The sequence below is a fragment of the Triticum aestivum genome, chromosome 4B (genome assembly GCF_018294505.1).
Source record: "Triticum aestivum cultivar Chinese Spring chromosome 4B, IWGSC CS RefSeq v2.1, whole genome shotgun sequence".
In the NCBI taxonomy this organism is placed as follows: domain Eukaryota; kingdom Viridiplantae; phylum Streptophyta; class Magnoliopsida; order Poales; family Poaceae; genus Triticum; species Triticum aestivum.
The window spans coordinates 14,198,928-14,260,717 of NC_057804.1; the positions used below are offsets into that span (position 1 = coordinate 14,198,928).

At 46.4% G+C, this 61,790-nt stretch overlaps 1 protein-coding gene and 1 long non-coding RNA gene across 3 annotated transcripts; both read right to left on the reverse strand.

Moving 5' to 3' along the window:
* Positions 1 to 35,483: 35,483 nt before the first annotated feature.
* LOC123089877 (zeamatin-like) lies at positions 35,484 to 36,244 on the reverse strand. Its single transcript, XM_044511434.1, has 2 exons — positions 36,219 to 36,244; positions 35,484 to 36,175 (listed from the first exon to the last, which is right to left on the reverse strand). The coding sequence occupies exons 1-2, from the start codon at positions 36,242 to 36,244 to the stop codon at positions 35,674 to 35,676; spliced, it is 528 nt and encodes a 175-aa protein (XP_044367369.1). The 3' UTR covers positions 35,484 to 35,673.
* A 903-nt stretch (positions 36,245 to 37,147) lies between these two features.
* LOC123090595 (uncharacterized) lies at positions 37,148 to 53,394 on the reverse strand. Of its 2 annotated transcripts, XR_006442476.1 has the most exons (16): positions 53,134 to 53,394; positions 52,847 to 52,919; positions 52,658 to 52,747; positions 52,018 to 52,483; positions 50,707 to 50,837; positions 49,955 to 50,047; positions 49,669 to 49,835; positions 49,481 to 49,566; positions 44,547 to 44,650; positions 43,484 to 43,607; positions 42,123 to 42,223; positions 41,359 to 41,477; positions 40,658 to 40,746; positions 40,073 to 40,161; positions 37,798 to 37,940; positions 37,148 to 37,299 (listed from the first exon to the last, which is right to left on the reverse strand). It is a non-coding gene; the product is annotated as an uncharacterized lncRNA (long non-coding RNA). The 2 variants fall into 2 exon arrangements; XR_006442475.1 differs by lacking the exons at positions 37,148 to 37,299; positions 37,798 to 37,940 and adding an exon at positions 38,390 to 38,408.
* Positions 53,395 to 61,790: the final 8,396 nt, after the last annotated feature.

Genomic DNA, 61,790 nt, shown 5'->3' on the forward strand with positions numbered 1-61,790 from the left:
GGCTTTGAAGTTACCACCCGATTGGTAGTAGCCCCTGATACTCAGTTTGGTGTTCGGAAAGAAAAACCAAACGGAGGGTCAATTTTAATCCGTAGGAGTCTGACAATAGTTTTGAATGTAAATAAACAGGTTGTGCTGCTGGCCATTGCTGCTCGCACGGTCGAAATCGCCGGCCTAACGCAGGATTTAGAGCGGGCGCAGGGAGAGCTCGGCCTCGCGAGGAGGCAGCTCGAGGAGAGCAAAGGTAAATGATTCCCCTATCTCATATAATGAATAGTAAATAAAATTTGATTATGCTAATGACGCGACGTCGTGATATGGTAACAGAGGCCACCACCAAAGTGGCGTCTCTCAAGAAGGCGCTGTCCGAGGCCGAACACAAAGCGGCCTTGGAACTCAAGGAGCACGAAAAGCAAGAAGCCCGAGTGGGCAAGGTACAAGAAGAGCTCCGGGAGCTCGGCAAGAAGCTCGAGTCTGCGGAGCGGGAGCTGAAAGCAAAAGAGGCCAAACTTGCGAAGGCCCTTACAAATACAAAAGACGCCAAGGCCGAAGCTGAGAGGGCTCAGCAAGAGATCTAGGAGGTCAAGAAAATAGCGGCGGGTAAGAAATTTTTTATGCAAAGCAAACATGTGGAGGAGGCGTTTCTTTTACTTACTCGAATCCAGAGCTCTCCAGGGGCATTCGCAGACCTGCCACGCAGCATATCAGATGCTGTAGAGTTCCTCCGTGCCCAGGAGGGGAGCTCAACGGAGAAGTTGTTCTGGTCCCAATATGCTGGGGCCGAACATGCAACGCCTCTGAGTGACCAACTGAAGCAGTTGGTCGAACTCCACAAGGCGGCCGAAGTGGCTATGAAAGATCTCATAGTCCGGATATGGCCTGGCGAGCTTCTGCCCACCAGCTACTTCGGCCTGATCAAGCGGATGGTGGATTCCTGTCCGCGACTGGAAGTCATCAAGCGATCCGTTTGCATTGAGGGTTCCCACTGGGCCCTTGCCCGCGCCAAGGTGCATTGGGGCAAGCTGGATGCGGATAAGCTGATGAAGGGCGGGCCGCCGGAGGGCAAGCCGCATCGCGTCCCCGAGAAGTATTATGATGGCGTTATGAAGGGTGCTTGCCTCGTGGCCGATGAATGTACCAAAGACATAATTTTTGAATGAATTCACTTCTGTCATGTTTGTAATTTAAAGACGAAGTTACTTGCGCTATGTAGCGCTTTTGTGATTTAAAATATTACCTTCTGTGTGGCTGCTTATTAAATTCTAAAAGGAGGCCAGTCGCCAGCTTCCACCCCCGTGTTACTAGTACTGGGGTGTTCGTGGAAAACCAGGACACTATTTATCCAAATATTTGGTCCCTTAAGGAGGTGTCCAGCGCAGCGAACCAGGCAATCGGACTATACGGCTTTATAACCTTCACTTAGCCATAGAAGTCTATGATTTTAAATTTCGGCGAAGCCCCTAGTATCCGGAAGGCCGAATTGGGGCGCTATACACGCCTATATCGGACAAAGCCGAATTAATCGCCTAAGCGGAAAAATCTTTAAGGATTTTAAGACCTCTCGAACAGCGACCAGTCTCTCGCCACATCATGCCGGACAGTTTTGTGCTTTCTCTACTGAGGTGCTCGTCCGGAAAAACCAGGGCACAATGGTAGTAGTTCTCCCTGCGCTACCTTAGCCGAATTAACGGAACGTAAGGTACCAAAGCAAGGGAGTCGGGCTATCCCAACTGTAACCCAAGACATGATTCGGAGCTGATGCATATAATGCTATAAGTTCGGGGTGCCGCACTGTTGAAAGTGTTTGGACTTGTCTTGCCGTATTATGGGGCGCTATAAGAAGCCCCTGGCAAACTCAACGTACCAAAGTGTACGGATGCAAAATCAAATAAACATTTATAAAAAATGCAAAAAATAAAAAATAATAAGCTGACGCTGTATATTGTCTCCCATTGATAAATAATACGTTTAAGCGTATGTTTACAATGAATGCACTTCGCGGAGATAAATAGGATTATTTGACATATCCTATCTAGGAGCAGGCTATGTACAGATAGATAAAGCAGGAACAATGATCGTGAATAGATTCCACCTGGGTGTTTCCTGGTGTGCCTGAAGCCTGTTACCTCCTGGGTTTCCTCTCCTTTGTAAGTCCGACAATCCGGCTCTTCTGGAGAAGCTGCACTAAAGCGATGTCCTTAAGGGTAAAAGGAAAGGTTACGAAGCAATACCGTACTGTTGACTGAGCCACTGCTACGCCTCCGCCTGTGCCCATGGTATTTTGAGTGCGTAATTGTGTACGCGTGGCACGAATGCTGCTTGGGTGGGACTTGGGCGGAGGCCGGACTGCTAGTCATGCTCTTGACGTGCCTACTGATCCCATTGCGGGGTGTTCCACCCTCGCTTGACGGAGCTTGAGGTTGTCGTCGCCGGATTGGTGGTTTGCCGGAGGAGGCCGCATTGTACTTCGGCCGCAAGGGCCGCAGTGTGTTCCTCTGTACGGAGAGAGCGGTCCATATTCCCGTTGACTGTTATGACCCCGCGCGGGCCTGGCATCTTGAGCTTGAGGTATGCATAGTGTGGTACCGCATTGAATCTAGCAAATGCGGTTCGCCCGAGTGCGTGGTAACCACTGCAGAAAGGGACGATATCGAAGATTATCTCTTCGCTTCGGAAGTTATCCGGAGATTCGAAGACCACTTCCAATGTTATAGAGCCCGTACAGCGGGCCTCTACTCCAGGAATGACACCCTTAAAGGTGGTTTTGGTGGGCTTAATCCTTGAAGGATCGATGCCCATTTTGTGCACTGTGTCCTGATAAAGCAGGTTCAGGCTGCTGCCTCCGTCCATAAGGACTCTGGTGAGGTGAAATCCGTCTATAATTGGGTCTAAACCCAATGCGGCTGAGCCGCCGTGACGGATGCTAGTAGGATGATCCCTACGATCAAAGGTGATCGGACAAGCTGACCATGGGTTGAATTTGAGGACGACTGGCTCCATTGCATATACGTCGCATAGTGCTCGCTTCCGTTCCCGCTTGGGGATGTGGGTGGCGTAGATCATGTTGACCGTTTTCACCTGGGGGGGATTTCTTTTGCCCCCCCCCATGTTCGGACGCCGGGGCTCCTTGTCATCGTCGCTGTGCAGCCCCTTGTCCTTGTTTTCGGCGTTTATTTTGACGGCCTGTTTGAATACTCAGTAGTCTCTGTTGGTGTGGTTGGCTGGCTTGTCCGGGGTGCCATGAATTTGGCACGAGCGCTCCAGTATACAATCCAGACTGGACGGTCCTTGATTGTTATGCTTGAATGGCTTCTTCCGCTGACTGGATTTGGATCCGCTGAATCCGGCATTGACCGCCGTATCCTCGGTGTTGTCACCGTTGTTCCGTCGCTTGTGTCTGTTGCAGCGTGGCTTGCCATTACTTTCCTGGACATCTGAAGTTCCAGAGTGTGGCGTAGTGCTACTGCGAGCCAACCAGCTGTCCTCGCCCGCGCAAAAGCGGGTCATTAGTATCGTAAGAGCTGCCATGGACTTGGGTTTCTCCTGGCCGAGGTGTCTGGCGAGCCACTCGTCACGGATATTATGCTTGAAAGCCGCCAGGGCTTCGGCGTCCGGACAGTCGACTATTTGGTTCTTTTTAGTTAGGAACCGAGTCCAGAATTTCCTGGCTGATTCTCCGGGCTGTTGAGTAATGTGGCTCAAGTCATCGGCATCCGGAGGTCGCACATATGTGCCCTAGAAGTTGTCAAGAAATGCGTCTTCCAGATTTTCCCAACTGCCAATGGAATTTGCGGGCAGGCTGTTTAGCCAGTGCCGGGCAGGTCCTTTGAGCTTAAGGGGAAGATACTTGATGGCATGTAGATCATCTCCGCGGGCCATGTGAATGTGGAGAAGGAAATCCTCGATCCATACCGCGGGGTCTGTGGTGCCATCGTATGATTCGATGTTTACGGGTTTAAACCCTTCTGGGAATTCGTGAAGCAGAGGGGGTGTGCGGCGCCTCTATGTCGGGCTATGTCACGGCGCAGTACGGCTGCGACTGACTGGTTGTATTCGGCCCGGCCGGATTTGCTGTTAGTGTATCCGGTATGACGGTCATCGTCATGTGCTTCGGCGGGCCCCCGTGATCCGTAGATCGATCTTGGTTGTCCTGCGGTGTTATCCAGTTTATCACGCAGGTCCTGAGTATTGCCCCGGGCCGTAGTAAACCGGCGCGGGGGTACAGGCTGGTAATTCGGCTGATATGCCGTTTTGTCCCGACCTCGAGGTGGTCGGTCAGCCATGGGGTGCTCGAGTCTGTATTCCTCGGCTGCCAGGACTTCTGTCCATCTGTCTGCGAGCAGATCTTGATCAGCTTGGAGTTACTGCTGCTTCTTCTTCAGGCTTCTCGCAGTGGCAATAAGCCGGCGCTTGAAGCGCTCCTGCTCTGCGGGGTCTTCGGGTACGCCGAACTCGTCATCGCCGAGCCTAATCTCGTCTTCGGAGAGGGGCATGTAGTTGTCCTCCTCTGGATACCCGTCCGCCGCCTGTTCATCTGGGCTGTCATGCCCGTCTTCTTGTTCGGCCTGCTCGAAGGCGGGCTGTTCGGGGTTGTATTCGTCGTCGGCACCGTCCGGATTGTTATCGTCTTCGGTGCCGGTATTGCCTTGGCGGGGCTTGGAGCGGCGCTGACGACGCCCATGCTTTGCTTTCTTCTTGGAGGGGTTATCCTTCATTGCCTCATCGCCATTGGTTTCTTTCGGAGTGTCCACCATATATATATCATATGAAGAGGTGGTTGTCCACTGCCCTGTGAGCGGTGGCCCCTGTATGTCTCCTGCATCGTCGTCCATACCGTCGATGTCTTTGAAGTCAAAGTCGAGTACATCGGTTAAATCATCGATCGTAGCGACAAAGTGGTTGGTGGGTGGGCAGCGAATTCCTTCGTCGCCTGCTCCCCACTCAGGCCGGACATAGTTCGGCCTAGAGCCACCTGACAAAGATAGAGAGACTTCAATGAGCTCAGCATGTCACCGAAGGGTGAGTGCTGAAAGATGTCTGCAGCGGTAAACTCCATTACCGGAGCCCGGCCTGGCTCGAGAGTGAGCGGACCAGGGCCATCAGCCGGATATGAGTCCGGGGGGGCGGGTTACAGGCCTCCACCGAGGTGAGACCCGTGTTCGGCTCCACCACCGATAAGTGTGCAGCCTGCGGGGCGGGGTCCAGCCCTCCGTCCATAGGCAATGCAACCTGCCCTAGATTTAGATCCGGGGCTGCTTCGGGGATGATGTCCCGGGCACTGTCCGACAGCAGGTCTAGGCCGTGCTCATCGTGACTGTCCGCGCTCCTGGCGCAGGCCCAAACCCGTCGAAGATCAAGTCTCCGCGGATATCTGCCGTGTAGTTCAAGTTTCCATGGGCGAAGCTGTTGATCTGCTCCAACTGGCCAAGCGAATTGGCCCGCAGTGCGAAGCCGCCGAACACAAAGATCTGTCCAGGGAGAAAAGTCACCCTGGACCGTGTTGTTGATGATTGAAGACGCCATCAAGCCTCGAAGCGACGACACAGAGGAACTCTCAGTGAAAGCACCAATGTCGGTGTCAAAACCGGCGGATCTCAGGTAGGGGGTCCCGATCTGTGCGTCTTAGGCTGATGGTAACAGGAAGCAAGGGACACAATGTTTACCCAGGTTCGGGCCCTCTCGATGGAGGTAAAACCCTACTTACTGCTTGATTAATATTGAAGATTTGTGGAATACAAGAGTAGATCTACCACGAGATCGCAGAGGCTAAACCACTAAGAGCTAGCCTATGATGGTATGATTGTAAATGTGATCGTCCTTCTAAGGACCATCCTCTCCGGTTTATATAGACACCGGAGAGCTAGGGTTTACATGGAGTCGGTTACAAGGAAGGAAACATAATATTCGGATCGCCAAGCTTGTCTTCCATGCAAAGGAGAGTCCCATCCAGACACGAGCCAAAGTCTTTAGTCTTGTATCTTGACGCTTCTATAGTCCGGACGATGAATATAGTCCGGCTGTCCGGATACCCCCTTATCCAGGACTCCCTCAGCCGCCCCCGCCCCCCTCTAGATCTCATCTAGAGGGGGCCGGCCCCCTTCCCCCTTCTCCTTATAAATAGAGGGGCGAGGGGAGGGCTGCAGCACCACATCCAAGGCGCAGCCCCTCCCCTCCCAACACCTCTCCTCCTCCGCAAGAGCTTGGCAAAGCCCTGCCGGAGAACTATCACTCCATCACCACCACGCCGTCGTGCTACTGCTGGAGTCTTCTTCCTCAATCTCTCCCTCCTCCTTGCTGGATCAAGGCGCGGGAGACGTCACCGGGCTGCACGTGTGTTGAACGCGGAGGTGCCGTTGTTCGGCACTAAGATCATAATCCACCGCGATCTGAATCGCTACGAGTATGACTCGTTCATCCGTGTTCTTGTAACGCTTCCGTCTCGCGATCTTCAAGGGTATGAAGATGCACTCCCCTCTCTCTTGTTGCTAGTTACTCCATAGATTGATCTTGGTGATGCGTAGAAATTTTTTTATTTCTGCAACGATCCCCAACAATTGCATGGAAGGGTTATCTCTTGCGATTCAGCTAATTGATCGTCCAGTGTCCATTGAGATGGATTCACTTGTTGCTATAAAGTTGATCCAAGGGCAAGAGAAAGATAGGTCTATGGGATCATGCATTACAGAACGAGTAAAGTGACTTGCCGGTAATGAGATTGAACGAGGTATTGGGATACCGACTATCAAATCTCGAGCAAGTAACGTACCGATTGACAAAAGGGAATTGTATACGGGATTCCTTGAATCCTCGACATCGTGGTTCATCCGATGAGATCATCGTGGAACATGTGGGAGCCAACATGGGTATCCAGATCCCGCTGTTGGTTATTGGCCAGAGAGCTGTCTCGGTCATGTCTGCATGATTCCCGAACCCGTAGGGTCTACACACTTAAGGTTCGGTGATGCTAGAGTTGTTATGGGAAATAGTATGTGGTTACCGAATGTTTTTCAGAGTCCCGGATGAGATCCCGGACGTCACGAGGAGTTCCGGAATGGTCCGGAGGTGAAAATTTATATATGGGAACTCATCATACGGTCACCGGAAGTATTCGGGGGTTTGCCGGTATTGTATCGGGACAACCGAAGTGGTTCCGGGGTCCACCGGGAGGGTCCACCTGCCCCTGAGGGCCCTATGGGCTGTATGTGGAAGGGAACCAGCCCCTAAGTGGGCTGGGCGCCATCCCCCCTAGGGCCCATGCGCCTAGGGTTGGGGGGAACCCTAAAGGGGGCGCCCCCCTTGGCTTGGGGGGCAAGCTCCCTCCCCTTGCCCCCCCCCCCCTCTAGATCTCATCTAGAGGGGACGGCCCCCTTCCCCCTTCGCCCTATAAATAGAGGGGAGGAGTGAGGGTAGCAGCACCACATCCAAGGAGCAGTCCTTCCCCTCTCCAACACCCCTCCTCCTCCGTTTGAGCTTAGCGAAGCCCTGCCGGAGAACCACTGCTCCACCACCACCACGCCGTCGTGCTGCTGCTGGAGTTGTCTTCTCGAACATCTCCCTCCTCCTTGTTGGATCAAGGTGCGGGAGACGTCACCGGGCTGCACGTGTGTTGAACGCGGAGGTGTCGTTGTTCCGCGCTTAGATCGGAATCAACCGCGATCTGAATCGCTTTGAGTATGACTCCTTCATCCACGTTCTTGCAACGCTTCCATTTCATGATCTTCAAGGGTATGAAGATGCACTCCCCTCTCTCTCGTTGCTAGTCTCTCCATAGATTGATCTTGGTGATGCGTAAAAAATATTTAATTTCTGCAACGAACCCCAACACATAATGCCCCGTTTACTTCCGGCTAATGATAAAGCCATGGATTTCTTCAATACTTTGACACAAGACAACGTGACATATAGAACGTTATGTAGATGAGATCAGAAAAAAGTGGATCAACTTGTGCACATCCATAATGGGGGCATTCTTGATAAATCTCGACCCTCGACCCCTCGACGACCCTCGACCCCTCGGCGATCCTCGAACCTCGACCCCTCGACGACCCTCGACCCCTCGATGACCCTCGACCGCTCGGCGATCCTCGACACCCTCATTCCCGATAAAAAGTAAGAAGAGGAGGAAGAAGAAGAAAAAAGAGGAGAAGAAAAATAAGAAGAAGAAATAGAAGAAAAAAAAGAGGAAAAGAATAAGGAATTGAGGAGAAGAAGAAAAATAGAATAATTGTTCCAGCGTAGTTGATTAGTGCGTATAGGAAAAAGACCAACTCCGATCAAATATCCAAATCTCGTTAATGTCTTGGGATCTCGCGATGACGAGCAGTGCTCCTATTGCCCCGTCTCGAGGACTTACGGTAAGGGCCAAGGCCAGCCCACTCTCGGACGTCTTCCTTACCCGGCCGTGCCTCGTAATTATCTTGCGGGTACCCTCCAAATCAACCCGACTGCACATCACTCGCGTACGAGCCGACCCAACTTTAGTCACAACATGTATCATGTATAGTATGTATGTATATACCTGTGATCAACACCCGACGTGATCTTGGACCGATAGTATAGCATGGTAGATGGACAAGAATGTAGGGCCACTGATGGAATACTAGCATCCTATACTAAGCATTTAGGATTGCAGGTAAAGGTATCAATAGTAGTAGCAAAGATATGCAGCAGTATAGGATCAAACCGATAAGCAGTAACAGCTACACTACTCTAATGAAATCAGTAGAGAGAAGGAGTAGGCGGTATCAGGGTGATCAAGGAGGTTTTGCTTGCCTGTAAGCTCTACGGAGAAGGACGGGTCTTCAGGGGTGTAGTCGACGTTTGGAGAAGTGGCTTCGGTCTCGAAGTCTACCGGAGAGAAGAGGGGGAAGAAACAATGGATACAATGCAAAAAGATGCATGACATGACATTAAGCGATGCTAGGTGTGACCTTACGCAATACTAGGTGATACCGACGAAGGGGGAAACATCTGGGATAGTATTCCCGATGTTAGGTATTTTTGAACAGGTGAAATGAAGGGGGACGGTTCCATGCTCGTTATGCTAGGGGCGTGTGACTGACGAAAAGAGGGCGTATTCGGAACCGTCACATTTTTCTGAGCAACTTTCATGTACAAAGTATTTTCATCCGAGTTACAGATAATTTTTATTAATTTTTGAAGTTTAAAACAATTTCTAGAATTATTTTTAATTCGAAATAAAAGATTAAAATGCTATGTGCATCCACCTCTGGTACACATAAGTGTACTAGAGGCTGATAGGTGGGCCCAGGGGGTCCCAGTTGACCAGAAAAACTTTAACTGGACAACAAGGGGGGGCCTATCATTGACTGTTTAGGTTAATTAGATAATTAACTAGTTAATTAAACTACATTAATTAATTGTGTTATTAACATTTATTTATTTCTTATATACATATATATATATATATCTTTTTTAAACAAGGCAGTGGGCAGACCTCATTGGTCAGTGGGTGTTTCAGTGGGGGCAGGTTAACGGGGCTGCGCCAGCCTAAACGGGCAGGGGGTGGCCCGACTGGGTATTGGCCCAAGCGAGCCGTGGATGTGCGCGTGCAGAGGAGCCGGTGGCGGGCATGGCCAGCATGGCTGGCGGTGAGTGAGCAGGGTCAGGCGGAGTCTGGCGCGGCATAGGGCGGTCGGGTCGGCAAGCGTCAGCGAAGGCAGGCACGACTGCGGGGCAGCAGGCCACGGGCGAGCGGGCGAGCGCGACAGAGTGGCGGGGCAGCAGCGGTGGGGTATGCGGAGCGGGCGGCACGCAGAAGGGCGTAGTGGGGCATGGCTAGGGTCTTGGCCAGGGCGTGGGATGGTCTAAAGCTGCGGCGGGTGCGAGCGATGTGGCGTTGCAGCGACAGTTAGGGGCTCGGAATCGAATGAGGGAGAAATGGGAAACATGTGCAAGGTCACGTCGTTGACGAGCAGCAGTCCGGTGAAGCTGGAGGAGGTCGAGGGCGAGTGAATCGAGCGGAGCTTCGTGGCGGCCGTGGCGGTGAAGAGCGAGTCGATGGTGACATTTGGTGGCCTCCCATCCTCAATCCAGGGGCCACGATGATAATGACAACCACACGGAGCTGCTGGACATCAAGGTGATGTGCAGGGTGGCACCGAGCTATGGCATCGACCACAGCGCGATGACAATAGCGTCGGCTACACGCACATGTGCGAAAAGTGGCACCGGAAGGGGGGGAATGGGTACTAGGGTTCGTCTGCGGGGCGATGGGGATGGTCAAGTAGTCGTCCAGGGCTACAAGGGCATCACCGTGGCGAGAATCCGTCGGTTGGATGGAGCTCGAGTGCTCATGGTGGTGACACGGAGGGCGGAGGACGATGGTTGTGCGAGGTGGTTGGGTCGTGCACTGTGGCCACTAGGGCCAAGTATCGAAGGGCATTTTTTAGTCCTTTTCCTTTTTTTTAATTTCGGTTTTATATTTTGTCCTCTGTTTTGTATTTCGTTTTCCATCAAAATAAATTTTGTTACATAAGAAACCTGTCTTATAAATATTTTGTAATATTGTGGAACTATCCATAGGGTTTTAGATTACCATTGAAAGGTTTTAACTTCAGTTTGAATTGAAATGGGCCACTAAGTGTTGTTTGCTCAGATGAAAAATAGATAAGGGCCATTTTGAATTTGCAAATGGTAGTGATTCCCACATGAAAAATTTATCAGGGGAATTTATACTAAAGTTCGAACGTTTTAGTCTTATAGTTTGAAGAGAAAAAAAATTGACTTGTCTTTTAAATTAAATTTTGAGTTTGATTTTTAACCAAGTATCCATTTAACTTGGCAAATCATATTGACATGGCATCATTAGAGGGAGATTATTGTAGCATGATTCTCGGAATCTTACAAATCTCCTCCACTACAAGAAATCTCGTCCCGAGATTTAAGAGGTTGAGTTAGGGGGAAAGTTTTGTTTATGATATTCTAATGGATCTTCTCAATCTTGGTTGCTCTACCCGAAGTAGTTGATCCACTTCGTTGACGTCTTTATTTCTTTTTTCCAGGTCATCATGATGAAGTCATCATCCTTACTTCGGGGTTTTCATCATATTTAGGAATAAGTAAGGGGCATCTTGACAACGATAGAATGCCATAATGGTAATCATTTGGTTTAACCCATGAATGAACATATGAGTATCTCTCGAGTTGGAACTCAGGAAATACATCAAGAGAATTAAAAGTAGGCAGGAGAATTTTCAAGCGGGTACGCAAATGTTCAATGCGTGAAACAGAGTGTGAAAGGGGTTCATAGCAACAAGAATAAGTATTGCGCCTGATACCATAATAGATCACTAGGAAGGTCGCCCGTAAATTACATATGAAGTCCAACACGGGGAATAACTTTGACAACAGGGGTGTACAGGAGAGTCAGGTTTGGATCCTGTGGAACTGTGGGTTATGGCCCCACCATGGGTTAAAAGTAGAAAGGGCGCTAACATCTTGTAAGGTTATGATAGCAAGGCATGTCATAGGATAGCACTGTCAGTTATGTTGGCAACAATGTTGGTACCAATGGCGAGGGATGAAGAGAACCATTTTCTTGCTCGTTGAACAAGGCAGACCAATAGGCAAAGTTCTGGTCCATTGGTGGTTACCGGAATGTCATCAAAAACAGTAATAGGGTTATACTTGACAGGGTTGTACACCGAGGTGTTTACATAAGCAGGGAATTATCACTACTCAGATAAGATAGGTTACAAGAAAGGTTAAACAAAACAATGGAAAGGAAAAAGTGATTATCAAATTTAACCAGAACAATGGAAAGAAAAATGTGTATACACAAGTATTAGGTGTATCTCCTTTTCAAGGACAAGCGGAGATTGATATACACAATAAGACAACAAGTAGATAACCATTTGGGTAAAGGGGCGATGAAACTCATCATGTTACCCATACTGTGGTGTTTGGATAATTGGACAAGAAAAAAATTCATTGTGCTTCAATTGTTCTTCTTGATGATCGGAGTACCACAGGCATGCTTCGAGATATCATTGACATGGTCATTGGGTAAAGATTAGACTTTGGATAAAAAAGGATCCATCAGGAACAACTTATATAATATGTCTTACAATTCCCTCATGGAAGAATGGCTAACCTTGCTAAAAATAAAACTATAACAATAGATCCTCCGGCCAGGTGTGCTAGGCATGACATCACCTTACCGGGTCATATAAAGACCAACATCATAACTCTTGGAAATATGTTCCAACCACCATATCTGATCGAGATTCAGATCCGATTGGTTTCAGGATTCAGATCCGATTTGCGATGGGGATGGTCAAGTAGTCATCCAGGGCTACAGGAGTACAGGGGCATCATCCGTGGCCAGAATCCATCGGCTGGATGGAGCAGGGGTGCTCACGGTGGTGACACGGAGGGGGGGGCAATAGTTGTGCGAGGTGGTTGGGTCATGCACCGTGACCACTAGGGCCCAGTAGCAAAGTGCAATTTTTCGTCCTTTTCCATTTTTTTAAAATTTTCAATTTTATATTTTGTCCTCTATTTTGTATTTTGTTTTCAATCCAAATAAATTTTGTTACATAAGAAACTTGTCTCATAAATAATTTGCAATATTGTGGAACTATCCACAGGTTTTTAGATTATTATTGGAAGGTTTTAACTTCAGTTTGAATTTAAATGGGCCACTAAGTGTTGTTTGCTCAAATAAAAAATAGATACGGGCCATTTTGAAATTTCAAATGATGGTGGTTCCAGCATGAAAATTGATAAGGGGAATTTATACTAAAATTCGAACATTTTAGTCTTATAGTTTGAAAAATAAATAATTGCCTTGTCTTTTAAATTTGATTTTGAGTTTGTTTTTTTAACCAAGTGGCGATTTAACTTAGCAAATCAGGGTGACATGGCATCATTAGGGGGATATTATTGTAGCATGATTCTCGGGATGTTACAAAACTCGTGTTAAAAGTTTAGCCTGATCGGAATTACGGATCTTCGGATATTTAAGAAATGATGTTCGGCCAGAAAACAGGAACTCGAAACAAAGAGGAAAACATGTAGATATCCAATCTAGGGAGGCTCCCGCCCCTCGGGGGCCATGGCGGCTAAGAACCAGAGAGGGAATCCTTCTACCATCTTGGGAGAAGGCCAAGCAAGAAGAAGAAGGGGGACCTCTCCCCCTCTATCCGGTGGTGCCGAAGCGCGCCGAGGGGACCATCATGACAGTGATGTACATCAACAACTTCACTGTCGTCATCACCATCACCTTCCCCCATCTATACTCAACAGTCCACTCTCTCACAACCTGTTGTACCCCTACTTTAACCTGACGCTTTATGCTACATATTATTATTCAATGATGTGTAGCCATCCTATGATGTTTGAGTAGATTCTTTTGTCCTATGGGTTGATTGATGATCTTGATTGGTTTGAGTTGCATGTTTTATTTTGGTGCTGTTGTATGGTGCCTTCCGTGCGGCACAAGTGTGGCATTCCCGCTATAGGGTGTTGCAATATATTCAAGATTTACTTAATGACTGAGTGCATGGGTGACAAAAACACAAACTCGGGTAAGTAGATTTTTGTCTATGAGATTAAAGAGGACTTTACACTTAAGACTATGGTTGGTTTTACCTTAATGATCTCTAGTACTTGCGGATGCTTTCTAGATTTTCAGTCATAAGTTTATGTGATCCAAGTACAAAAAGTGTGTTAGCTTATGCCTCTCCCTAATATAAAATTGCAATAATGATTACCGATTTTGTTATCAATTGCCTAGGAGAATTTCACAAATCCTACCACCACTTTTCCACAAGTTTTTTTCCTATTCTCTTTTCTTCTTCTTTACTTTTTGTACTTTTCCTTATACTTAAAAATTTGCGCGGGAGGCCACGACCTTTTTTTTGTTCTCTCTTTTTTCTTTATTTTTGTACTTTTCTTTATACCTAAAATATTTACTAACCCATTTTTCTATATAAATTTAAAAAATGTTGAACAAGTATTTGAAAAATATTGAACAAGAATTTGAAAATGTTGATGAAGTAGTAAAAATATTGAACAAGTATTTGATAAATGTTGAATAAGTATTAAAAAGGTTGAATGAGTATATGAAAAACGTTGACTAAGTATTTGAAAATGTTGAACAAGTATTTGAAAAATATTGAGTAAATATTTAAAAGTGTTGAACGAGTATTTGAAAAATGTTGAACAAGTAAATAAAAAATGTTCAATAAGCATTCGGACAATGTTGAAAGTTTATACAAAAAATTTTGATCACTTAATAAAAAAAGTTTTTGACATGTACAAAAATGTAAGAGTGAAAGAGAAAACAAACATCAGAAAAAACAAAAAATGGAGAAGAAAAAAGAAAACCAAACAAAAAATGAAGAAGAAAAAAAACCAAACTTTCAACCCACGCCTCAGGAGGTTGATCGGCGGTATAATTAGGCACCTTACGCGGACCCTTGAAATCCTTGGGCAATCGCACATTACGAAGAGCCAAGATGAGACACGGTACTCCCCAGGAGCTAAAGGCAAGTCCGGTCCCTCGCTCTACTGACGCCGCTGGTTGAACCGGGGCGGGTTGACGATGACCCCCGTATTGTGCTGCTAATGCGGCCTCCCTTCACGCTCTGCCATTATCCACCACATCCTGAGCATTCTCCCCACCACGCGCCGGATTGGGCCCTTGAGGGGCATCACGGTGCCCCGCACTGCTGAACACCTCCGGTTCATCTATGTGCCTGCTATAACTTTTGCTCGGGCGGGGGGTTGAATGAATTCTGTCTCGGCTATAGGAATAAGCCTGTTGCTGCACAACAACAGTTTGAAGAAGATCCCGGGCCTGCCGCGTCTCAACCGCCGCCAGTGAGTCGCTCTCCATCAGAATAGCTGCCAGGCGAGATGCCGCAACAATCATGTTATCCAAAGGTCTAGGAAAATGACTCGATGGTGTTGATATGTATTGCGGCGGGTTATCCTTTCATCGAGGTGGGTCCGTCATCCGTGGTTGATCCGCGCTGCCTTAGGTGCCTCGGTCTGGTTTACTACTGCCGGATTACTTGGCCCAGCCCCCGGCGTATTGAAGAGATTCAGTCCTTCGTAAACCGGCGGCAGACGAGACCGGTACTTCCTTCGCAGCACTTCGTTTGACACGTTCTGATCCAACATAAGCCGGTAATTCTGCGCCTGGATCTGCTGTGACTGGGCATCTAAAGTGGCCCGTTCTTCAGCCATCCTAACCTCCTCAGCAGCCAGGTCCTCCTTAGCTTGTGTTATTTGGTCCTTTAGCTTGGTAACCTCCGCATTATGCTGATCCTGCGTCTCCGGGGTAACTGCCATGGTTAACAAGGTCGCCCAGGCATCCAACAAACTAGAGAGAACTTGAGCCGGTCGGCGCGCCGGGCCTCCTATCGTGGCTGCTGATCCGGACATCATTGCTGTTGTGGATGAAGATTGCAAGGTGGGCTGTGTTTCGGCCATGAAGACTGCAACCCGATTCGGCGGTTCAAAGGGGTCCGGAATACTGTTGCCATCGGTATAGCCCCCAATCCGGCCGTCTTGTAATTGGTACAACGACTCGGTTTCACCAGTGGACAACTCGCCATCTGAGTAGATGGCCGTATCACCACCGTACAGCGGTTCATATTCCGCACTATGGATGAATCCTACGAACGCATGCTTCATGGCAGGCTGAACCCAGGCAAGACTCGCGCGCTGAGCCGTTTCGACGAGGTCGGTGGAGATGTTCGGCTTAGGGCCCGGTTCGCCGATCTTGCCGATGAAAACATGAATTCCGCCAAAGGGGAGCCGGTACCCGTACTCGATTGAGCCAGCCTCGGGGCCCCATCCTGCATCATCAATGTAGAGCTTGCCGCGACGACTCTTAGTCATCCGGCCAACCGCGTACCCCTTGAGTCCTTCAAAAGCTGCCCTTCAAGAACTCGAAACCATCGTGCGATAGCCCCATGGTGGGCGCCAACTGTCCAGTGACTAAGTAGTTGGTCACGGGATCATGCATTACGGAACGAGTAAAGTGACTTGCCGGTAACGAGATTGAACAAGGTATTGGGATACCGACGATCGAATCTCGGGCAAGTAACGTACCGATTGACAAAAGGGAATTGTATACGGGATTGCTTGAATCCTCGACATCGTGGTTCATCTGATGAGATCATCGTGGAACATGTGGGAGACAACATGGGTATCCAGATCCCGCTATTGGTTATTGGCCAGAGAACTGTCTCGGTCATGTCTGCATGATTCCCAAACCCATAGGGTCTACACACTTAAGGTTTGGTGACGCTAGAGTTGTTATGGGAAATAGTATGTGGTTACTGAATGTTTTTCAGAGTCCCGGATGAGATCCCGGACGTCATGAGGAGTTCCGGAATGGTCCGAAGGTGAAGATTTATATATGGGAACTCATCATACGGTCACCGAAAGTATTCGGGGGTTTGCCGGTATTGTACCGGGATCACCAAAGGGGTTCCGGGGGTCCACCGGGAGGGTCCACCTGCCCCGGAGGGACCTATGGGCTGTATGTGGAAGGGAACCAGCCCCTAAGTGGATTGGGCGCCATCCCCCCTAGGGCCCATGCGCCTAGGGTTGGGGGGAACCCTAAAGGGGGCTGTCGGTGTCAAAACCGGCGGATCTCGGGTAGGGGGTCCCGAAATGTGCGTCTAGGCGGATGGTAACAGGAGACGAGGGACACGATGTTTTACCCAGGTTCGGGCCCTCTTGATGGAGGTAAAACCCTACGTCCTGCTTGATTGATATTGATATTGTGGATGTTTACAAGAGTGGATCTACCACGAGATCAAGGAGGCTAAACCCTAGAAGCTAGCCTATGGTATGATTGTAAGGGTTGTTGTTGTTGTTGTCCTATGGACTAGAGCCATCCGGTTTATATAGACACCGGAGAGGGCTAGGGTTACATAGAGTCAGTTACAATGGTAGGAGATCTACGTATCCGTATCGCCAAGCTTGCCTTCCACGCCAAGGAAAGTCCCATCCGGACACGGGACGAAGTCTTCAATCTTGTATCTTCATAGTCTTGGAGTCCGGTCGATGATGATAGTCCGGCCGATGATAGTTCGGCTGATGATGGTAGTCCGGCTATCCGGACACCCCCTAATCCAGGACTCCCTCAGTAGCCCCTGAACCAGGCTTCAATGACGATAAGTCCGGCGCGTATATTGCTTGGCATTGCAAGGCGGGTTCCTCCTCCGAATGATAGAAGATTGTGAACACCAGGATAGTGTCCGGCTCTGCAAAATAAATTCCACATTCCACCGTAGAGAGAATAATATATACACAAGTTCAATCTGCTGATGTTTTTTGCGGCATGATGTCACGCCACTACCAAGCCATTACTTGAATCGTTTTTTACTCTACCACCTCAGCGCATTTAGCGAAGCGGTTTCCTTGGCACGTCTTGTCGAAGCAGAGATCGTGTTCCCCCTTAATCCGGGATTCTCATCAATACGGACGTGGGTAACCCAACCGCGCCATTGATGGTGATGCTTGGGGGATAAGCGAGTTTTACCAGGCCGGTGGGGGACGCGTAGACTTCGCCCGCCCATATAAGGGATAAGGATTCACCTTTTCACCTACGCCTTCTTCCTCCTTTGCTTATCCATCTCCGTGCACTCGAGCTCCAGCGCCCAAGCCCGCACATCTCGTCTCAACCTTCCCCAGTTATGTCCGGAGCGGGAGGCAAGCGGATGACCTCCTCCGTTACGGAGGAGCACATCGAAAGACTGCGCAGCGCCGGCTACTTGTCCGGCGACATCGCGCACCGGCTGCCCGACAAGGGGCAGCTCATCCCCACCCCCAGGCCCCATGAGAGGGTCATTTTTCTTCCCCACTTCCTCCGCGGACTGGGCTTTCCACTTCACCCCTTTGTCCGGGGGCTCATGTTCTACTACGGCCTGGATTTCCATGATCTGGCGCCGAACTTCATCCTCAACATCTCAGCGTTTATCGTCGTTTGCGAGGCCTTCCTCTGCATCCAGCCCCACTTTGGCTTGTGGCTCAAGACCTTCAATGTCAAGCCGAAGGTAGTGAAGGGCACTCAAGCGGAGTGCGGAGGCGCCATGTTGGGCAAGATGCCCAACGTCCTTGGGTTCGAAGGGGCCTTCATGGAATCCGTCAAGGGGTGGCAATCGGGGTGGTTCTATATCACCGAGCCGCGCGACCCTACGTGGGCGGCGGCCCCCGAGTTCAGATCTGGTATCCCCACGCAGCTCACCTCCTGGAAAGAGAAGGGCTTGCTGTGGGGTAGTTCGGAGGAGCTGACGGGACTCCAAGCCTGTATCCAGAAGCTGGTGAAGAAGCTCAGGCTGGTTAACGTGGTCCAAGTCATGCTCGTCTGCCGGATTCTCCCATGCCAAGAGTGGGCATTCAATCTGTGGGAGTTCAATCCGGAACAGCACGAGGCGCTGAGCGGGCTCTTCCACACGACATACGAAGGCGCCTGGAGGGTGCTGTTCAAGGGCGCCGAAGCCCCCGCGTCCGCGACTGAAGATCGCGGATTTCGCTCGCAGCGCCAAGCCGATGAGGTAAGTGATTCTACCCCTTTACGGGACACTTTTCTTTTCATAGTTTGACTCTATGCGGATTTTAATTTCCCCTTTTCCTTTGACAGGACTGGATGAGGAAGGCGGAGCAGATTATCTGCCCGGCTCCTATGCCAGAAAACCCAGTAGACGCCCGTCTAGCGAGGTTGCTGGTTCCGGCACCGCACGTGGTGCCGGAGAAGAAGGCCAAGAAGGAGGCCACGGGTGCTCGAAAGAGTTCCCGCTTTCAGGTGTCCGACGACTCCGGGGCGGACTCCTCCCCCGAAAACGAGGAGGAGAAAGAGGACTCTCTCCCAGAGGAGGGAGAGAGGAAGAGGAAGGCTTCCCCAACAGGGGAGGCCGAAGGGTCCAAGAGGGGAAGGACTATTCCCCCGGACAGCTCCGCCAACATCAACGTTGGCGAGGAAGAATGGCCTTCAAGGTCCAGGCCTCCAGCAAGATCGTAAGTATCCGGATTCCTGAGTGATTTATAATTTCTTTTTCTGTGTCACATAGTGTCATTCTGATGCCGCATGCTGCCTATAGTCCGGCCAATGATGATCTCCCCGCTTCATCGAGCGGGTCGTTGGCTCCGTCGGATGTAGACTCCATCCTGACCGCCTCCACCCCTCGCGACACCGAGGACGCCGAGGTGGGATCCCAAGAAGGGACCCATCAGGAGGAGGCTCCGGAGGCGCCACAAGCGTCCTTCCGGACTTTGCGTCGGACTCCATATCAGAACCCGCAGTGGTTCCAGAGTCCGGCCGGCGGCCCCTTCGCACGAAGGGCAAGACCGTGACGCCGGCGGCTTCCGTCCAACCTGAGGCGCCGTACAATTTGTTGGAGGCGCTCCAAAGCGCTTCCATCGAGGAAGAACACCGCACTATTATGAGTGTGGTGATGCAGAAGGTACAGCTTGCCAAGAGCGGGCTGACCGAAGCCTGCAGTAGCCTTCTATCAGGCTTTGAGGTAAGAAGTTAAAAATATGCAATGTAATACCGCATAGACAGTAGCCCCTGATGCTCGGTTCGGTGTTCGAAAAGAAAAGTCGGACTGAGGATCTAAAAAAAAGGAAGATATACGCAGGGTTGCTAAAAAATTATGTCAATATGGGTTGCAGGCTGCGCTGCTGACCTCTGGCGCACTGACTGTGGAGGTCGGTGCTTTGAAGCAGGAGCTCGAGCGGTCCGAGCAAGAGCTCGGACGCGCCAAGAAGCAGCTCCAGGACAAAGAAGGTGAGTAACACCACTTTGAACTTGTACCTTACAGAAAAGGATTTAGGTTGCAACAAAAAATAACAAGGATAACATGGGTACTGCAGGGGCCACGAACGAGGTGGCGACCCTGAAGGAGGTCGTGTCCGCGGCCGAACGCGATGCGGCCGCGGAACGGGCAAAGCGAGAAAAGCAGGAGGCGCGGGTGGCGGTGGTTTGGCAAGAGCTCCAGGCTCTCATGGAAAAGCATGAGAGTTTGGAGCGTGACTCAAAGACTCGAGAGTCCGAGCTTGCCTCGGCTCTCGAAAGTGCCAAAACTGCCAAGGCCGATGCCCATAAGTCCCTTCAGGAGATTGAGTTGGTGAGGAAGATAGCGGCGGGTAAGGCGTTTTTCATGCAAAGCAAGCATGTGAATGTAAATTACGTGTTACTTACCCGAATTCGGAGCTCTTCAGGGGCGTTTGCAGATCTGCCTCGCAGCGTGTCTGATGCCGCCGCATTCTACCGAGCCGAGGAGGGGAGCTCAACGAAGAAGGTCTTCTGGTCTCAGTATGCTGAGGCCGGCCATCCGGTGCCCCCTAGCGACCAGCTGAAGCAGCTGGTCGAGCTCCACAAGGTAGCCGAGCAGGCCATGAAGGGCCTCATAGTCCGGCTGTGGCCTGGAGAGGCCATGCCTGGGAGCTATTTCGGCCTCGTGCGACGGTTGGTGGATGCGTGCCCCTGGGTGGAGGTTATCAAGCGCTCCGCCTGTATTGAAGGTGCTCGTCGGGCCCTTGCCCGTGCAAAGGTGCATTGGGGCAAGCTGGATGCGGAGAAGCTAATCACTGACGCGCCACCAGCGGGCAAGGAATATCGTACACCCGAGATGTACTATAAGACTGTCCTGAAGGGTGCCCGCAAGATTGCGGATGAGTGCCCCAGGGATGTAATTATTGATTAAATTCGCAATGTGTTATCCTATGCGCTGAAAACTTTGTTCATATGCGCTAAGCAATGCTTGTTAATTTAAAATATTACCTTCTGTGCGGCCGTTTATTAAATCTGAGAGATGGCAAGTCGTCGGCTTCAGCCCCCATGCCACGAGTGCTGGGGTGTTCGGGATAAACTTGAGCACTCTTGTTCCCATTTTTGGGTCCATCTAGGGAGGCGCTCAACACAACGAACAAGGCAACCGGACTTATAGTGCTTGAACACTCTCACTTAGCCATAGAATTCTATAATTTTAAATTTCAGCGAAGCCCCTAGTATTCGGAAGACCGAATTCGGGGCGCTATCCACGCCTTCGTCGGACATTATCCGGTACTTCGCTCGAAGCGGCGTAGGTCTTTAAGGACCCGAAAGACCTCTCGAACAGCGACCAGTCTCTCGCCTTATCATGACAGTCAGTTTTAGCTTTCTCCACTGAGGCGTTAACCCGGCTCAACCGGGGCGCAATCGCAGTGGTTCTCCCAGTGCTACCTTAGCCGATAGAACGGAACGTAAGGTGCCAAACATGGGAGCCGGGCAAACCCAACTATTGACCCAAGACATGATTCAGAGCCGATTCATATAATGCTATAAGTTCGGGGTGCCGCACTTGTGAAAGTGTGCGGACTTTATCACACCATAATGCGGGGAACATAAGCCCCTGGTGTATTTGGCCGTACCAAAATGTACGGATGCAACATGTCGTAAATGAACATATATATAAGGTAATGCAATTATGGGCAAAAAGTGCTGCATTTTATTCAAGAAGATATGCTATGAGTGCGGAATGATACAAATAGTGCGGAAAGCAAGGGATTGGACGAATTAAAGGCGTCTCCCTCCAGGAGTAGGCCGCGGAATGGTGTATTTAACAAATTTAATGCTCGTAATGGAGACCACCTGAGTGTTCGTCGCAGCCTTTGTCCCTCCCTGGCTGTTGCATCATGAGTTCAGCAGGTTCGCCGCCGGACAGAGTTCTGTATAAAAAAGAGAGAAATAAAAGATAAAAAGAGCGACATACTTGGGAGCCCCTGGTGTGGTCGAACCGCACTCTGGGTCTGTTGTGGTTGTGCCTCTCCCCCTATGCCCATGGTATCTCCAGGGCGTAATTATGTACGCGGGGAGTTTATCTTACAATTGTGCGAGGGCTGGGGTTGAGGCCGCATTGCTACGCGTGCTCGGAACGTGCCAGGTGGTCTTGGTTGATGTTGCTCCGGGCGCGTTTGGCCGTGTCCGGTCGTTTAACGGCCGGACTCGAAAATTGCCTTAAAAGGCTGCTCTGTACTTCTGCCGCGAGAGCCGCTATATGTTCCTCCGTTTGGAGGGAGCGTTCCGTGTTTCCATTGACCGTAATGACTCCACGAGGGCCTGGCATCTTGAGCTTAAGGTATGCATAATGCGGCACCGCGTTGAATTTTGCGAACGCGGTTCGTCGAGCAGAGCGTGATAGCCACTGCGGAATGGGACTATGTCGAAGATTAACTCCTCGCTTTGGAAATTATCTGGGGATCCGAAGACCACTTCCAGTGTAACTGAGCCTGTACAACTGGCCTCGACACCTGGTATGACGCCTTTGAAGGTTGTCTTTGTAGGTTTAATCCTTGAAGGGTCTATGCCCATCTTGCGCATTGTATCCTGATAAAGCAGGTCCAGGCTACTGCCGCCGTCCATCAGGACTGTCGTGAGGTGAAATCCATCGACGATTGGGTCTAAAACCAATGCGGCGAATCCGCCATGGCGGATACTGGTCAGATGGTCTCTTCGATCGAAAGTGATCGGGCAAGAGGACCATGGGTTGAATTTTGGGGCGACTGGCTCCATCGCGTATACGTCCCTTAGTGCACGCTTCCGCTCCCTCTTGGGAATATGCGTTGCGTATATCATGTTTACCGTCCGAACTTGAGGGGGGAATCCCTTTTGTCCTCTGTTGTTCGGCGGCCGGGTCTCTTCCTCGTCATCGCTGTGTAGCCCCTTGTCATTGTTTTCGGCGATTAATTTGCCTGCCTGCTTGAATACCCAACAATCTCTGTTGGTGTGGTTAGCTGGCTTTTCGGGGGTTCCATGTATTTGACAGGAGCGGTCGAGTATTCGGTCCAAATTGGACGGGCCCGGAGTGGTTCTTTTGAATGGCTTCTTCCGTTGACCGGGCTTGGAGCCTCGGAATCCGGCTTGACTACCGTATCCTCATTGCTGTCGCCGTTAATGCGGCGTTTGTTTTTGTTTCGACGCAACCTGCCATTGCGGTCCTTGGTATCCGGACTGCCAGCGTTTTTGCTGAGGTTGTTGCTGCGAGCTAGCCAGCTATCCTCTCCCGCACAGAAGCGGGTCATAAGTGATGTGAGGGCTGCCATGGATTTCTGCTTCTCCTGTCCTAGGTGCCGGGCCAGCCACTCATCGCGGATGTTATGTTTGAAGGCAGCGAGGGCCTCTGCATCCAGACAGTCGACGATTTGATTTTTCTTTGTTAAGAACCGTGTCCAGAATTGTGTGGCCGATTTGTCTGGCTGCTGGATTATGTGGCTTAGGTCATCTGCGTCCGGTGGTCGCACATACGTGCCCTGGAAGTTGTCGAGGAATGCGGCTTCCAGGTCTTCCCAGCATCCAATTGACTCTGCGGGCAGGCTGTTAAGCCAATGCCGAGCTGGTCCTTTAAGCTTGAGCGGGAGATATTTGATGGCGTGAAGATCGTCGCCGCGGGCCATATGTATATGGAGGAGATAATCCTCAATCCAAACCGCGGGGTCTGTTGTGCCATCGTAGGATTCGATATTAACGGGTTTAAACCCTTCAGGGATTTGATGATCCATTACTCAGTGAAGCATAGTGGGTGTGCGGCGCCTCTGTATTGAGCGATATCGCGACGTAGCTCGAGAGAGCGTTGTCTGCTGTGTTCGGCCCGGCCGGAGTAGTTGTATCCGGTGCGACGGTATTCGTCGTGGGTCTTGGGGCGCCCACGTGATCCATAGATAGATCTGGATTGTCTTGCCTTGTCCTCCAATATATCCCGCAAGTCCGGCGCGTTCCCCCGTGGCTTCATGCTTTTTGAGCGATGCCGAGGTACAGTTTTGGTGGAGGGCTTGCACGGCTCTCTGTTGCGGCCACGAGGTGGTCGGTCTGCCATATTGTGTGCTGTTGATGCAGGTTTGTATGCTTCCTCCTCTAGTCGGGGGAGCAACTTGCGTTTTGGGTAACTTTTGGAGGGGCATTCGAGTTCATACTCTTCGGCCGCGAGGACCTCGGTCCATCTGTCGGCCAGTAGGTCTTGATCAGCTTGAAGCTGTTGCTGCTTTTTCTTTAAGCTGTTTGCCGTGGCCATTAGCCTGCGTCTGAAACGCTCTTGTTCGACGGGATCCTCAGGCACGACGAATTCGTCGTCATCGAGGCTTGCCTCGTCTCCGGAGGGAGGTAAGTAATTATCATCCTCGACCTCTTCGTCTGCCGCCCTCTCGTGAGGGCTTGCTTCTGCCTCCTCCTGCGCTGGATCGTGCTAGAGGGGGTTGTCTTTGGCACTTTCTGGGGTGTTATTATCTCTTGTGCCAGAATCTCCATTCTTGCTGTGGCGGGATTTACAGCGGCGCCGCTGACGTCGGCGCTTGGGCTGTTTCTTTAAGGAATCGGCCTCCGTTGCTTCTTCGCCGTCCCCATCTTTTGGGGTGTCCACCATGTATATGTCGTATGACGAGGTGGTCTTCCAGTGTCCTGTAGGCACTGGTTCTTGATAGTCTCCGGCATCATCGTCCATACCGTCGATGTCTTCGGAGTCGTAGTCGAGTACGTCGGTTAGATCGTCGACGGTGGCTACGAAGTGGGTGGTGGGTGGGCTCTGAATTTCTTCGTCGTCCGCGTCCCAACCATCCTGGCCGTAGTTCGGCCAGGGCTCTTCGGATAGCGAGAGATGCTTCAGCGAATTTAAGATATCGCCGAAGGGTGAGTGTTGAAAGATGTCCGCAGCGGTGAATTCCATGATCGGCGCCCAATCGGATTCGACTGGCAGGGGCGCAGGAGGTTCGGAGTCCGGCACCTCGGAATCATGAGCTTTATGTGGGACAAGGTAAGTGTTTGGCTCCATCGCCGTAGAAGTTGCAGCTCCCGAGGCGGTGTCCAGCCATCCGTCCTCGATCTGAGTGATCGGCTCCGGACTATGGGTAGGAGCGGATTCGTATGCGGCCTCCAAGGTGCTGTCCGGCGGCAGAGTTAGGTCGTGCCCATCGTGACAGCGCGGCACTCTCGGCTGTGGCTCAGGTCCATCGAAGATCAAGTCCCCGCGGATATCGGCCGTGAAGTTTAGGCTTCCAAACCTGACCTGACGGCCAGGGGCGTAGCTTTCGATCTGCTCCAGATGGCCATGTGAGTTGGCCTGCAGTGCGAAGCCGCCGAATACGAAGATCTGTCCGGGGAGAAAAGTCTCACCCAGGACTGCGTCGTTGTCGATTGAAGAGGCCATCAAGCCTATCGGTGACAACACAGAGGAACTCTCAATGAAAGCACCAATGTCGGTGTCAAAACCGGCGGATCTCAGGTAGGGGGTCCCGAACTGTGCGTCTAGGCAGATGGTAACAGGAGACGAGGGACACGATGTTTTACCCAGGTTCGGGCCCTCTTGATGGAGGTAAAACCCTACGTCCTGCTTGATTGATATTGATATTGTGGATGTTTACAAGAGTGGATCTACCACGAGATCAAGGAGGCTAAACCCTAGAAGCTAGCCTATGGTATGATTGTAAGGGTTGTTGTTGTTGTTGTCCTACGGACTAGAGCCATCCGGTTTATATAGACATCGGAGAGGGCTAGGGTTACATAGAGTCGGTTACAATGGTAGGAGATCTACGTATCCGTATCGCCAAGCTTGCCTTCCACGCCAAGGAAAGTCCCATCCGGACACGGGACGAAGTCTTCAATCTTGTATCTTCATAGTCTTGGAGTCCGGTCGATGATGATAGTCCGGTCGATGATAGTTCGGCTGATGATGGTAGTCCGGCTATCCGGACACCCCCTAATCCAGGACTCCCTCAGGGGCGCCCCCCTTGGCTTGGGGGGCAAGCCCCCTCCCCTTGGCCGCCGCCCCCCCTCTAGATCTCATCTAGAGGGGCCGGCCCCCTTCCCCCTTCGCCCTATAAATAGAGGGGAGGAGGGAGGGCAGCAGCACCACATCCAAGGAGCAGTCCTTCCCCTCTCCAACACTCCTCCTCCTCCGTTTGAGCTTGGCGAAGCCCTGCCGGAGAACCACTGCTCCACCACCACCACGCCATCGTGCTGCTGCTGGAGTTGTCTTCCCAAACATCTCCCTCCTCCTTGCTGGATCAAGGTGCGGGAGACGTCACTGGGCTGCACGTGTGTTGAACAGGAAGGTGCCATTGTTTCGCGCTTAGATCGGAATCAACCGCGATCTGAATCACTTCGAGTATGACTCCTTCATCCACGTTCTTGCAACACTTCCGTTTTGCGATCTTCAAGGGTATGAAGATGCACTCCCCTCTCTCTCGTTGCTAGTCTCTCCATAAGTTGATCTTGGTGATGCGTAAAAAAAATTAATTTCTGCAACGATCCCCAACACATAATGCCCCGGTTACTTCCGGCTAATGATGAAGCCATGGATTTCTTCAATACTTTGACACAAGACAACGTGACATATAGAATGTTACGTAGATGAGATCAGAAAAAAGTGGACCACCTTGTGCACATCCATAATGGGGGCATTCTGGATAAATCTCGACCCTCGACCCCTCGGTGATCCTCGAACCTCGACCCCTCGACGACCCTTGACCCCTCGATGACCCTCGACCCTCTACCCTAGTTCTCGACCCTCGACCGCTCGGCGATCCTTGATACATCTCCAATGTATCTATAATTTTTTATTGTTCCATGCTATTATATTACCCCTTTTGGATGTTTATGGGCTTTATTTTACATATTTATATCATTTTTGGGACTAACCTATTAACTGGAGGCCCAGCCCATATTGCTGTTTTTTTGCCTATTTCAGTATTTCGAAGAAAAGGAATATCAAATGGAGTCCAAACGGAATGAAACCTTCGGGAGCGTGATTTTTGGAACAAATCTGATCCGGAGAGCTTGGAGTGCAAGTCAAGAAGCCTCCAAGGGCCCCTCGAGATAGGAGGGCGCCCCCCCCCCCTGTAGGGCGCACCCCCTATCTCGTGGGCCCCTCGGGCGGCCACCGACGTACTTCTTCCTCCTATATATACCTACGGACCCCGAAAACATCCAGGAGCACCACGAAACACAATTTCCACCGCCGTAACCTTCTGTATCCGCGAGATTCCATCTTGGAGCCTTCGCCGGCACTCTGCCGGAGGGGGAATCGACCGTGGAGGGCTTCTACATCATAACCATAGCATCTCCGATGAGTTGTGAGTAGTTTACCACAGACCTACGGGTCCATAGTTATTAGCTAGATTGCGTCTTCTCTCTTTTTGGATCTCAATACAATGTTCTCCCCCTCTCTTGTGGAGATCTATTCGATGTAATCTCTTTTTGCGGTGTGTTTGTCGAGATCCGATGAATTGTGGGTCCGGATGAAAGAATTCTTGGCGTATTGAATCAGGTGTGTTTGTGCAGTCCGAATCCGAGTCCAGAACGTGAGATACTTGGACTCTATCTTCTCTTGGGCCAAAAGTGACGTGAGAGAACTTTTTGAACAGCAAGTAAACATCTCTTTCTCCCTTATCTTCATATGTGTATTGTACAAATGTCCCATACACCTGCAATTAGACATGGCACAAAAGTTTGTGAAGTATTTTTGTCCTGGATGACATAAATAAATTATTGCATAGTTTGCATTAGAAATCACCTCACAAATATACATGTATGCAATATATTTGGTCATATCCAAGGTAGTCATGTCCTCATCAGTGGGTTTATGATCAAGTTTATCTATGAATAATATTTGAATCTTCTCTGAATTCTTTTATGTATGATTGAGTTATCTTTGCAAGTCTCTTCAATTATCAGTTTGGTTTGGCCTACTAGATTGATCTTTCTTGCCATGGGAGAAGTGCTTAGCTTTGGGTTCAATCTTGTGGTGATCTTACCCAGTGACAGAAAGGGTTGCAAGACACGTATTGTATTGTTGCCATCGAGGATAACAAGATGGGGTTTATATCATATTGCATGTGTTTATCTCTCTACATCATGTCATCTTGCTTAAGGCGTTACTCTGTTCTTATGAACTTAATACTCTAGATGCAGGCAGGAGTCGGTCGATGTGTGGAGTAATAGTAGTAGATGCAGGCAGGAGTCGGTCTACTTGTTATGGACGTGATGCCTATATACATGATCATGCCTAGATAATCTCATAACTATGCGCTTTTCTATAAATTGCTCGACAGTAATTTGTTCACCCATCATAATAATTATGCTATCTCGAGAGAAGCCTCTAGTGAAACCAATGGCCCCCGGGTCTATCTCTTATCATATTTGCTTTCAATCTATCTTTATTTGCATCTTTACTTTTTGCATCTTTATTACAAAATACCAAAAACATATTATTATCTCTCTATTAGATCTCACTTTCGCAAGAGGTCGTGAAGGGATTGACAACCCCTTTATCGCGTTGGTTGCGAGTTCTCAGTTTGTTTGTGTAGGTGCGTGGGACTTTTGAGGAGCCTCCTACTGGATTGATACCTTGGTTCTCAAAACTGAGGGAAATACTTATGCTACACTTGCTGCATCACCCTCTCCTCTTCGGGGAAAACCAACGCAAGCTCAAGACGTAGCAATCCTCGACACCCTCATTCCCGATAAAAAATAAGAAGAGGAGGAAGAAGAAGAAGAAAGAGGAGAAGAAGAAGAAGAAGAAGAAATAGAAGAAAAAAAAAGAGGAGAAGAATAAGGAATAGAGGAGAAGAAGAAAAAATAGAATAACTGTTGCAGCGTAGTTGGTTAGTGCGTATAGGAAAAAGACCAACTCAGATCAAATATCCAAATCTCGTTAATGTCTTGGGATCTCGCGATGACGAACAGTGCTCCTGTTGCCCCGTCTCGAGGAATTACAGTAAGGGCCATGCCCAGCCCACTCTCGGGCATCTGCCTTACTCGGCCGTGCCTTGTAATTATCTCGCGGGTACCCTCCAGATCAACCCGACTGCACATCACTCGTGTACGAGCCGACCCGACTTTAGTCACAACATGTATCATGTATAGTATGTATGTATATACCTGTGATCAACACCCGACATGATCATGGACCGATAGTATAGCATGGTAGATGGACAAGAATGTAGGGCCACTGATGGAATACTAGCATCCTATACTAAGCATTTAGGATTGCAGGTAAAGGTATCAATAGTAGTAGCAAAGATAGGCAGCAGTATAGGATCAAACCGATAAGCAGTAACAGCTACACTACTCTAATGAAAGCAGTAGAGAGATGGAGTAGGCGGTACCAGGGTGATCAAGGAGGTTTTGCTCGCCTGTAAGCTCTACGGAGAAGGACAGGTCTTCAGGGGTGTAGTCGACGTTTGGAGCAGTGGCTTCGGTCTCGAAGTCTACCGGAGAGAAGAGGGGGAAGAAACAATGGATACAATGCAAACATATGCATGACATGACATTAAGCGGTGCTATGTGTGACCTAACGCAATACTAGGTGATACCGACGAAGGGGGAAACATCCGGGATAGTATTCCCGATGTTAGGTATTTTTGAACAGGTGAAATGAAGGGGGACGGTTCCATGCTCGTTATGCTCGGGACGTGTGACTGACGAAAAGAGGGCGTATTTGGAACCGTCAAATTTTTCTGAGCAACTTTCATGTACAAAGTATTTTCATCCGAGTTACAGATAATTTTCTATTAATTTTTGAAGTTTAAAACAATTTCTAGAATTATTTTTAATTCAAAATAAAAGATTAAAATGCTATGTGCATCCACCTCTGGTACACAGAAGTGTACTAGAGGCTGACAAGTGGGCCCGGGGGTCCCAGTTGACCAGTCAAACTTTAACTGGACAACAGGGGGTGGGCCCCCCTATCATTGACTGTTTAGGTTAATTAGATAATTAACTAGTTAATTAAACTACATTAATTAATTATGTTATTAATATTTATTTATTTCTTATATACATATATATATATATATATCTTTTTAAACAGGGCAGTGGGCGGACCCCAATGGTCAGTGGGTGTTTCAGTGGGGGCAGGTTACCGGGGTTGCGCCAGCCTACACGGGCAGGGGGTGGCCCGACTGGGCACTGGCCAAGTGAGCCGTGGTTGTGCGCGCACAGAGGAGCCGGTGGCGGGCACGGCCTGCATGGCCGGCGGTGAGCGAGCACGGGCAGGCGGAGGCTGGCGCGGCATGGGGGCGCCCGGGCCTGCAAGCGTCAGCGGAGGCAGGCACGACGCGGGCAGCAGGCCACGGGCGAGCGGGCGAGCGCGGCAGAGTGGCGGGGCAGCAACGGTGGGGTATGCGGAGCGGGCGGCGCGCAGAAGGGCGTAGTGGGGAATGGCTAGGGTCTTGGCCAGGGCGTGGGATGGTCTGAAGCTGCGGCGGGTGCGAGCGATGTGGCATGGCAGCGACGGTTAGGGGCTCAGAATCGAACGAGGGAGAAAGGGGAAACATGTGCAAGCTCATGTCATTGACGAGGAGCAGCCCGGTGAAGCTGGAGGAGGTCGAGGGCGAGTGAATCGAGCGGAGCTTCATGGCGGCCGTGGCGGTGAAGAGCGAGTCGATGGTGACATTTGGTGGCCTCCCATCCTCAATCCAGGGGCCATGATGATAATGACGACCACACGGAGCTCCTGGACACCAAGGTGATGCGCAGGGTGGCACCGAGCTATGGCGTCGACAACGGCGCGACGACAATAGCGTCGGCTACGCGCACATGTGCGAAAAGTGGCACCGGAAGCGGGGAATGGATACTAGGGTTCGTCTGCGGGGTGATGGGGATGGTCAAGTAGTCGTCCAGGGCTACAAGGGCGTCACCGTGGCGAGAATCCGTCGATTGGATGGAGCTCGGGTGCTCATGGTGGTGACACGGAGGGCGGAGGACGATGGTTGTGCGAGGTGGTTGGGTCGTGCACTGTGGCCACTAGGGCCAAGTATCAAAGGGCATTTTTTAGTCCTTTTCCTTTTTTTAAATTTCAGTTTTATATTTTGTCCTCTGTTTTGTTTTTTTTTCGATCAAAATAAATTTTGTTACATAAGAAACTTGTCTTATAAATATTTTGTAATATTGTGGAACTATCCACAGGGTTTTAGATTACCATTGAAAGGTTTTAATTTCAGTTTGAATTGAAATGGGCCACTAAGTGTTGTTTGCTCAAATCAAAAATAGATAAGGGCCATTTTGAAGTTTCAAATGATAGTGATTCCAACATGTAAATTTATCAGGGGAATTTATACTAAAGTTCGAACATTTTAGTCTTATAGTTTGAAGAGAGAAAAATTGACTTGTCTTTTAAATTTGATTTTGAGTTTGATTTTTAACCAAGTGTCCATTTAACTTGGCAAATCATGGTGACATGGCATCATTAGCAGGAGATTATTGTAGCATGATTCTCGGAATGTTACAAATCTCCTCCACTACAAGAAATCTCGTCCCGAGATTTAAGAGGTGGAGTAAGGGGGAAAGTTTTGGTTACGATATTCTAATGGATCTTCTCAATCTTGGTTGCTCTACCCGAAGTAGTTGATCCACTTTGTTGACGTCTTTATTTCTTTTTTCCAGGTCATCATGATGAAGTCATCATCCTTACTTCGGGGTTTTCATCATATTTAGGAATAATTAAGGGGCATCTCGACAATGATAGAACGCCATAATGGTAATCATTTGGTTTAACCCATGAATGAACATATGAGTATCTCTCGAGTTGGAACTCAGGAAATACATCGAGAGAATTAAAAGTAGGACGAGAATTTTCAAGTGGGTACGCAAATGTTCGATGCGTGAAACAGAGTGTGAAAGGGGTTCATAGCAACAAGAATAAGTATTGTGTCTGATACCATAATAGATCACTAGGAAGGTAGCCCGTAAATTACATATGAAGTCCAACACGGGGAATAACTTTGACAACAGGGGTGTACAGGAGAGTCAGGTTTGGATCCTGTGGAACTATGGGTTATGGCCCCACCATGGGTTAAAAGTAGAAAGGGCGCTGACATCTTGTACGGTCATGATAGCAAGGCATGTCAGAGGATAGAACTGTCAGTTATGTTGGCAACAATGTTGGTACCAATGGCGAGGGATGAGGAGAAACGTTTTCTTGCTCGTTGAACAAGGCGGACTAATAGGCAAAGTTCTGGTCCATTGGTGGTTACCGGAATGTCATCAAAAATAGTAACAGGGTTATACTTGACAGGGTTGTACACCGAGGTGTTTACATAAGCAGGGAATTATCACTGCTCAGATAAGATGGGTTACAAGAAAGGTTAAACAAAACAATGGAAAGGAAAAAGTGATTATCAAATTTAACCAGAACAATGGAAAGAAAAATGTGTATACACGAGTATTAGGTGTATCTCCTTTTCAAGGACAAGCAGAGATTGATATACACAATAAGACAACAAGTAGATAACCATTTGGGTAAAGGGGCGGCGAAACTCATCATGTTACCCATACTATGGCGTTTGGATAATTGGGCAAGAAAAAATTCATTGTGCTTCAACTGTTCTTCTTGATGATCGGAGTACCACAGACATGCTTCGAGATAGCATTGACATGGTCATTGGGTAAAGATTAGACTTTGGATGAAAAAGGATCCATCAGGAACAACTTATATAATATGTCTTACAATTCCCTCATGGAAGAATGGCTAACCTTGCTAAAAAGGAAACTATAACAATAGATCCTCCGGCCAGGTGTGCTAGGCATGACATCACCTTACCGGGTCATATAAAGACCAACATCATAACTCTTGGAAATATGTTCCAACCACCATATCTGATCGAGATTCAGATCCGATTGGTTTCAGGATTCAGATCCAATTTGCGATGAGGATGGTCAAGTTGTCATCCAGGGCTACATGAGTACACGGGCATCGTCCGTGGCCAGAATCCGTTGGCTGGATGGAGCACGGGTGCTCACGGTGGTGGCACGGAGGGGGGGCGATAGTTATGCGAGGTAGTTGGGTCATGCACCGTGACCACTAGGGCCCAGTAGCAAAGTGCAATTTTTAGTCCTTTTCCATTTTTTAAAACTTTTCAATTTTATATTTGGTCCTCTATTTTGTATTTTGTTTTCAATCCAAATAAATTTTGTTACATAAGAAACTTGTCTCATAAATATTTTGCAATATTGTGGAACTATCCACAAGGTTTTAGATTATTTTTGAAAGGTTTTAATTTCAGTTTGAATTTAAATGGGCCACTAAGTGTTGTTTGCTCAAATAAAAAATAGATAAGGGTCATTTTGAAATTTCAAAGGATGGTGGTTCCAACATGAAAATTGATTAGGGGAATTTATACTAAAATTCGAACATTTTAGTCTTATAGTTTGAAAAATAAACAATTGCCTTGTCCTTTAAATTTGATTTTGAGTTTGTTTTTTTAACAAAGTGTCCATTTAACTTAGCAAATCAGGGTGACATGGCATCATTAGGGGGATATTATTGTAGCATGATTCTCGGGATGTTACAAAAATCATGTTAAAATTTTAGCTTGATCGGAATTACGGATCTTCAGATATTTAAGAAATGATGTTCTGCCGGAAAACAGGAACTCGAAACAAAGAGAAAAACATGTAGATATCCAATCTAGGGAGGCTCCCGCTCCTCGGGGGCCATGGCGGCTAAGAACCAGAGAGGGAATCCTTCTCCCATCTAGGGAGAAGGCCAAGAAAGAAGAAGGGGGGACCTCTCCCCCTCTCTCCTGTGGTGCCGAAGCGCGCCGAGGGGATCATCATGACAGCGATGTACATCAACAACTTCACTGTCGTCATCACCATCACCTTCCCCCATCTATACTCAAGAGTCCACTCTCTCGCAACCTGTTGTACCCCTACTTGAACATGACGTTTTATGCTACATATTATTATTCAATGATGTGTAGCCATCCTATGATGTTTGAGTAGATTCTTTTTGTCCTATGGGTTGATTGATGATCTTGATTGGTTTGAGTTGCATGTTTTATTTTGGTGTTGTTGTATGGTGCCTTTCGTGCGGCACAAGTGTGGCATTCCCGCTATAGGGTGTTGCAATATATTCAAAATTTACTTACTGACTGAGTGCATGGGTGACAAAAACACAAACTCGGGTAAGTAGATTTTTGTCTATGAGATTAAAGAGGACTTTACACTTAAGACTATGGTTGGTTTTACCTTAATGATCTCTAGTAGTTGCGGATGCTTTCTAGATTTTCAGTCATAAGTTTATGTGATCCAAGTACAAAAAGTGTGTTAGCTTATGCCTCTCCCTAATATAAAATTGCAATAATGATTACCGATTTTGTTATCAATTGCCTAGGAGAATTTCGCAAATCCTACCACCACTTTTCCACAAGTTTTTTTCATATTCTCTTTTCTTCTTCTTTACTTTTTGTACTTTTCCTTATACTTAAAATATTGTGCGGGAGGCCACGACCTTTTTTTTGTTCTCTCTTTTTTCTTTATTTTTATATTTTTCTTTATACCTAAAATATTTACTAACCCATTTTCTATATAAATTTTAAAAAAAATGTTGAACAAGTATTTGAAAAATATTGAACTAAAATTTGAAAATGTTGATGAAGTATTAAAAATGTTGAACAAGTATTTGATAAATGTTGAATAAGTATTAAAAAGGTTGAATGGGTATATGAAAAACGTTGACTAAGTATTTGAAAATGTTGAACAAGTATTTGAAAAATATTGAGTAAATATTTAAAACTGTTGAAAGAGTATTTAAAAAATGTTGAACAAGTAAATAAAAAATGTTAAATAAGCATTCGGACAATGTTGAAAGTTTATACAAAAAATGTTGATCACTTAATAAAAAAAAATTTGACATGTACAAAAATGTAAGAGTGAAAGCGAAAACAAACATCAGAAAAAACAAAAAATGGAGAATAAAAAAGAAAACCAAACAAAAAATGAAGAAGAAAAAAACCAAACAAAAAAGAAGGAAAACTAAGAAAACCCTGTCAAAAACCGAAAGGAAAAAATTAAAAAAAACATGAAAACTTATGGAAAAACCAGCTTATTACACTCCTAGTCCTAACCACGTGCGAGACATGGGCGCAGTGGCTAGTAGAGCGAGCCACCGCCCAGCAGACAAGGGATTGATCCCCACTTCTCCCATATCTTCTCTTTTTCATTTAACTGTGCATGAAAAATGGGCCGGCCCAATTACTGCACTCTTCAGCGAGAGTTCCTGCGTTCTCGCGCTTAGTGCGAGAAATAGTCGGCGCGCTAGTACCACACATGCCCAGCATTCCCACCCACCTCTAAGAAAAACATGCCTGGGTTTTCCATGTTTGCTAGCGCCACTCTTGCCCTAGAGTGCCAGTGCGGAAGCAAAGAAAAATTCCAAACTCTGTGCTGTACTAAAATGTAGAAAGCGTGCAGAGCTCGAAACAAAACAAAAGAACACGTAGAAAGTCAATCGCGTGTGTGGAAGTACTCGCCCATGGATACTCCGTATCATTATTTGGTCAAACAAGGACAGCTCCTACACTAGCGGTGTCTTGTGGCTCGTGTGACCATTATTTTCCACGCCAATTGAATGGCATTGAGTATTGGATGGAGATGGATCCAGTACGTGTCGCACGCTTTATCTACACAATTGGGCAATGTAGTCACCTATACATATCTTAGAAATCATATCTACTACAATAACATGCACATGTGTTTATTACGCAAGAGCATTTTATTCATGCACGACTTTATTACACTCGTCCATCGAATACATCCATTTCCGGCTTACATGTGCATACGAATGTATGCATCCAATTGCACTTATTTTGATATATAAGATCGGATAGACATAGACTTATTCTTGTCTGTGTGCTGGAGACCTCTTCCATGGTTGCTCATGGGCAGAAGATGACCTGGTAGTTGGTGCCGCCGGGGCAGGTGAAGATGCTGGTGGCATCGCCCTTAGGGTAGCTGTAGGCGTCGGAGCACTGCCCCTTGAAGAACCTCGAGTAGTTGGTCGGCCCGCAGTTGTTCGCTGCCGACCCGGTGCAGCAGTACCTGTCCTCCTTGAACACCGTGCATGCGTTGTTGCACCCTCCGGCGGCCCGCAGCTCGTTGGGGCACTGCGGCGCGATCACCCGGGGGCACCGCGGCCCGCCCTTGGGGCACCCGGGGGAGCCGGGGACGGGGATGAATGACATGGGCACGTTGAACCCGTCGATCAGGGAGATGTCGAAGAAGTCCTGGCCCATGTACTTGTTGAGCCCGAACTCGGCCAGCGTGTTGGGCGCCTGCCCGTACTGCATGCACTGTAGCTTCCCGCCGCAGTCCCCCGTCTGGCACCGCCCGTTGCCCGCGCCGTCGAAGCTGCACCCCGTGCGCGCCCACACGCGGCCGCTACAAAGGAGACATGTAAAACAAGTAAAACACAGCCAATTACTTGAAAATCTGGGAAAGCAAGCTCATCACGAGTCAAACGATCATATTACACACAGCACAACACATGGGAATATGGCAAGCATACCACTGTCCACAAACTTGACTTTGGCGGAAATTTCAGAGACACAACCATCATATAGAATCCATAGTGGAACATACAAAATATAGCCACAGAGAGATTTTTCTTCTAACCAGCCAATAAGTAATTTAAACTACAATAGGCCCAAGCTCCCTTTTGACCATATTTAAACTGACTACATATTTTCTTTGTATGAGGAACCTTTCTAATTAACATAATGGTAAAACAGAGAAAGAAGTATGATGACAACACATGAAATAGTATAACATACAAAATCCAGAAACAAAATATACAAGATAGAGAATTTTTGCTACCATCAAGTTGGCAACAAAATGTTCCATAATGGCCAAAGTGAGGGACTTCCATTCTTGAAAAACCCAGATGTACTCCCCCCGTCCCATAATATAAGAGCATTGGAGTACTTAATTCCAACCAGTCAGGCCTATAAACCGGAAGCAACCACCGTCACAGAATCAATAACAGCTCAATGGCCGGCACACAGCGAAACCAAAGCTCAAAGGGTAGGTCTCACAGCAAACAAAGGAGGAGGAAGAGACTAGGGACTCACCTGAGTAGTGATAGCCGAGAAGGCGGTCGTGTGAGTCGACGCCGAGGTTACATGGCAAAAACCTGGCTGTCTCGTCGGTGCCGTAAGCAGGGCGGCACACCACCGTCACTAGAGAGCTGCAGGCCGCGCCAACAAGAGCTCAGCTCTGAGTTTGTACTCGGGCCACTACAAAGAAATGCAAAGGAGTAGCTAGTCAGATTACAAATATCAACTCATGGTGGTTATCTTAGAAGTAAAAGTACTTTCTGCTGACAGTGAATTGACTAACAAAAACATGGCTGTTGGAACATTAGAAATAGATGTTTGGGCTTCCAGTAATACGGAGTTCATCCAACTGCTTAGTTATGCAACAAAACATTGTCACGAAAACAGAATAAACATCAGCACCAGGATCAACCTACTCCGAGCAGGGCGACACAAGGCAGGAGGAACATCCTACATTACCCAAAAGTACATAGTAAGCAAACAAAGTAAGCATCTGATTCCGATTTCGCCAGGAAATCATGCTTCAGAACAAGCAAACAACAAACAATGCATTGGGGTAGTGGATGAACAACGTTCTTAGTTCAACTTACTAGCATGACTAATGGCAAAGATAAACTACAGCCAAATAAGCTGATAATTCTCTCAGTGCATCAAGGATAACTCAAAGGGATTTGCAAGAAAACATCAACGACAAATAAACTGATTCTTGCAGCCAGCATGGTCAAAATTGAGCAAACATCAAAATGAGCACAAGCATCACCTCTCCGTTCAGTGGACAAACAGTTCAGTTAATCAGTGATGTCCTTCTTTCAGGACCAAAAAGAAATCAGTGGTGTTGGCCTTGAGCCACTAACTAGCAACAACGCAAGAGGTGATCCTCCCTTATGTTAAAATATATCATCGTCCAATCAAAGCTAGAAACGACCAAGGTTGCGCACGGGTTATTACCTATTTCATTGGCACTTGCTGTTGGTGCAGACCTGCTGTAGCTTGGACCACCCAGTTTGTTCGCGCCTGCCTTTACCATTCCTGGTTCTACCTTTCGCTTCAATCTTCCCACCTCGCTGTGATAAACCAAGGGTGCAGGGACGCTGCCACTCACAGACAAACACACATAATTAGTAGTAGAATCTCAATCGAAAAAAGAAAAGGAAAAACCAAGTCCTCTTTAATTAGCAATATAATTGAAAGACACCAATGTAATGTTACTATCAAAACAAATATTTCAATATAATTGTGCAAGTTTTAAGATTTGAAAGGTCGTACTTAATTTCATAGCAAAACAATCTACAATTTCTGCCACCAAATCATACAACCAAGACATGTATCTCTCTCATTAGGATACATATAAGTTACATGCATATCATCTCGAATGAGACAGATAGGCAAGATGATGCTACAGCCCACCAAAAGACTTAGCAAATGATGGTACATGATGGGCATAACATATCACTCGATATAACCATGCATGACATTTAGTTAGCCCTGATCAGTAACATATGGAACCAACAACAACATGTAATTTCTTGACAAATTCGCTAGTGAAGCACCAGTGCAGCCTGAAAAGACTCACTGGTCAGTAAGCTGCATCAGGGAATCAAATCGAATCAAACAACATCCAAATCGAATCAAAACATATGCAGTACCAGAAGATCCTAAATAGCACAAGGACTAATTTCTACAGCAATAGCATCACAAACACAAGATTGTTTTTTTTTTCGAAATGGAGGCAAAGATTGCCTCATCTATTAATTAAGCAGAAGAGAATTGCCCAATTAATTACGGAAAACCGGGCAAAAACCGGAACAACAAGGCCAAGCCCACTCCCATAGACTGAAACACATAGGGCAAAGCCCACCCTAATCGATGACAAGTCGACTTGCGGCCAGACAACGCAGCTCCAAACACAAGATTGTGGTGGCTGGAAGACCACCACCACAGCACAAAACCGTAAATCATTGACCCATTGGCCAAGGCACAGGGGATACTTACATGCAAGAGACCCATGTCTATAAAAACCCATGCGCAGTTGGAAAAATAAGAGCTTGACGCTACATGATTAATCCTGCTAGATTAAGTATACTCAGACTGAAACCATTGCCCAATCTGGAACTGGGAGTTTGTAATCAACAAAAACTACTCAAATTGTTCATAGGCTGAGAAACTCATGTTCAACTTGATTCTTAAAGTTCAGAAGTTTTTAACTAGATAAAATTGAGGAAACAAAACAACACATGGCTCTCAAGAATGAACGAGCAGGCAGTGTTGTCCCAAAAAGCGACATCAATGATCATGAACCAAATTGAAGCAAAACACTGACAGGCAAGGTTGCAGCTTTGTTCCTTTATGTTCATGTCCAAATTCATCCCCTTGACGAAAAAAAACACTCCTTTTATTGTAATAAGCTACCAGTATTTATCTTGCATATAGTTCCTGTACTGGTTGAACCAAGTTTACAGTGCTCTGATTTGAATCCAAATATTTATCTGGCATATATGCTACCAAAACAAAATAACATCCAAACAGAACTACAACCAAACCCAACTTACGAAAACAAGTAAACTTTTCCTGCTGGCAGCTTACAAAGTATCAGCACAGACCTCATGTAGAGGCAAAAGGAGAAAAAATATTACTTGTAGTAAAGTAAATAATCAGCTTGCATTTGTATCAATGTTCACACAGTTCTGATTCAAATCCAAATATTTATCTAGCATATATGGTACCAAGACACTAACATCCAAAAACAACTTAAACCGAACCTAACTTGTTGAAATAAGTGAACTTTTATGCTGGTGTAGTTTACAAAGTACCAGGAACCGACATCATGGAGGGGAAAAAAGGAGAAACATTTTCATAACGGTAAAATGGCCGTCAAGTTAGAACGATTTTTAGCAAAATAATTTACAATTTCTGACACCAAATCGTTCAACATAGTGGCATGTATCTCTCTCATTAGGACAGACAAGCTACACGCCTATCATCTCAAATGAGACAGGCAAGATTATGCTACAGCCCACTAAAAGATATGACAAATGATGGTACATCATGGGCATAGCAAATCACTAATCATGCATGACATTTACTTAGCCTGGATTAATTCCCACCAACCACAAGATAATTGTGGTGGCTGGAAGAACACCACTATACACAGCATGACAACTACAATCCCCCACCGCTCGATGGACGCGTCATCTAAGGGCAGAGAGAGAGAACGGGTGCTCACCGCAACCCATGTAGCCGCCGTCTTGGGCTCCAAGTTGGTCACCGCCTACTCGCCACTGCAGTCGAGTGGGTATGGCCTTGTCGTAAGCCCTGACCATATATTCAATCACACGACAGAGGACAGGAAACCATCATCAGACAGAAATAAAATCATCCATGGCACAAAAACAGAATGAGCATGCATATATCGATAAACCAAATCAACTAGAGCACACGTCAATGAGGTTTTGCAACTAATTAACATTAGCATGTATGACTCACTTCAATTTCCTTTTAATGGACAGAATATTCAAGTTGAAGCCGAATTCAAGATGCAAGCGTCTATCTCTGAAACCAAAAAAAATGCTCTGTTTTTTCCCTATCTTTCCATCTAGCACATTTAAATTATATTACTACTAGTTCGAGCAAGTACAGAGGCCAAGCATCCATCCATCCATCCCTGAGCTTGAGCGGCAAAGAGAAAAGGAAAGCCCAAACCAACAATTGCCTAGCTAAACCAACCCAATCCAAAACCAAATGTGAACTTGATAGGAGAAATTACAGGGCTTGCAAGCAAGGGAGGGAGGAATGGTCATCATCTTCTTACCACTGCCGTTCAACTCAATGTTGTAGTCACCGATGTGGTGGTGCAGGGGTGCGAGCTCGCCGGAGATGGCCATCAAGTCAGGTCCCTCCCTGGGTGCGCACAGGAGAAAGATTCATCAATCACCAAGTAATAATAAGGTAACAAGAGAATGATGATCAAACCAAGAACCAGCTAATCAATATGATGCAACTATACTGCTACAAGAGGAGCATTGTTTCAACGGTATAGGACGAGAACAAAGTATTCAATTTTCATGGACTGGATAAATAATGCACATGCTTTTAAATTCAGTTCAAGCATCAAATCAATGCAAACAATATGAGCATGCTGTTCTAAAATATCCGCAAATATTAAGCCTGTTGCGCTTTAACGAGTAAAACTAGTACAGGTTTGAGCTATCAAGAAACAGTTCAATCCTATCCTATATATAGCCAATTCTATGACATTACAATCCTACAGCAAGTATAGCTCAAATTATTTTGTCAAATATAATGGCATTTAAATCTAGCTCCTCTACTAATGGAAGCAATTTCAAACCCAACTCATAGCTGAATTTTAAGTCTGAAAGCTGCAAAAAGACTAGAAGGATGGAGAAAAAACATATGCAGCCATGGCAGCAAGGCCATGACCACCACATCCATTGCTAGCTATACAACCTGGCAATGAGCGAACTGAAACAGAGGCGGAGAGAGACAAGTCACCTTGGTTGATGGTGGTGATGTTAACCTTCAACCCCCGCAGCAGCAGATTCTTTCTTGGCTGACCATCTTCACTCAATTAGTAAGGCCAATAGACAGCACTAGTATACATACTAGTCCATCTGCTACAGGTAAAAAAGAATGGTTGGTTGTAAGTAACTTGCATGCTACAGTATATTTGACAGTAAACTTCAAGCAACCGTCGATGCTGGAAAAAATGCAAATACTCTAGATGAGGGAATTAGAAGTGCAAATCACAAGTCGCACATCACTCATATGTGCTCCTACTACTTCAACTGTCAAAACTTGAAAATGCTATTAACACACAAATATGAAGCAATCGTCATTGACAAGTAACAAATTAAGCACGCTCAGGTTTCTTTGTTCCTGAGAAAACTGCTCCTAAGAGAGAAGAACATGCACTGACCGCACCTAAAAGAGGTATAAATGAACAGGCATACATGTACTGCTTGCTACATGAGCGTCATTCCTATATTTTGCTTCATGCTTTCAATCACAGCACAACACAAATAGGAAAACAAAATAAAAACAGGGAAACCACTATACAACCAACATCAATTCTTATAACCAATTGCCATTTCACAGTAAAGTGATAATAGTCCAGAACTGAATAAAATGGATGTCATTTTGTGTAAAGTCCAGGAATACCGTCAATATATCATCCCGCGTAGCAACTAGAAGAATTGGCTAGTACGAGAGAGAAACTCATTTACAGCAGGGAAGCAAGGTAATGACAGAGGATCGACCTTGTGCAGGTCGTCGTCATGGTCGAGATTGTTGGACTCGACGGTGTCGTCCTCGTCAGCTTGGGCATGGGGTCCCGGTCGTCGATGGAGTGTGCCTGCTGCTGCTCCAAATCAAACAAACAAAATAGTTTAGTGCACCAAGAAGGTTGGCTGTATGTAACTTGCGAGTTAACTTGAAGCAATTGTCATTGCAGGAAACAAAAGCAAATAATCTAGGTGAGGTAATTAACAACGCAGATCACAATAGCCACATCTATCACATGTACTCCTACTGCTTCACTTGTCAAGACTTCAGATTATTATTTTCACACACAGGCATATGCCTTCCATTGACAGGTAATAAATTAAGAAAATGGAGGCTTCTTTGTTCCTCTTAAGATTTAAGAACACAAGACAAGACAAAGATATGCTATAACTACACTGAGCACAAGCCACATTGGTTACTAGTATACTACTACCATGAGGAAGAAAAGTCTGACACTATCTCTAAAAGGCACACCACATTTTGTATTTTTGAATTACTTATACTTGGTAGAAAAAAGCATGGACTCAAACTAGAGCATCTGATGTACAAATGAACCTCATTATTTTTATTATGAAACCCACACTACTACAAGATCAAAAACAGTACTCCCTCTGATCCATATTAATTGACTTTGTACTACATCAACGTCAATTAATATGGACCCGAGGGAGTAGCATAATATTGATCACACAGCTACTGCACCAGTGACAAACCGCTTAGTTCTGCGACGAAAATAACTGAAGTAGCATGGCATTAATGCACCAGATTTCAGAATTCAACATAGACCACTGCTTATAATAACTCAACATAGATAAAAAAAACTAACGCACCAGGTTCCGGTGATAACTCAACTCTTCTGAACACTCTACTTTATGAACATATTTGAAGACTTTGGAAAGATTCACAAAGCAAACAAACTATATGTATGGCTGTACCTAGCTAGTTAACTAGTTCAACACCCATCCTCCTCGACAGGCTTGGTGATCACACAAACTTGCATACAAAACAAGTTAAGGCAGCAAAACAACAACATGTCCATCAATCAGGCCCTGGCCGCAAACAACCCACACAACCTGAACATCACATTCAGTGGGCAAACCAAAACGACAAAGCTCATATGTGGAAAATTTAGCTTATAACCTAAGCACGACGACCTACATAGCAAGGCCATGGCACAACGGTAACTGAGTCGTTTTACTAGGTAAGAGAAACCATTAGCTAGCAGTTAGCACATGATTTACCAAGAGGCATCAAAGCCAAACCCAAAACATATGCAACCATGGCAGCATGGCGGCGAATGAACTGGAACTAACAGAGGGGGAGTGAGACAGGCCACCTTGGTTGATAGTGATGAAGTTGACCTTGAACCCCCACGTAGCAACAGCTTCTCCTTGGCCGGCCCTCTTCACACAAGCAGTAAAACAATGGCCAGCACTAGTATACATACTAGCTTAGTCCATCTGCTACAGGGAAAAGAACAAAGAATAGTTGGCTGTAGGTAACTTGCAAGTTACAGTATTTTTTTTGTAGTAAACTTGAAGCATTCGTCTTCGCCGGAAAAAATGCAAATCTCATGTGACCCTACTACTTCACTTCTCAAAACTTGAGACTGATATTAACATACACATATGAAGCAATGGTCATTGAAAGTGACAAATTAAGCAAGCTCAGGCTTCATTGTTCCTGAGAAAACTGCTCCAAAGAGAGAAGAACATGCACTGATAAGTGACCTAATAAATGAACAGGCATACATGTACTGCTTCCTATAGGAGAATCATTTCTACACTTTGTTTTATGTTTTCGCACAGCACAACACGGAAAACAAAGAAAAATGAATCCAAACAAGTAAACCACTACACAGCCAACTTACCAACATCAGTTCTTATAAACAATTGACATTTAATTCAAAGTGATACTAGTACAGAACTGGATAAAATGGATGTCATTTTTGTACAAAGTCCACGAATGTCATCGATATATCATCCCTTGTAGCAACAAGAAAATTCTCCTAGTACTCATTTTAGAGTAGGGAAACAAGCTAATGACAGATGAGGAAAAATCCCATGATGATCTGACACAATGAAAGTTTAAAAACAAGAAAGGACATATAATGGCTTCCCTTGCCCAGTTTCTTAAGCCTACATACATTTAGCACTAAATTACTTTCCAAAAGCGTACAGCAGAAGACACATATTTCTAATCTGGACACAACAGTTAATAGATATCATCTTTTCTATGACACAAGAGCAACATCTTCAAATTAATTATTCCTTTTGCTAATTAGACTCCAGCACACAAGCACAACAACCACAAACAGAAATACAAATAGAATATTAAACTTATTTAAGAGAGCCATTTGACTCCTCATGGGTGTCCTGGTTCACCAAGTATGTAATTACCTTGGAAATAGTCTACGCATAATTGCACAGCTCCATAGGTTGTCTAGATGCAAGTGAAACAGTCAAGTTTTGAGTGCCAACAAACACAGTTGGCTGCAATTGTTCTGCAGCATGCAAGTCACGAGTCAGAAAATGAACAAGGTCGGAGGAAACATCATCTCTCCCAAATATAATTGCTCAATCAGTCACTAGTTTGGTTTAGACACAACTAGTGAACCAACTATAACTAGAACTGAAACTTATAATGATATACTCCCTCCGTAAAGAAATATAAGAGCGTTTAGATCAGTAGTGATCTAAACGCTCTTATATTTCTTCACAGAGGGAGTATATGACAACCATGTACCAAATCTGCACAAGATCAATGTAGTTGTCTACCATGTAATTTGTTGGACTAAAAGAACAAGTACTCAAACCAGCCCCAATATTTGTTTTAGCAATGAGACAATCAAACATTCTCCCCACACCATATACAGTACGTAACAAAGCACCGTTTATCTTCTAAAACTAGACACTCAAGAGATGGCAAGCACTATAGCAACATCATTGTACGCAACCAACAGCAGCAACTCAATGAAGCTCGCTACATCATTGCACAAGATTATTTGTAGGTTCGATAGTTGACTGGACACTGTTCTTCGATTGAGCTGATACAAAACTGTGGTGGACCGCCTAGGACCACGTCTACCAAATCATGTGGTACTACTATTGCTAAACATAGCACGCGTAGTTGAAAGACAAAAACTAAAGATACCAAATATATTTATCAATGTGCACAAACTAATTGGCATACTGCTCCATGGGCACAAACAAGTCCAAACTAATATCATTATTTATTTTCAGAATAAGATGCAAAAATATCAGCCTCTACTTTCAATCAAGATAAAAAAAATATCAACCTCTAGCAAGACATGGTTGATCATCTTGCTGCTGAGAGCCACAAGTAGGGATTCACGATAGTTGCAATCATGACCCTGCTTGAGACTAACATTAACACACACATATGAAGCAGTGGTCATTTAAAGTAACAAATTATGCAAGCTCAGGTTTCTTTGTTCCTGAGTAAACCTAAGAGAGAAGAACATGCACTGTTAAATCACCTAAAAGATGGCTAATAAAAGAACAGGCATACATGTACTGCTAGCTAGAGGAGCATCATTCCTGCATTTTGATTCATGTTTTCACACAGCACAACACATAAAACAAGAAAACTGAATCCAAACAAAGAAACCACTACACACAACATCAGTTCTTGTAACCAACTGATATTTCACATCAAAGTGATAATAGTCCAGAACAGGAATGCCATTGATATATCATCCCCTATAGCAACAAGAAAATTCTGCTAGTACCTATTTAGAATAGGGAAGCAAGCTAATGACAAATCTGGGAATATCTAGTGATGTCCGACACAATGACAGCAAGAAAGGACATATAATTAATGGCTTCCCTTTCTCTGTTTCTTAAGCCTACATACATTTAGCATTGTGAATACTTTCCGAAAGTGCACAACACAAGACACATATTTCTAATCTGGACACAACAGTTAATATAAATCATCTTTTCTATGACACAACAGCAACATCTTAAAGTTAATTATTCATGTAGCTAATTAGACTAGCACACAAGCACAACAACCATAAACTGAAATACAAATAGCATATTAAACTAATTTAAGAGAGACATTCGACTCCTCATGGGTGTCCTGGTTCACCAAGTATATACCTGCACCACAATCATGAAACAAATCAGTACCAAAAATCCAAATCATCAAGTTTGCTTATTACTCACATAAGAAATAGTAAACGCATCATGCACGCAATCAAACCATGAAATTCTATCCTATCCGTCCACAAGCATGGTCTACTGTGCTGACTAGTGAATAAGACAACGATTGACAAGTCTAACACTATGGTAAATTGATGATTTGGTTAACTGAACCAGCCATATCATTGCCAACTCTAAGTGTCTTGCGCTTTAACAAGTAAAACTAGAAAAGGCCGTTTGAGCTATCAAGAAACAGTTCGATCCTATGTATAGCAGCCACTTGTGTGGCATTTAAGTCCTACAGTAAAGACAATGGGAAACCTAGCTCAGCTCAAATGATTTATCAAATATAATGTCCTCTATTACTAGAAGCAAATTTGAACCCACCTCATGCCTGACTTTTAAGTTTGTAACATAAGCACGACGACCTACATAGAAAGGTCATGCCCACTACACAAACCGAGTCGTTCTACTAGGTAACAACAACCATTAGCTAGCAGTTAGCACATGATTTACAAAAAGCCATCAAAGCCAAACCCAAAACTTATGCAGCCATGGCAGCCAACCGACGAGCGAACCAAAACCAACAAAGGGGGGAAGAGAGACAGGTCACCTTGGTTGATGGTGCTGATGTTGACCTTGAACCCCCATGCAACAACTTCTCCTTTGCCGGCCCTCTTCACACAAGCAGTAAGACAATAGCCAGCACTAGTATACTGCAGGGAAAAGAAAAGAGAATGGTTGGCTGTAGGTAACTTGCAAGTTACAGCATATTTAATAGTAAACTTGAAGCAATCATCGTCGCCGGAAAAAAATCCAAATCACTATCGACACATCTATCAAGTGCAATCCTACTACTTCACTTGTCAAAACTTGAGACTAATATTAACACACACACATATGAAACAATGGTCATTGACAAGTAACAAAATAAGCAAGCTCGGGTTTCTTTGTTCCTGAGAAAACTGCTCCTAAGAGAGAAGAACATGCACTCTTAAATAACCTAAAGGAGGTACAACAACATTTCTAGACGGTGTACAGTAGCTAAAAAAAGAACAGGCATACATACATGCTACAGGAGCATGATTCCTGCATTTGCTTCATGTTTTCACACAGCAAAACACATAAAACAAGAAAACAGAATCCAAACAGGGAAAACCATTACACAACCAGCATCAGTTCTTGTAACCAATTGATAGTCCAGAACTCTGTTTTCGAGACGTTCGACTAGTCGCGACTAGTCGACGACTAGTCGATGAGTCGCTGCTCCAGGTTCGAGTCGAACTCTCGACTCGACTCCTGGCATGAGTCGAGCGACTCGAGCGACTAGTCTCGACTAGTCACGACTAGTCGCTCTTTCTGGGTCGAGCGACTCACTTAAATTGAGCCCAACTGTTATATGGGCCGGCCCATCTCCCCTGGAAACCTAGATCGATCATCCCCCACCCCCTCCCTCCGATCGAACCCTCTCCAGCCGCCACCCCTGGTTGCCCCTGCTGCTGTTCTGCTCCTCCCCTCTGTTCTGCTCCTCCCCTCCTCCCCTGCTACTGTGCTCCTCCCCTCCCCTGGTTGCTGTTCCTGCTGTTGTGCTCCTCCCCTCCTCCCCTGGTTGATGTGGCTGCTGGTGTGCCCCTCCCCTTGTTGCTGCTGCTGCTGTTGAGCACTTGTGCTCCTCCCCTGGCTGCTGCTTAACTCACGTCGACTCGTTGCCATGTCGACTCATCGACCATGAGTCTAGACTAGTCTAGACTAGTCTAGAGTCGGCCCCCCTGAGCGACCCGTCGACTCATCGACTCGAAAACATTGGTCCAGAACCAGATAAAATGGATGCCATTTTTGTGCGAAGTCCAGGAATGCCATCGATATATCATCCCCTATAGCAACAAGAATATTCTGCTAGTACCCATTTAGAGTAGGGAAGCAAGCTAATGACAGATGTGGGAATATCCAGTGATGATCCAACACAATGACAGTTTGAGAAACAAGAAATAACATATAATGGCTTCTCTTTCTCAGTTTCTTAAGCCTACATACATTTAGCATTGTGTTACTTTCCAAAAGCACACAGCACAAGACACAAATTTCTAATCTGGACACAACAGTTAATAGAAATCATCTTTTCAATGACTCAAGAGCAACATCATAAAGTTGATTTTTCCTGTAGCTAATTAGACTAGCACACAAGCACAACAACCACAAACTGAAATACAGATAGCATATTAAACGTATTGAAGAGAGGCATTCGACTCCTCATGGGTGTCCTGGTTCAGCAAGTGTATACCTGCACCATAATGATGAAGCAAATCAGTACCAAAAACCTGAATCATCCATCATGTCACACTTGACAAGACGTCATGTAACTTGTCTAGACAAGTATGTAATTACCTTGGAAATAGTCTAAGCAGAATTGCACGGCTCCATAGGTCGTCTAGATGCAAGTGGAACGGTCAAGTTTTGAGTGGCAACAAACACTGTTGGCTGCAATTATTCTCCAGCATCCAAGTCACGAGTCAGAAAATGAACAAGGTCGGAGGAAACATCATCTCTCACAAATATAATTGCTCAATCATTCACTAGTTTGATTTGGTCACAACTAGTGAACCTGCCATAACTGGAACTGAAACTTTTAATGCTGTATATGCCAACCATATACCAAATCTGCACAAGATCAATGTAGTTGGCTACCATGTAATTCGTTGGACTGAAGGAACAAATACTGAAATAAAAACATTAAACACAGCATGCACGCAATCACACCATGAAAGCCTATCCTATCCTTCCACAAGCGTGGTATACTGTATTGACTAGTGAATAAGACAACGATTGAGAAGTCTAATACTACGGTAAATTGCTGATTTGGTTAACTGAACCAGCCATATTATTGCCAACTCTATTAAAATCTGGAATACCAAGACATACAGTTTTTCCCTGTTCAGTCAATACATGCAGTAGCAGCATTGTCCAATCCTCGCCAAGTTGCTGATTGGACTGGTGTACGAGCTAGCTTGCTAGGATAGGATAGGAGGAAAGAAAGAAAGAAAGTTCCTCCTCTAGTCTCCTCTCTGAACCGAAGAAAGGAAGTTTCGGTTTTCTTGTTTTAGTTTACATGTACGCGATGTGCAGTGAGAAAATTGGACGAGAGAGATGGAGAAAGAGCAAAAAGATACCTTCCATGGCGTCAGCCAGCACTAGGGGTCGGAGCTGCTGGAGAGCGGTGGGATAATCGTGATAACAGGAGGACTAAACGTCGTTCCTACAGAGCCAATAAAACATGATAGTGGGTGCTGAGTCCATCGCACAGAAGATCATATTGACACTGCATAATCCAATGACTAGCTAGCAGCAGATGTGGTACCTGCAAGAAGCCATTGAGGATCGAATCTTATGCAAAGTTTTGGTTCCAATGCACATAATTTCCTGTTTGAATCTGCGACAATTGTGCCCCTTTTTTCTCACAAGATACAACTGACAGTGCTATTTTGGCACTTTATGCATTCTACTCACTGATATGAATCTGTTTTGCTGTGTAGCACCATAATCAGGGTATATGAACTGAGATACTATATGTTACATATATAGGCAAGTGAGCACTGCTGGTAGCAGCAGCATATTTTGGTACCGCTAGTATGAAGCAGTAGTACCTTCTCTTGGACTGCAGCAACAGTTGCAACCATGTGATATTTATACAGCATGCCATTGTCTAAACAATGAAACTGAATAGCTGCAACTACTTCCTGTATGAAACAATGAAATAAATGAGCTTGGTTTTGTGCACTTTCTTAAAATGTTCAGGTTGATGTGCTTTAAATTTTAAAATTCTGGTAGATGAAACAACAGAGTTTGACTTAGTTGCACAAATATTAAACACTAGATTTTTAACTCCGCTTGTCTTAGGCTGTGTACAATGCAAGATGCTTAGAGAGGTGCTTGTAAAAACAAACCTGTTTAAGCTTAAGCAATAAGCATCGGTGCTTGTTTCTAAAGCAGAGGTGTCTGATTAAGAATTTGTGCTACACAAATAAGCACTGGTGCTTAAGGAAAAAAACAGTTTGTTTTCACAAGCACCACTCTAAGAACCTCGCATCTTATATGGCCTTAGGAGTAACAGTAAAAGTTTGAAGCCTAGATGGGCACTCTTCCATGTCCAAGCTTTTTAAATAATCTTCATAGTTAAGGGCAAGACAGCAGGTCTAGTATAGGAAGGGCGAATAAGAGTGAGTAATATTCCTAGTTTCAGTGTCATTAATCTAGAGATCTTTTATGCAAGCATGGAGAGGAAGTGTCTGGCATGATGAGATTGTCATATATAGACTGCCAGTTTGCACACCAAGGACCACTCCAAATACTAGCATTGCCATTACGGATTTGAATAGAGCAGATTTAGGGGTATTACCATTGCATATGCAGAAGGAAGTGTCTGGGAAATAGTTAGCCTTCATATGCAGAAGGAAGTGTCTGGGAAATAGTTAGCCTTCAACTTTTTTATTGTTGTGGTGTCTTGTTTGAAGACAATTCTCCATGCTGCTGCAGTTAAAAGAAAGAGATTAACAGCCATGTGATCCCTAACACCAAGGCCTCCAACTTGGGATTAAATATCTATGAGATGATTATAGACAGTAAGAAAAAACAGAAGCCATCAAAGACAAGAACACTTGATTGTTTACTTCTAGTTTATTTCTTTTGCTTGGTTCTGTGCATTTCTTTAGGTGTTTAGGTTGAAGATATGTTCCAAATTTTAATTCTGGTAGATGAAACAACACATTTTAATTTACTTGCACAGATATGCTTCACGAGTATTTGGTGCTACATCAACTCGCCAATCTGAAGCAAACATTTATGAGATACAGGAAGGAAAATCAGAAGTATCAAATACTTGGCACTTGTTAGTTTAGTTTAGTTTTATTTTGCTTAGTTCTGTGCATTTCTTAACTGTTTATGTTGATGTGCTTTATAAAATTCTAGTAGATGAAGCACCAGATATGAACTTAGTTGCACAAATATTAAAGACCAGATTTGAACTTAACTTGTCTTAGACCATGTACAATGCAAGATGTTAGAGAGGTGGTTGTAAAAATAAACCTGTTTTCAATTAAGCACTGGTGCTTGTTTCTGTAGCAGAGGTGCCTAATTAAGCATCTGTGCTGTACAAACAAGCGCTGGTGCTTAAGAAAAAACATTTTGTTTTCAGAAGAACCTCTCTAAGCACCTTCCATTTTATATGGCCGTGCGAGTCTAAAAGTAAAAGTTTGAAGCCTGGGTGGGCACTCTCTGCCCAAGCTTCTTAAATAATCTTCATAATTATGGGGAAGACAGCATGTCTAATATAGGAAATGTGGATAATAGTGGGTTGTATAAAGATTTCATGAGCACTTTTATTAGGAAAAAAACGCAACTACTAGTGTACTTCCAGATTACTGACCGTCCTGATTGCAATAACTCATAGGAGTTGAGAGAATTCCATTACAGAAACTAGGAGAAAACAAAGTGTTAATAAGATTAATATTCCAAGTTTCAGTGTCATGAATCTAGATATCTTTTATGCAAGGAAGTGTCAATGGGATTGCCATATATAGATTGACAGTTTGCAAACCAAGGACCACTAGAAATACTAGAATTGCCATTGAATATTTGAATAGAGCAGCATTAGACAAATTATCCTTGATTTTAAGAATTGAAGGCCAGAAAACAGATTTAGGGATATTACCATTGCATCTCCAGAAGGAAGTGTCAGGGAAATAGTTGGCCTTCAAATTTTTTACTGCTGTTGTATCTTGTTGGGGGACAATTCTCCATGCTCTGCTGCAGTTAAAAGAGAGAGATTAACAGCCGTATGGTCCTAACACCAAGGCCTCCATCTTGGGAGTAAATAATATCTGGGCGATGATTACAAGAAGAAAAATCAGAAGCCATCAAAGACAGGACAAGACTTAACTTAATTGTTTAATTATAGTTCCATTTCTTTTGCTTAGCGCCGCCCGATCGCATTTCCCCTGAGTTAAAAGAAGAGAGCGCACGGAGATGAGCGTCCTCTGCTGCGTCGGCGCAACAGCAGCCACCCCACCCTGGCGGCGTCTGCGCTCCTTGGCGGGATAAACACATGGAGCAGAGCAGTGGTAGCAGCGGCAAGGACGGGTCGGAGCTGCAGGAGACCACAAGCTTTGCACTTTGACCTTGGAACAAAACAAATGGAATGGCACGGTTAAGAGAGGATGACAAGCATTCACCACCGTAGACAAATCCATCACTTGCAATGAATCAAACAGAAGCGTTGCATCAAGCCCGTGCTTTATTCAACAGAAGAGAATGACGCAAGTGTCCAGCCTGGCATGACCCTAGCGATTTACCTACTGTTTCCTAACCGACGACGCCGAATACAGAGGACAAGAACAGAGTCTGGCTGTTTCTAATGTGTGCAGACCCACGCGTGCGTGCACCTGCGTGCGTACGGGAGGAAGAAGTCGGGAATTAAATCTCGACCTTGATAGAAATGAAATGTAAGATACATTAATTCCTTGATAGGAATGTGTGATTACTTCTGTGAAGAGGAGAAGCTCCAGAGCACAACTGATACGATCTCTCTCCTGGTGCCCTCCGAACCACCCTCCACTGCACAAGCAAGATATAAGATATTAAAGATTTCACAAATACTCAAATATGGAATTTTGGATAAAGTCTAAAGCTATTGTAACTTCTCAAGCAGGATTGTTCCATGAGATTCAGTTAGAGGAATACACCATACATGCCCAGAGAAATAAGTTATCAGAAAGTTTGACAGTATTATCACTAGCTATGTCAACAATATATGGTGCAGAAGGCTTACATATTTCTATTTTAGCGCCACAAATATTCACGGTCGCCGTGGGTCGCCATGGCTGGCTAGGGTTTCCAGCGCGAGGAGGGAGGGGCGCTGCTGGAGTGGATACGCGGCCATGGAGAGAAGGCGAGCGGAGGGGTCGCCGGGGTTGCGGGCGGCGGCTGGGGTTGGGTGACGATGGGAGCAGAGGTGGAGGTCGAAAACAGAGACAAGTTTGTGGCGTCGGGATGTTTTCGTTTTTGTTTCACGAATTGAATGAAAATTATGGTTGGGTGCTCCTGCCGCGCCGATCCGTCTCTGGAAAACAAATTAATGTGGACTGCCACGGATCGCCCCCTCGCCTCGTCGATCTCATCCGTTTATCCGTTTTCTTCCTTTCAGATCCGACGGCGGATACCCTATGTGACGCGGATCACGCTTTTTTCTTCCTGTGATTTTCTTCATGCATGCATATATTATTATAAATCTATAAACAGAATCTATTAAACGAGTTCGGTGTAGAAATATAGCATGAACGAATGAACCAAACTAAAACAAATGTTGATGAGAAAGATTTCTTTTAACCACGAGCACTATTTTCTTTTCTGCCATGTGGGGGCCGCTCATCAATGGGTTCCCGTTTTCCTCACCTCCACCGAAAATGCTAGTCGTGCATCGACTCGGCAAATGCCACGACGACGGCGGTCGGGGCCCTCCTCCATCGTGCTATCGTGGCGGGCTGATTCGCGGCACGACGCTGACTTGAAGTGGTTGGCCTACCTATTCTATCGTCCCGGGTCCTTGAAATTGAGTGCAATAGCTTGGACGCGGATGATACATGTAACCACAAGATGCTTGATGCTGAGTTGTCCATGCACGGGCTAGCATGGTCCATGGAATGGAATGGAATGCAATGTGGAGATCGAACGGGTGCTATACAAGAGTGATTTGCCGATGGTGTATCTCGTCTCGAACCACTCTCTCTCTCTCTCTCTCTCTTTCTCTTTGTGTTGCATTGTCGATGACGCTCGGAAAGATTGAAACCTTTTTTTTAGGGTCTTCTATAGTAAGTACAGTAAGTGGCATTCAATCGATCAAACGGACGGAAGGATGGCACGCGCGCGACAAGGGTGGGTCCGTAGGAGCGGAGCTTGGATGCGACGAGGATGTGACCACAAGATAGATGCTTGGTGTTGATCTGTCCATGCACGGGCCGGCATGGTCCATGGAATGGAATGTGGAGATCGACCGGTGGTGTCATCCGTCCGCTCGGCAGCAACCTAGGGCAAGTAGTGATTGGTGCCCGCAAAACTGGATAACCCGACCGATCGATCGTTGAAGGCGTACACCGGAGAGCCGGCGGGTGTCATCGTGATCGTTGAAGTCCATCATCACGGTACGAGCTGAGCGGGTGGCGCGACGGGAAGCACGTCCTTAGTTGACGTTGTACTCCCCCGTGCGTGCCCCATGCACACACACGCACGCGACGAGGGTGGGTTCAGAGGGCGGGCGTGAGACGCGGGCGACGTGCATGCATGAAAAAAGAAGTCTTTTTTGTTAGCATGCATGGTAATGTGGTGTGTGTAGCACGTGAAGCTAGCTAGCTAGTAGCAACCTAGGGCAAGTAGTGGGTCGTATGGTTTTGTCGAGGGGTAATTTCTTTGTTTGCAACGGAAGCGATTGGATTGGATTGATTCCCTTTCCAAATCCATAAACAAGAACCACTTGACATGAGTGGTGAGCTAACTCAAAAACGATGAAAAAAAATCCATAAACAAGAGGGAGGAAAGAAAAAACATTTCACGTAGTATAAAAATGTTTTGAACCATTAAAAAATATACATGAAACTTTGAAGGAATATTCACACATTCAAATAAAGTTTATGACATTTACCAAAATGTTCATACAGATATAAAAATGCTCAAATTACCATTAAAATATATATTCCAATGCATATTTGGAAAAAAAAATGTTGAACATATACTAAAACAATTGTTCAAACATGAGAAAAAAATGTATATCATGTATTTGAAAAATGTTCAACGTGTATAAAAAAATGGTCATGTGTACACTAAAAAAAATGCATATCATGGACTTTTGTTAACAAAGAAAACCAACAAGAGACGCTAAAGAAACAAAAATAAAAGCGAAGACAAACGAAGTAAACCAGGAAAAGCAAAGTGTAATGAAGAAAAAGGGAACACCAGAGAAAACCCGTGAAAGAACGAAGAAAACCGAAATATAACTAAGAAAAAAATAAGAACCAAAGAAACCCGATGAAGAAATAAAAGCAAAAAAAAAAGGAAATAACCCGTTGAGCGTGATATAGCTCCCGTGTAAACATAGGCTGGTGATCAACGGCTGAATAAATTTGTTTTCTTCCAGTGCAAGTGCAGCACGTATTTGCTTTAGAAAGGGTGCAGTAGGTGCTGTGCTATACACATATTTCCAGCGGTGGAGCATATAGGAGATATAGCAAATGATACTAGTTCTAGGTTCTTGTTACTCCACGGCTCACACGCACCATGGCATGATTACAGATCAAAACAAGAAGCCAGGCCAGCAGATCGACAAGCAAGAGCGACTCAACGGATCTAAAGAAGTCGAGTAGAAGAACACACCACACAGAGTACACCACTCATCACACTAACCATCATGACTTTCCCCCATATCCCGTCATCCATGCAGCTACGCTACCCACACACGGCCCCGGACGGCAGATGACATGCCATCATGCATTCATGCGTCCCTTACGTAGGTACGTACGCGCATGGCGTGTCCCATCGATCTCGCCTCACTCATCGATGATCCGCGGCCTCGGGGCGCGCGTGCAGACGCCGGCCGCTGCACGCGCAGGCCCGGCGCACGCGGCCGGCGGAGCCGAGCTGACTAAAACCGGCCGGCGAGATCGATCGCCATCATCAGTGCACCTTTCTGCGCGCCGCTGCTAGGCTCATCAATGATGCCGCTCCGGCCTCGGCCTCGGCCACCGTCCCGAGAAGGGAGAAAAGCCGCGGTAGCTTTTTGGATCGAGTATCAGCTAGTACTAATCCATGTGGCTCCGTCTGATTACTGGCATAAACTACTGTGGCATACAGCCATGCTCTGTCAGAGACTAATCTCGATCGATAGCAGTGGCAGAGGACGAGGCACCCGGCTGAACCTGCTGCTGCTCTGCACATTTTTGAACGGCAGCTGTGGGGACTTCACCTTCTGCATGCAAACTGACACAAACGGCCGTGGTTGACCCTTACTCCCAGTACATTGTTTTCAGCTAGATAGGTTAGGCATAGGTTCAGATTCGGAGCCATCTATTCACCGTGCACTAACATGTTGGAGATGCCTATGCAACCTATGCCTGGTGAATAGATCATTCCACCTTTGCAAAAGTGAAACGTAGTACATGGATATTCATTTCCATACGTGACAGTAACACTGATATTTTCCAACTCCCAGTACAGGCAACCTAGCTTTATACTCAACTCACAGCACAAACAAAGACGAGGAGAGACTGAAAAAGAAATAGACACGTACTACGTTAACTGCACATCGAGAGCCAGTGCTTCGATCTATCTTGTTCGATCACAGTGCCAAATCTGACAAGTCGAGCCTTTTCGACCTTGGATTAACGCGTCCACTCTAATCGAAATCAAGTCATCAGCTGTTGTGGCCTAAGGCTGATCACAATGGGGAGGAACTTAGGAGTAACATCACACACTTCAATACAACTTTGCTTATGTGTCACATATTTAATGAAGAGAGAGGTGCTTGTGGTAACTAGCTAAGTTACCGGAACATCACACACTCCAAGAAACAATGAGTCTATAACCTAATAAATACATTGTTGCATGACACTATATAGATGTTCCTACCCACTGTGGAGGTAGTAACATAGTCTAGGAAAGTGTGTAAGTTACTAGACTATGTTCTTGCCCATTGTGACCAGCCTAAGCCATCCACATCATGGTGCCGGCCGGGCTTCAACTTGAATATCATACTGGCCGGTGCCATCAATCGGTCAGCGGATGGCTGTCCCTGATCACCCGTTTCGCGACGATCCTATTCGACGGCCGAGATTCTGGCACATCCTAATGATGACGATGTGTCTATATATCATTGCCCGTCATGGTTGTGTAGTATCCTGCAGAAAAATCTTTTTCTGCAGGTGGTTGCCGCAAGTTCGTGGGGGCATATCAGATCGGCGATCAACAAGGAAGACCACATGCACATGGACATGGACACCGGCAGGGCGATCGATGTGGCCGATCAGTTTCCCGTCGATCGGACAGTGCGCAATGTACTGATGTGGTGGTGGTGGTGGTGGTGGTGGTGGTGCAGGGACATGCGGGTGATGATGGTCTCGACATAGAAGAACATGCATGCATGCATGCATTGCGTTTGAGTTGACGTGAGTGCTGGAGCTGATGCGAGGAGTCTGATAATTAAGCAGTGTGCTAGCTGCTCATGTTCTTCTGTCAGTTCCATCAAGCGATGGATTTGCAGTGTGACTGGTCAAATATACTAAGGCAAAACGGGGGCGGCTAGCTCGTTGAGGATGGAATAAGGTTCTCCTCGCCAAGCCTCCGTTCCGGCGGTGGCTCTTGTGTCGTCGGAGGACGTGTGGAGGTGTGTCTCTGGCGAATCTTGCGGGATTCGATTAGTGTTTGTCTTCGGTGGATATGCTTGGCTCCGATGTTCGCTCTTTCGTCTACTTCTGTGTATCTACATGTTGGATTCTTTCGTTCTACATTTTTCTCATCGGCGATGGTTGTTGTTCTTGTGCGATGGTCCTTTAGGGCCTTAGCACGATAACTTTCTGATTGTATACTATAACATGGTTTTTCCGGCTCCGGTGAGTGAGGGCTCATGACAATGGCGTGTCATCGGCTCGCTCCAGTGCTTAGTGCTTCTAATCGTTGCTAGGTGGTCTTTTTTGCAGATATGGGTATAACTTTGATTCCTTCTGGTGTAATTTTTAATGTCATGAATGTTTGATAAATAGATGAAAAAGTTGTCATAAAATAATCAAACTTGCATCGTTTGGAATTTTGAGAACAAAACTAAACTCAGTAATAGATGTGGGTCCCAGTGTTTTTCCTAAGTTTTGGGACGACCTTGACTTTCTGCATGATCGGACTAGTAAATTTTATATTTTTTTTGTTATACACAACTGCAACGATTGCTTGACATTATTTTTTTACATAAAGGCAATTTTTTTGCCTCATTCATTAATTAAGAAGTAGAGTTACATGGTTAATTAGTGAAAAACCGGGTGAAAACTGTGACAATGGCCACACGGGCAACCACGAGCAATCTGCTTACCCACACGAATACACACACACACACCGTCGAGAAGAAAGTACCATCAAATTGTCATCAAGCATCATCGTCCCAACTCCTCCACGAGCCAGCAACTTCGACTTCACACATGCAGTGCGGATTGTGTAAGCTAAGCTCTAGCTAGCTATGATAATATCAGATTAATCAAGTGAGATACTGCATCACACATGCTTTACAATTTATGCTTTTTAAGGAAGCTATTGTTGACGCAGAGACCTCTTATTAAGCAATTGGTGGTGCCCAATGTAGTAATGCTTACCAGATCATCAATATGCAAACCACGTACGATATATCATATCTGTTCTGAATTTTGAAGAAAGTTTTCACTTTGCTGAGCTCATCAGCGAGGATTAGTAGCCAGTGGTGTTTTGTATCGAGTGGAAGCCTAGAAAAGCAAAACAACACTACTAGCTAATTGCGCAGCTATGCGACTAATAAGATATGGACCCGATGCCTTTTACACTTTTAATGATTAGATTACGAGAAGTTTATGTAAAGCACGAACCGATTTGCGTCGCTCTTGCCCCTGCCTTCCTCTGCTTTGTCCCACAAGCATGAGTATGTGGTGCCTTTTGCAAGCCAAATAGCTAGTTGTTTATAGGAAATAATGTATTTTTTTTAAAAAAAAGAGGATGCAATCTCGGCCTCTGCATCTGGGTGATGTATGCGGCCATTTTATTAATTATTCACAAAGACCTAAGAATGGATAAGATATGAAGAGTAAACCATAAGAATGGCCAAGAGTAAACCACGAGAAGTTTATGTAAAGCACGAACCAATTTGCGCCGCTCTTGCCCCCAGCTTCCTCTGCTTTACCCCCACACGCCTTTTGCAAGCCAAATAGCTAACTGTTTATAGGAGACAATTAAGATATAGCACAACATAAGAATGGCCAAGAAGAACTACTAGTTTTTCCCCCTAGGGAAACAAATTAAGGTGCACTCATGTCGAAGAAGGCTTGTGTTTCGGTTCCATCACTGATGCGGATGATTCTTGCTCAAACATTTGAAGCTTCAAATCAGGGATCTCTCCATCTTGATCTCGGTCTCTCCCCTCCACTCCTCACAATCATCATGTGTATGTTGCCGGTGTGGCACAACAGAGCTTTCCTACACCCATCAATCCTGTTTGCCCATACTTGTTACCCTTGTGTTTCAACCTTGTGCTGGACAAGATTCTCTGTGCATGGAGATGCATGCGCATGCAGATGAGTTGGGCATGCATGTTCCTCAGAAGAACTCAGCCTAGCTAGTGCATGGCTGTGCTGGAATAAGCAATTAAGAGCAGATAGTTCATGCTGCACAATTAATGGTTAATCAGACGAGCAATGATGAAAGAACAAATATATTAAGAAAGTGACGAGCAATGTTGAAGCTTACTCTGGAGCAGAAAGAGAAAGCTAGTGGTAACCAGAAGGAGCCCACAGTTTGACCAGATGACACCTGAACGAAAGTCCCACTCGAGCGATCGAATTCCTTTTTCCTACTACTAGTGACCGAGTAGTGAGTATGCATGCATGGGTAGTGCAGCATATGTCACACACATATCCTGTCACAAGAGTATATTCCACAACCTCGTGCAACCGATCGAGGCCGATCCGGTTGACGCACCATGCATGCAATGCATGGACGAAACAAATCACTTGAGGACGTGCCAAGACATCGCCAATTGGGTGGGTGTCCAACTGTCCATGCATGCATGGTCCAAGCCAAAGTGTTCCTAACTGCACACTCATGAACCCCACAAAAGGCACCCATGACCCACCTCCTCCTCTTGGGGTGAGTGGAAGCTTCACTACAACACACATAATACAGGTGATGCATGCGTGTGTGCCCGTCCGTGCTGTTGCAACGCTGTTGTAGCCCCAGCTCAATCCATCAACCTTCCAATACCAAATGCTGTTACAATATGTATACGTGCTCGCGTTGGGTCCCTTTGGTCCCCTTGTTTTGGGGTTGAGCCGCTAGCTTGTGGAGCCCACACTGCAGCTGTCGAGAAAGAGCTGATCATTCAGTTCGTTCGTTCGTGGCCTCTACAAAATTTTGATTTTGATTTCATGGGTCGCCGTGCACCGAACTGCGCATGCGCGTACATATATTCTAGTGCGGCGACGGCGACGAAGAACGACGATGGGTGGGCGCGATGCACGAGGACGGCGGACGGCGGTTGCGGCGTCTTTCGTTTGACCGGCCGGCGAGAGGAGACCTTGTACGTGTTACTGAATCATAGATGAGATGGGCTCGACATGCCCATGAATCGCCGGGGTGGCCGCCCCTTGAGACGCGCTTCGTGTATATTGTACTCCCTCCGTAAACTAATATAAGAGCGTTTAGAATACTAAAGTAGTGGTCTAAACGCTTTTATATTAGTTTACAGAGGAAGTACTCTACTGCACTGCCTCGCCGCGCACCGCCGGCATCAAGGTGTTTTGCGTGTTAGTTTAGTCGTCTCAAACGTACGGTGAAGAACACGGCCAAGAAAAGAGACGAAAGACGGCAGGGCAATGGATAGCAAGGAGTAGACGACATGAAGTTGTGGCACGTACAGTGTTCAGTGGCACCTCCAGCACCGCAGGGACATGGATGCCCAGCATGTTTGCAGCACCGGCGTTGCTCTTGGGATTGGGCCGTGCATACATAGACCTGTCCAACGACGTGTGCAGGCTCCCTGACTAGGAAAAGATGTCCCCGACCGATACCACAGAGTGGCAACTCCATGCTGATCGGCCACTACAATACAACCTGCGGCCGGCCGGCCGGGCCAGATCATAGGGCCTGCCCGCAACAGGGGTAGGAGTAATAAACACGGTGACCCGTGAGAGCAACTCCAATAGGGCGATTCATTTTGTCCGTTTGGGTTATTCGGACATAAAAGCTGGCCCAACGGGGCGACCCAAACGGACGTCCGTGTCCACCCGCTGTCCGCTTGTCCTCCGCCCGACTCAAATTGAACGCGAAAATGGGTCACAAATGGGTCCGCGGCGGACAAAACGAGCACTCTCGTCGTCCGTTCTCCTCCGCTGCTGCCCTCTCGTGTCCGCCCCTGGACCAACGTATCAGTGACACAGCATGGACCGCTCGACGGGGCGAGATCCCTACCTAATCCAGCGCCGCCCACACGCGCCGTCCCACCCCTCGCATGCGTCGAGGCCCATCCCCATGCCAGCTGGTGCGCCCACTCCTCCTTGACCCGGCCCCGTCTCGACGGCCGAGTCCTCCCGCCAGGCCATGCCTGCGGGGGCGGCGGGGAGGCGTTGTTGGCGTTGCCGTCGGGCCGGGCGCGTGCGGCGAGTGCAGGTCCGGGGGCGGCGAGCTCACGGCGGGCACGGCGTTGCGAGCGGGAGG

Excerpts from the sequence above, each read along its gene's own strand:
- LOC123089877 (XM_044511434.1), bottom strand. The coding sequence starts at position 36,244 with ATGAGCTTGCTTTCCCAGATTTTCAA. Across the intron at positions 36,176-36,218 it reads TTGCTTTCCCAGATTTTCAA|CGGCCGCGTGTGGGCGCGCA; the intron begins GTAATTGGCTGT and ends TCTCCTTTGTAG.